The sequence below is a fragment of the Hipposideros armiger genome, unplaced genomic scaffold, assembly GCF_001890085.2.
Source record: "Hipposideros armiger isolate ML-2016 unplaced genomic scaffold, ASM189008v1 scaffold_156, whole genome shotgun sequence".
In the NCBI taxonomy this organism is placed as follows: Eukaryota; Metazoa; Chordata; class Mammalia; order Chiroptera; family Hipposideridae; genus Hipposideros; species Hipposideros armiger.
The window spans coordinates 1,364,422-1,436,510 of NW_017731506.1; the positions used below are offsets into that span (position 1 = coordinate 1,364,422).

The window sequence follows — 72,089 nt, forward strand, 5'->3', positions numbered from 1 at the left end:
GGACATCCTTCTAATCCATAAGCATGGTATATCCTTCCATGTATTTGTATCTTGTTCAATTATTTTCTTCAATGTCTACTAATCATTTTCAAAATACAGTTCTTCCCCTCTTTGGTTAAAGTTATTCCTAGATATTTTATACTTTTTGATGCAATTGTGAATGGGATTGTTTTTAATTTCTTCTTTTGATTATTTGTTATTGGTTTATAGAAATGCAATAGATTTCTGGATATTGATTCTGTATCCTGAAACTTTACTGAAGTCGTTTATTAGTTCTAATAGTTTTTTATGGTGAAGTCTTTTGAGTTTTCTATATCCTGTCATCTGCAAATAATGAGAATTTTACTTCTTTTTTTTCAATTTGGATGGCTTTTATTTCTTCATGTTGGCTGTTTGCTGTGGCTAGGGCTTCTAATACTATACTGAATAGAAGTGATAATGGGTATCCTTGTCTTGTTCCTGATCTTAGAGGAAAGGCTTTCAGCTTTTCCCCATTGAGTATGGTATTAGCTGAGGGTTTTTCATATATGGCTTTTATTATGTTGAGGTATCTTCCTTCTATACTCATTTTATTTAGTTTTTTGGGGTTGTGTTAAGATTTTTATTGGGGAATTGGGAGAGGGGAACAGTGTTGCAGGATCGGGGAAAGGAAACAGACAAGTTGCTGTCCTTTTGTTCTTCTGTCTAGTGTGGAGGACATCGCTTCACTGGCCCATGTTGGTATTATCATTGCACTCTTCCTGGGTGAGGCAGTCGCTCACTGGCCATTAGACAGCCACTCACGGTGGCTCTCGGCAGCTCACACTGGCTGCTGGCTACTCACGATAGCTCATGGTAGCCCACTGCAACAGGAGCCGCAGCCTACGCCATCGCCAGCAACTCATGGCAGTCCAGCTCCAGGTTGAGCGGTTGTTCACCATCTTAGCTTAGAGGGCGCAGCGTCACTGGTGCTCATATATGGGATCCAAACCAGGGCCCTGCTGCTCAGATCTGGCATCCCAAGCCAGCTCTTAACAAACGTGCCACTTGGCTGGCCCTACTGAATGTTTTAATCATAGATGGATGTATCTTGTCAAATGTTTTTCTTCATCTGTTGAGATGATCATATGGTTTTTATCCTGTATTTTGTTAATGTGATGTATCACATTGATTTATTTATAAATGTTGAACCATCCTTACGTCACTGGGATGAATCCCAGTTGGTCATGGTGTATAATCCTTTTAATGTATTGACAATACATTAATTAATTAATGTATTAATTAATGTATCTCAGTTTGCTTATATATTTTTTTGAAAGATTTTTATTGGGGAATTGGGGGATGGGAACAGTGCTGGGGAATTGGGGGAAGGGGAATAGACAAGTTGCTGTCCTTTTGTTCTTCAGTCTAATTGTGGAGAACGTTGCTTCACTGGCCCAAGTTGGCACCATCATTGCGCACTTCCCGGGCGAGGCAGATCAGTCGCCGGCCTCTGGATGGCCACTCACTGCGGCTGCTGGCCACTCACGCTGGCTGCTGGCTACATACGGTAGCCCATGGCAACCCACTGCAGCAGGGGACTGCAGCCTACACCTTCACCAGCGACTCACGGCAGCCCAGCTCCAGGTTGAGCTGTTGTTCAGCATCTTAGCTGTGGAGGGCAATGTCACTGGCCCTCATATGTGGGATTCAAACCGGGGCCCTCTGGTGTCCCAAGCCAGTTCTTAACCATCGCGCCACTCGGCCGGTCCTGCTTATATTTTTTTTTGAGAATTTTTGCATCTGTGTTCATCAAAGATATTGGCCTGTAATTTTGTTTTTTTTGTGTAACATCATTACCTGGTTTGGGTATCAGGGTAATGCTGGCTTTATAAAATAAATTTGGAAGCAAAAGCCTCCAGGCAATGTAGCTGTGAGCTCCCTGCAGTGATCCTGCAGGTAGGCCAAAGCACCCCAGTAGAGCTCCTGCCTACCCTGTCAAAGTAAACAATGGCGTTCACTGGCTTCTCTTGCCTGGAGAGTTGCCACAGCTCCTGGAGGGCTCCCTTGGCTCCCCAGCCTTCTCTGTTCCATCTCTTTCTCTTGTTTGTTGTCAGAAGCAGTTCATTAAATTTCCAATTGTTTTGCAGGAGTAATTGTTACCTATATATTTGATTTTGCTCATGGCGAGTACGTTCAGCACCCTCAAATGCTGCTGCCATCTTGGACCTGGTGACTAGTAATAATTATACTTGATTTTCATAATTATTCTATAGGTTAAAGCTAGAAACATGTCTGAAAAAAGTTGTCAATAGATAGAAAAGTGTTGCTCAACAAATAAAAATTCTGTTTTCAATGTGGAATCACATTGCTGCCATTGTTGGAAAGTAACAGTAGCTTTTAATAAAATATACCAAGTAAGTCCCCAACAAAGAGGGGTTCTGTCTAATAGGAGAGGGCAGAAGCAATTTCTCAGAACGGAACACTGAGTACCTGAATGACCTGCTTTCTAAGAACCTCTATACCCAGTCAGTGAGTCCTAGGGAACCAGCAAATCTGTGTGTGTGTCCATGTGTGTGTGTGTGCATGTGCACGCATATGTGTACATATGCATGTGTTGTATATGAGGCCCTGTGTGTGCATGTATGTGTGAGCATACACATGTGTGTATGTGCATGTGTGTTCAGGTATGTATACTTTGTGGACTTGCCTGTGTGACTGGGTCCATGTGTATGAGTGTGTGTGAGTGCATATACGTGTACATTTGTAGGTGTTTACATGTGTATGATGGTGGTGAGTGGACAGAGGGAGGGAGGAACACTTTTTTTTATGCTTTCCTTCAGTTCAGAGTAAACTCAACAGCTGCCAAGTTAATGACATCTAGTATGATGCTTTTTCTAAAGTATAACTCAGTTCTTACCCTCACAGAATTAGAGGGAAGAAAAGGAAGAAAAAGAAGATTAACAGCTTTGGTAGAAGGTAACTTGCTATTACTGGTTATATTCTATAAACATGAAATTGTCCCATCAAAATGTTTCTGAATTAGTAAGATATAGTCCTAAGGAAAAAGGTTTGTGAAGAACCTCTTCAGTGGTGAAAAATAACCTCAATGAGTAGCTAGTACTGATTAGGAAACCATGGCCTGAAGGCTTGGAGGCGACACATGACCTTGGACGAGATGAGATGCTAAACAGTTGCACGTGAGAAGGTGGGCTGGTGCTGGGCTTCATCACACAGTATGCGGAGAGGTTACATGGCTCATGGCTTAGACTCTGAGTTGTAGTTTAGCAGTCTGACATTTGAATCCTTAGCTCATTTATTTGTGGTGGGACTTTGGGCAAGTTACTAAACTTCTCTGGACCCCTGCTTCTCCATCGAAGATAATGTTACTTCTCTTCAAGGGTGCAGTGAGAAATTAAATGAGATATGTCAGGGTTCATGAAATGTCTTCTCCATTCCCTAATGAATTCTATTCTTTGGTGAGTGGTTTTACAAGAAATAACTGTCAAGAACTAGGTTCCCTCAGATTACCTAGTTATCACTCACTGTATCACTCACTCATAGGTACAAGTAGAGTAAGGGTATTGAAGAAGTTTAGATTCTTGAGTTTGGACGTCTCTAATCCAATCAGGATCCATAAAGTACCATTTAGCCCCTGGTGCTGGCTGTGCCGTGTCCTGAGGGGTCTCAATCCCAGTGAACCCGTATTCAGTGTTATGTAAAAAAGGGGAGGTCAGAGAGAAAGGGCATTCTGGTTCCTGGATCAGGAGGCCCCACTGTCCTCCTGCTCTTCATTATTAATCTCTCTAGATTTCCACCCTAGAACGGTGCCTTTGACAAAGGACACTCAGCTTTCATGTAGTGTAGGGTTTAAGAGCACGTTTTTTTTGCCCTAGACTGCCTTGATTCAAAACCTGGCTCTGAGAGTTACTAGCTAAGTGACCTTACCAAATTATTTCATCTCGCTGGGCCTCAGTTTCTTCATCTGTAAAAGTACAATGAAATACCTTATACGGTTGTTGTAAGGACGAAATAAGTTTACATACCTAAACTGGCTGGCTCATAACAATGAATAAACACTGACTTTGATTCTTAGATGACGATGGTTATTACCACAGACAATTCTCTGATACTGGATTCTGAGCATATCCTTGGTCTGCTGGATGCATTTGAGAAGATACAGAGCTGTAAGGCTTGGAATCCATTGTGGGATATTGAATCCTATGGTCCTACAGCCAAAGTGCTCCCAGCTCCCCATGCTAACAGCCTTAGAAGTGATGCCCAGACCAAAGTGAACAGGAAAAAGTTACAGCAAATTCTTGTTTCTTTATGGCACGCTGGCAGCAGCAGTTTATATTCTCCCATATACTCAGTGGGGGAAAAAAAGAAAAAGAAAAAAAAGAAAGGTTTTTTCTTACTTTTCTGCTTCCAACCAGTCTTCATCTCCAAACTCACAATCAGTCAACACATCAATCATCAATCTTACTGCCAATGAAATGAAGAACATATTTTCCTTTTATAATCAAGCTGTATGGTCTAGTGGTTAAAACTACATGTTTTGGAGTTAACTGCATCTGAGTTTGATTTGAAGCAAATTACTTGAACTCTCTGAGAGTCCATTTCCTCATCTTTAAAATGGGGTAATGATGGTGATTGCCTCACCATGCTAGAGTGAGGATTACACGATAAAATACACAAAAAGTACTCAGAACAGGGCCTGGAATTTACTAATCATTCAGTAAGTATTAAGGTCTACAGAGTTTAAAAATATTGGCAAGGGGGTCTTGGCAATAAAGAAGCATATCACCGTGAAGTTGTGAGAACCTGGCCATGAGCCCCCAAACTGGAAACCCTGCAGCCTCATGTCAAAAAAAAACCAAAAAAGCAAAAAAAGAAACCCAGGAGGTGTTTCAGCAGAGGTTGTCCTTCCCGGCATATCTTCCTCTGGGTCAGGATCCATAAAACCAGGAGCAGGACTGGCTACATCATTTTCAGGGCCCAGTGCAAAATGAAAATGCAGGGCTTCTTGTTCAAGATGTCTTCAGGATTTCATGACGGCAGCGGCAAAGCTTGAAACCAAGTGTGGAGTCCTGCTGAGCCCAGGACCCTGTGCAGCTGCTCAGGTTGCACGCCCTGAACCTGGCCCTGGCAAGGAGAGAGGAGGTGTGCTGAGGAGGGGGGGTTACTCAGTCCTAGAAAAGAAATGCTGGATTTAAAGCACCGGGGCCACGTTCACGTACACCCTCATGGCGTCCCACGCCAGGACACCCATCCTATAAACCTGCTTCACACTGTGTGGAGGGGCGGCAAGCAAGTGGCTGCTCATTTGTTTAGTTTTATGGTTGCCAAAAGCAAGGCCAGCATTTGAAGGCCACTGCACAAGATAAAATTTACAGGCTCTTTCCAGCGCGGTGTGCTTTACTGAGGGTTAATCTCGGTTTATTAGAGGAGTAGCAAGGACATGTGAAAGACGCCTTGGAAGGGCTCCATGTCATCGCAGCCTTGACTCCTAATAAAACGGGCTGTCCCCACCAGTCTCTGGCACAACTTCCCACGATCCATCAGCCTAAGGAGGCAGAAGCAGGCTCCCTGCCAGTCCCTCAGCACTCACTTTATTTCTGTGGCTTCAGCCCCAGCACAGACTCCCCCTGGAGCTTCCAGGCCTTGCATCAGATTCCTGGCCTGGGATTGAAGGGAGAAAGGACTTTATGGGAAAGTATGCTGGGAGAAGGGGGAGAGGCTGCAGGGAAGAAGGGATGAGAGAATGAGACTGGGCAGAGCAAGTTATTAATCAACACACAGCTAAGCAAGTGTCCTTGCCAAGAACATGCACTTACTCCTAAGCTGCCAACAGACCTGATGGAGGAGTTGCTATCTGAACTCCAAGCAAGTGTTCTCTCATGCAGTTAGTTAGAGCAATTAAAAACAATATGCATGTTTCAGTGATCATGCATCACATGATCCAAAGTCCTTTCAAATACCAATGATTGATGATGCATTAGTTCATTTGTGTAACGTGAGGGATGGTTTTCAGTTCTCTAAAACATGAGGTTCTCTCCCCCATCTCATCTCAAGAGCTGCACAAATAAAGAAATGTTCCTGGGCCTTCTTATGTCATTTTGACACCTGAAATGAACTGACACGGTCCAGCACAATTCATCTCTTCTTCAATCCTTTGTTGCAACGTCCAAGGGATTCAACTGTGCAGCTGAGTCAGCAAGCAGTGTGTGCTAATTCAGGTTTACAGGGACCTGAGACCTGGTTGTGTGATTCTGAGTTTATGGGCCTTGGAAATTTTTCTAGAGTACTGTGCTGTCTGTGTCACACAGACTTAGGAAAAAGGTGCCTGTGTCAATGACACTTGCTATGAAATAGGTCTCTAGGCCCCTTTGTGGGAAGGACAGCAGGAACTCATGGATGGGCAACTGATAATGGTCACTGGACCTGGTGCTTACCTCTTCTTCCACCTTATAATTTTGTCTGAAGAACATCCAGGGGCTTTGTACAAATTTTTATTCCTGCCAAGAAGAGGCGGGTGGACATTTCTGAGCTTTTTGGATTTGCAAGTTCTGGTTTGTTTCTCTGTTAATTTGTTAGAAATTTATATCTTGAAAAATATTTTAAGAGGGTTTTGCTCCAAAGAGTCTTACTTCCTTAACACAAACATCTATGGTTAACATAGTTTACATAACCCCCCTGGAACTCTTCTGAATAAAGATGCTCAAGATCATAGCAGTAGGATGAACATAGGAAAGATTTGCTTTTAAATCATTCTGTGACTGAAAGCTATTTAATAAGCCCCTGGACGGGACAGTACTGGGAAAAAAATTCCTTTAGATTGGTTTGAACATCCAACAATTAAATCCTATAATTTATACTTACACTAGAAATAATTTTTTTCTCCAAGTGAGAGACTAATATAAGTCAAAACAACCAACACCGTAATCTGTTAAAATATAAATGGTGATCAAGATGTGTTTTTACATCCACTATTTATCATAAGGAGCGAGCACAGTGAGTTGCAAAGGTTCTTCAATCCAGTACTGCTGCCCAGAGCAATGGAAAAGTTGACCAAACCCAGGAAAGAAGATGGGTGCTTGGGGAGATGCTGGGCCCAGCTGGGCCTCTTGGGAGCCCTTGACCTTGAGGTTGGTTGGCCCCTGGAACTGATCATTTGCAGGGTGAGCAGGGCAGAGCCAGGCAGAAGGGTATTTTATTGATGGGTTGACTATACATTTATTTACTCTCGCATGTAATGATGAACATTTTGATGATGTATGGTCTTTTGCTACTATAAGCAATGTTAAAATGAATTAACACTGTATGAATACCTTTGCTCACTTTTTGGATTTATAAATCCTTAAAGAGCCAAATTCTTGAGGAGCCAATGGGTATGCACATTTAAAACTGCCAATTAGCCTTCCAAAGGGTTGTACCAATTTATACACCTGCCAGCATTTTATGAGAATACCTATTACTTCACACACCTGCCAACACAGCATGCTATTCAACTTTTTGATTGTGATTCATCTGTTAGGTGAAAATGACATCTCAGGTTAGTAATAATTTGCATTTATTGTCTTATGACTAAGGTTGAGTATCTTTTTTATAGATGAAAAGGCCGTTTTGTAATTTTGTTGTTTTTGCAAACTCAGCTCACCCTCTTTGCCCCTTTTATTATTTGGTTGCTGGTCTTTTTCTTATGAATTTTCAAGAGTTCTTTATATATTAAGAAAATTATACTTCTGTCTGTCATATGTGTTGCAAATACTTACCCCAATTTCTTACTTGTTTTGTTACCTTTTTTTCCCCCATGGTACTAGTTATTTTGTAGTGCAGAAATTAAAACATTTTATGTGCCAACATTTTCAATCCTCCTGAATGTGCTAATTTTTCAGAAGGCTGTGAGAACACTGTGGGATAATGTACATGGAAACGCCAGGCATCCAATGCCTGCTTGCCCATCCTTAATGTGTCTTTCTGCCCTTAGCGTGTTTTCCTCAAGATGGTACTTTCCAGAAACACCTGGACGGGGCTTTAGCACATCTGCCATTTCATACACCATCCGTGGCATTCAGCTGCCTTAGGTTGGGTTCCCCAAGAAACAGACTCCGAGGAGGCACTTTATATGTAGGAAGTTCACTGGGGATGCTCCCAGCATTGGCGAGAGTGAGGGGAGCAGGGCAGAGGATGAGCTGAACTCGGCTGCAGTTGCAACCAAGGCCTCAGCCACAGGGAGCTCTGGAGCTGGGAATGGTTTTTCAGAGATGTCCCAAATGAGGCAAGGAGGAAGGGGCTTGGACACCACACACACCTGTTAATGAATTGGGGGTTGGCTACTCCCAGGGAGGGGAGGGACCCTTGGGCATGGCAACTCCCTTCAGCTAAGAATAATTCCCGAAGACGGACCAGACTATGAGCCATCTGCCAGCAACACTCCCAGCAACTGGACTAGAAGCCCTTGGTCTGAAGGGAGGACCTGGTGACATACCCAGTGCTCCCTCCACAAGCTACTTGGCTGCCTGCCTTCAACCCAGATCTAGTCCGAGTGTCTCTCAGGCCTCAGCGCTTTGCCAACTTGTGCTCCCTTCAGTCTTGAGCAGTTAAAATACCTTTTAAGTGACATAAAGGAAGGGCCGGTAGCATGGTCATTGGCCCGAGTGACCGGTTTTTCCTCCCGTCTCCCCCCTGGGTCTTTATGATTCTTTGACACCTTGCACAGAGATGTGAAAGTGCAGTAAAAAGCTCCCATGCTTGCAAATAAAGTGAACCAGACACAGCAATTAAAGAGATGAATATGGCTGCAAATTTAGGGCTTTTAGGAGATTTGGGCTTATGTGTTTCAGCAGTGAAGGAAGGAGAAACAGGATTGCATTCAATTAGCCCGAGGCCCCAGGAGGCCTTCGCTTTTCCATGCCTGTTACCCAATGAACGCCATCACCCCGCGGAGCTGGAAGCTCCTTTCTGGACGGCTTGATAGGCATTGCGAATCCTCTCAGCGGACCCTTTTCAGAGCTCACAATAGCATGCCTAGCAAAACATCAGCACATGTTCATAGTACCATTTCCTTCTTTAGGGCCGCTGGCTCTTCCTGGAATTGGGTTTTCCTGGTGCTTGCTTTGGCTTCATGCCACGAGCTGCTCCTGTGCCTGGAACAGGATGTAGAACAAAGAGAGGGTTTGTAGCAGATGTGGCCAGTGCCCTCCCTGCCTCACCTCCGCAGGCACTCCTGTGAGTTTCCAGAGCCTGGCTTTATCCTCGGAGTTAATGACTGGAAGCAGCTCCCACTCAGGAATTGTGGGTACATACCCAGGTTCCTTGTCCCTGGAGTGGGGACAACGCTGAAATTTGCTGTGTGCAGTCACCAGGGGCCCCATCAGGATCGGGTCCCAGTTTCTCACAGTGAAAGCTGAGCATTAACATACTATATCCTGGCTTGGTTCCTTCCTTTACCCACTTCACTCCCCTACTGCTATTTCCTGGGATCACTTCCCAAACTCAACTTCTAGCGTTCAAATCCTTATCTGCCAGAACCAGGCAAGCTTCAAGGTGTGAAAATTGCCAGGAGAAGGGTTCCATCTGGGAAATCATGTTTAAAAGTGTGTGTCTGTCTTCTTCTCCACCTTGTCCATCCAAAGGAAAAACAAATCACCAGCCCAAAACAAGAAAACAAGACTGGCAACAATAAAAAGCCAGCGACACCTGTTATGTTGTCACAGAGGGCTTGTCCTAATTGTGTGGCTTGGGCTTTGCACACGTATTAGTGTTGACATGGCTAGCTTCCAAAACTACATTGCAGGCAGGATCCCAGCCATCCTGCCTACTGATTCTTAACTTGCCATTTGCATGGTCTTCCTGATTCTTGACATCACATCCAGCACATTGTCTGTACAAACCCACTGGGGTTGGAAGAGAAGGGAGCCTTTTGTGGAGGGTCCAGAATTACTTCCAGCCATCCGGGGCCTGCTTCTGATAAACTGCATCTACTTGTGAATGTGCAGTTATTTTCTCTATGTCCATATCAATACTCTGAGCTGATAAAGATGAAAAAGGGGAAAACAGGGCTTGAGAGCTTTACAACTCCTACTGGAGTTGCAGTGTATTTTCCTATCTGTCCTTTTGATTGGAAATTTAAGTTATCTCACATTTCAGGAAATTGGTAGCCTCATAAGATAGGGAATCTGACAGTTTATGGCTCAATCTGTGTCTTGCTGTCTTTAAAGGAAAGGTAGTAAAAATTGAAATTAAGGAAAACAGATAAATACCACAGTCCTCTGATGGTGCATTTTGTAATTATCACATCTGCTGCAAAGTGCCTGAAAAATGGCTCTGGAAGGCTGCCTGAGCTGCAGAATGGCTGATACGGTGAAGAGGGGCTGGGCAGGAAAGGATGTGGGATAATGAGGTTTTTGCACGAGAGTTTAACCTTGCATCCATGAGTATTAGTGGTCCTTTTTCCTTTTTGTTTTTGTTGCAGTTGCTTTGCATGGTTCGACACATGTGAGATTCCCTTCCCTCCACGCCCTCATCCTGGATTGTCCTCTCACGGACCAGACAGGACACGGACAGGAACAACAGCAGTCCATAGCCTGGTGTGTGCATGTGCTTGCTGGTGAGAGAGAGGTAGGGAGAAGACAAACAGAGCAGCAGCTCTGATTTTTCAAAGTTACCATTTGCTTTGGTCTTGAATCCTTGGCAGGTCAGGAGGACGAGTAAAAAATTCAAGGTTTAATCATATTAGTTGACATTGTAAAGATAATCATGAGAAAGTATTAATTAGTAATAAAATGATGGTTACATTTATTATGTGCCAGGCACTGTGCTTAGCACTTTACGTGGAATATGTTTTTCCTACTGACGATTTTCAGAGGTGGGTATTATTATTATTGCTATTATTATTATCCCCACTTTAAAGATGAGGAAATCAAGGTTTAGTGAGAGCATAGAGCTTCCTAGTAAAATCAAGGTGATTGGCTCCATCTGCTGTGTTCTGATTGGGTTAGAGCTGTGTCCTCTAGCACAGCTTTTCCCGACCAACAGAGAACATGGAGGATGAGGCCCTTCCTCCTCCTTCCTGGGTGTGTCTTCCTCCACAATCCAGACTCTTAGCACCTCTCCTTCACTCCCATCTATCCAACTTGTTTACAAGTCCTTTCTGCTCACTAAGATATAAGTACCTCACAATGCTTGTCAGGCAGCTTTTCACCTGGACCACATACTCCAAGGACCAGCCCAAGGTATTCGGGGGGGACTGTGTGTTGCGGGGAAGGGGGATGGTTGGAAGGCTGGTGCTTTGTATTGGTTTGGGTTCCTCCATAAGCCAACTCAGAGTCAGCAAGGAAAGAGGTGAAGGGGGCTCTGACAATGGTTTGGGGGGAATAAAGCAGGAAAGCGGCGCAGCCAGGAAAGCTGGCTTTAGCAAGCAGCTACCTGTGTGGGCTACTGGGGCCTCCTCCCCACTGCGGAAACCTGGTGGATATTTGCTCTGAGGGAAGTGCGTACGCCTCAGAATTGTCCTGTTAGAGGGGCAAGGAGATATACACTACTTTTTGTTTGTACACTACTCCCTTGGTCATTGGTTGAGGGCAGCTGACTTGGAGAGTGGTAATTCTCTGCGTTTTCTGGTCTTCCAAATAGGCAGGAGAGCAGGCTGCCATGGTTAGAGAAAACGTCACAGGCAGAGAAATGAGGCCGGCAGTTGGAAATGCGGCCAGAAGATTCTGGCACAGAAAGGGCAAGGGGATGTGGGCTGGCGCTTGGGTGTAGCCCGGCCTGCTACAAGCGTTCTCGGATTCTTTGAAACCATAGGCCCTGAAGGTGAGAGCTCCACCCTGAAGGACATCCCACTTAGGCTGAGGCTCACCAGCATGGTTCCCTTTCTAGGCGCAGATAGTTAGAAGAACAAAAAGTGGTGCTGGATCTAAGTTGGGGCACTGTTCAGAGTGTGTGAGTGTGTGAGTGTGTGTGTCAGGGTGGTGATGGTGCTTATGTAACTGTCTATTAAACCCTGGAGGAAATAATGAAAAATTATGTCAGTTCTGTGTGGGTTAGGTGTTTTCTATAGCTTCCCTTTTCTTCTTAAGAAGCTTTGATTTAAAGGCTAAGATCCTGTTACAGCTTCTGAGTCTTTATGTAATACATTTGAAATTGTCTACTGCTCTGCATGACAGTAACCAGTTCTAGTTCTACTTTTTAATGCAGATATTTATTCACATGACAGTGGTACAGGGTCTTTGTGTGTTATTCTATATGACGACTTTAAGTGATAGTTATGGCACTTTCCCCCACTCATTCTAATGATTCCTTTGTGAGATAAATGGGTAGCAAGCATTTTGTACAGAGAACTTTGCAGCCTCTCTATGCAATCCAAATTATTTTTTAACAAAATAAAACAACTAATTCATTCACTAAACAGCTGTTTCTGGAAAGAATAGTTATTCGGCTGAATTTAAAGTTTCTCTCATCTGCAAATTAGTGTGTGTGTGTGTGTGGGGGGGTGTGCGTGCACGCACGCGTGTGTGTGTATGTGTGTATGTATATGGATATCAGCCATCATTATCAATTAACAAAAAATAGGCCTTGGGACAGTTTCTAAATAGTATATATATATATATTTTATTTTTAAATATATATATATTTTTTTATTGGGGAATTGGGGGAAGGGGAACAGAATAGTTGCTGTTGTTTTTTTGTTCTTCAGTCTAGTTGTGGAGGACGTAGCTTCACAGGCCCAAGTTGGCACCATCATTGCGCTCTTCCTGGGCGAGGCAGATCAGTCGCCGGCTTTTGGACAGCTGCTCACGGCCCTCACGCTGGCTACTGGCTACACACGGTAGCCCATGGCAACCCACTGCAGCAGGGGCTGCAGACTACGCCTGCGCCGGCGACTCACAGCAGCCCAGCTCCAGGTTGAGCTGTTGTTCAGCATCTTAGCTGTAGAGGGCAGTGTCACTAGCCCTTATATGTGGGATCCAAACCGGGGCCCTCTGGTGTCCCAAGCCAGCTCTTAACCGTTGCGTCACTCGGCCGGCCCTAAATAGCATATTTTTAGTGGACATCTGTGGGGACTTGGGGGGGATTGGTCACTCCAAAATCCATCTTCTTTTGTGTGAATTTCTACAATGTGTACGTGTATTTGTAGCCTGGTCTTCCCTCCCCCCAGCTCCTAAGAGCCAGGGCCATCATGTGAGCTAAGATGGACCAATCAGAAGCTCCAGCTGATTTCAGCCCTGAGCCCACAATGCAAAGGGAAAGCTTGGTGCACATCTTCCATGGGAGTTTGGGGGCCAAGGGTGTTGATGGGTAAACACTGGTGACAGTCACAGCAGTAGCGTCTGGTTATAATGGTATTCTGGCAGATTTTGTGTTTTCTGTTTCTTGGCCCTCTGGAGTTCCCTCTATTTATTCATTCAAATAGTATCTATTGAGAGCCTGCACTGAGCCAGCCACTGTTTTAGATACTAGAGATACAAAAGTATGTAAAACAGATAGAGTCCCTGGGATACTTTGTAAAAATATCTGCAAATTCCTCTCCCTGCATCTAGGACCTTGCAAATCGATATTACAAGTCATTCCCACAGAATCTGTTTTTCTACCTCTTGGGTCTGAGTGGGCCAGTGGAACTATCACAAATATGATTCACTCAGAGGCATGAATATCAGTTGTGCATTGGGACCCTGACCACCACATGAGCAAGTCCAAGCTACTCAGCTAGAGGGTAAGAGGTCACATGGAAGAAAAACAAGACAGCTCAACCAAGAGTCAGTCAGGATTCTGCTCACCCTGTTAATGAATGCAGATGTTTGAGTAAGCTCCAGTCAATATCAGCTGAGCTTGCCCCAGACCAGAGGACCTCCCAGCTGAGCCCACCCCAAATACCCAAATTGTAGAATTACAAACTACATAAATGCCTACTGTTCTTAGCCACTCAGTGTTGAAGAGGTTTATTACTCAGCACGAGTCAACTGACATGGTCTCTGCCCTCATGGTGGTTACATTCTACTGGGGGAAGATAGTCTATAAAAATATATATCATAATCTCAGCATGTGAAAACTGCTATAAAATTTTAAAAGGAGAGCATAAGGGGATCAAGCTCTTAGGAAAGAGTTTTCTGAGAAGAACTCTTGAGGTGGTGGACTGACCCTTGTGCACACCTGGAGATCAGCTGTTTCAGGGGCAATCAGAGAAAGTGGTCTGAGGCAGGAGTGTGTTTGGTGCATTCGAGGGAGAGTGAGAAGCTAGTTGTGAATCGAGAGAAAGAGGGTAAGAAATGAAGTGGAGGAGGCAGCCAGGGGCCAGTAATCACTGCAGAAGATGGAGCGATGAATCCATATTTTCAGAGTGAAAGGATCTGCCGAGACATTGGGTGTCTGAGCACCACCTATGCTTGGCCAGCACAAAGGGAAGTGACCAGGGAGGCAAAATGGGCAGGTAAAACCATCTGGATGCAGAAGTGGCATTTAGAAGGGAGTAAGAGGTAGTGAAGCCATTAAGAAAAGAACAATGTATAAAATATAATGGACAGATAAGTTTATTTCTATACCATTAGCTCTCTGCTCCCCATACACAAATGATTAACTTTGTGAATTTTTTTCCCCACAAAACTTCAAAACCCAATACCAGCTGTCCCTTGCTGACATGTGTTTGCATTCTTTCTTCATCTCCTCTTATGCAGTGATAGGTGCATACCAAGGGACACTGTTTTTCATTTTAGCCCAGGCATAAAGTAGTTAGGAAGATAAATCTGTTACATGAGAGAATCAATTCATTTACTCATTCTAAATCAAACTGAAAGTTTTGGGTTTTTTAAAAAAATTATCCAAGTTACTATACTCTCCCACTTTGAGAGATTGTACTGAGTTTTCTGCATTGTTTTCAAGTTACAAATTATAAACAGAAACAATTATAGTAGTACAGTATGCACAACAATTAGTACAGTATACACACTAGTGACTTCACATGTGTCAGAAGTTCAGTTTTGCATGGTTAGCCTCATTCGTCCAAGAACACTTCAAGCATGAATCCAGATATCATGTAGTTTTGTGATGCAGTAATGTACTAAAGAATACCCTGGTTTTCTAAAATGGTTAATCCACTTTGACCATTCTCAGGTGATGTGCGATACTTGGCACCAAGTGGCATTTGAGGACCACGGGGTATATACAGAGTGGTTTCTGAGAGAGCGTGCTGGGTCAGAGCTAGTGGCCTGTGCAAGGCAAGCAGCCCAGAATGGCTGCCTGAAATTAAATGTGAGAGCCACAAGATTGGGGCTCCATGGAGAAACAAAAAAAAGGGACCACACAGTGGGCTGAAGGGTAGTCTGAGGAGAATGGGGGTCAGTAAATAGGTCCTTGGTAGATAAGACATAATGAAGGAGTTGAAGGGGTTAGAGGGGAACAGGGATGCTTTTCCAGGGAAGAAAATTCGAATGCAAGTATAGATGAGCTGGGCCTCTCCTACTGCCTGAGGATTATTATGTAGGAGGGGGCAGAGAATGTCCAGTCTCACTGTTCTCAATGGAGAGCACATTTGGGACTGTTCTGTCACACTAATGGCTGTGGACATGCTGTAATTGCGCCCCAGATGCTGTAGTTCAGGGGCCATGTACATTGTTTCAGTGTGCAAAGCCTCTACAGACAGCACTGTCTGATAGAACTTTCTGTGATGATGGAGATGTTCTGTACCTCTGCTGTCTGTCAGGTTAGCCACCTGTGGCTGTTGAGCACTTGAAATGTGGCGAACGCCACTGAGGGGCTGAATTCTAAATTTTATTTAATTTTAATTAATTAAAATAAAAGTTTGAATAGCCCCATGTAGCTAGTGGCTACCAACCCTATTGGACAACATTATTCTAGAACATTTGCTTTCAGGGCCTCTGCCCCTGATCTGGTGATGGGAATATTATGGGAGGTCAGGGTCCCCCTGAAAGCAGAGATTTCTTCTGTTTTATTCTAAGACCTAGAACAATGCCTGGACAGGGTAGATGCTCGATACACATTTGCTGAATGAATTAATAAGAGAGAAGAACAACCAATCACATTAATGCTCTTAGAGCAATATTTATTTCCAAAGTTTTTCCAAATTGCTACCATCTTGGTTCCCCTTATAGGGATGGCTCCCTGGTCTAGGATGACCGCTGTGGCAATTTCTCTTTGAAAGCCCCTTGCTAAGGACAGGACAAAGACAGAATCACCATCCTGACTATCTTCAGGGGATTCTCCCACCTCAGGCTTAGTTGTTACATATTTTAAAAGGTATATTATTCTTTGCAAAGTTTATAGAAAATAACGTGATTGGAAAACTAAGCTAATACATTGTAAATTCTCTCCCCCTTCAGAGGACCCTGATCTAGTTTTTTATCATGAGAAATTAGCCACACTAATGACTATTGATTAAGTACTTGCTATGCGCCAGGTATAAAACTAGATACTTTGTAAATAGTATTTCTAATTTTTGCAACAATCCTGCAAATAGAAATTTCTGACTCCATGTTGCAAATGAGGCAGCTAAGACAGCGATATTTTATTTACTTGTCCAAGGCCCCAAGACTTCCAAGTAGTTGAACTGTATGCCCCTGCCGCCAAACCCATGCATTTGCAGTGTACCACATTGACTTGAAACACTGTAGCTGTACCCTTCAAGGTGCACAAGAACATAAGGATGTAGAAAAGAAATGAAGTTTACTGCAAATTGCTTGTTTCGTGAATATGTAACTCTGAAGAAGACAACCCATTATCTTAACAGGTTTCTTCTTCTCCCAGCCTAAATTTAATTATGCATACCATACAGAAATGACAGCCACCTGAAGCGTGGACCTGCCCAGTGGAAGAAAATAGTATGTATCCTAGATGATGAATTGCCTCACATAAGTAATAAATCTGAGAGAGCTTTGTGACGGATAGCTACTGAGAAGAAAGATAAGAGTTTCCATTGGAAGGTGGAGGAGGGGCTGGATAATTATGGTGGTAAAGTTTATTTATGTTGCCACTTTGGACTTTTATGGGAAATCCTAAAAGCCCCATCTCTGGAGCGGGAAACTTGGCAGGAAGACAAAAGAAAATGTCCCATTTCTATCCAAGTTGTTACTAACATGATGGCCACCCGAGTCATTCTCTTTTCAGAAATATTGAACATTGTGTGTTGTAATCAGAAGTGGAGGATGAGCCTAGAATCAAGACAAGATGACTCTTGTCCCTTCCTTTCTGCTAACTTGCAGCGTCTGCTGGGAAGTGGTGGTGAGTTTGTTGAAGGAGAGCAGGGCAGTGCTTTGCCTCCTTTTCATCAGGACTTAGGCCACAGGGACCAACAAGCTAAGCAGTCAGACTCCAAATGGCCTTGTAGAAGAATTAAAGATGGCTAAGAAAGAGGAGACCTTAAGGTCGCAGGCCCAGTTCTTCCCCTCCTATGAATTAGAAAGCATGTCAGAGGGATAGAAAGAATTATCAGAGGACCCAGGCCGGTCCCTGGAATCCAAGTCCCACCCTTGCGGAACAACGTCGTGACTCTGCTCCCATTGCCTCATTCCCTCCACCCAGGCCATGCCTTTTGTCATGCTCTTTATTTTTCTCAGTACTTTTCTGGAGGCATAATTATCCATGAATTTAAGTCCTGAAGAAATGCTTGTGAGCCATTTGTCATCATCACTGCTCTCTTCCTAATCACTGACAACCCCCAGAACCTAGCTGATCTGTCATTTAGAGACTGCAATTGCGTGATGTGCCTGCTGAGATGTGCTGATTGTAACGTGTTTTTTGGAGTAAGCTTGTGCCATGGAACCCTAGGAGGCTTCTGTAGGAGGGGTAGGAGTCCTAGTAACAGTGGTTAGTCGTTGTATCTAACATTGAGCACTTACCATGGACCGTATCTGATGTTAAACATTTTCAGCGCATTGTCTCCTTTCATTCTCAAATTATACCTATGAAATGGCGATTGGCATTATCTGCCTTTTCTGTATGAGGAAACTGAAACTGAGTCAGGTGCAGTTGGAACCTGGTGCTAGAGTGAGGAATGAAAGTTCATGTTTCTGCCTGGGCCTGCTGGAGTCACACTGTGGACCTTTCCTCCTCCCCAGGGCTCCTTCTGACTCATTGACCTCTGACCCCAAGGGAGTGTGTTAATGCAGGAAGTCTCCACCGTCAAATGATCAGCTCATTTGATCAGTGCATCTGTAACTGTGCCTTAGAATCTACTATGAGTGTCTCACCTCAAGTTAAGCTTTGCTGTGTCTATACACCTTCTTTAAAATGCCAAGATACATTCCCAGCTCAAAAACAAGTAGGATCTTGGAAGTTCATTGCTATTTGGCATTTGAGTACACTTTCCCATCAAAGTCATGGCATAAACACTGGTCAGATTCCCACACTGGCCGACCAATCCCTTTAGCCATAATGTACCTCTCCTAGTACTACTGTGATGCTATTTAAACTCCATCTAACCACTGTCTGAACATTGTGTCAGTGGAACATTAGGTGAGTTTCAATGTAGTATGTTGGGCACACACCCTTTCAACTGTGGGGTTGGGGACTGACGACCTGGTCTTCCCTAAGAGTGACAGTAGGTACCTCTGGCCCTGGCCCAGATAATGGGGATTCGTGGCACAGAGCCCTGGCTGCACTGGGGTTTCTAACCTAGGAGAACCTGCTACAGGCTGCTGTGCTTGGGAACATTTAGGGAGGCAGTGTCTTTGGAAAAACAACCTAAAGCCAATTACGGAGTCCAACTATATAGCCTGGCAAAATTTAATAAAAATTAAGCAACAAATTCTTTTGCCCCAATAGTCCCTGCAGAAATCCAACCTCAGAAATAAAAGAATAAAATAAGGACACACACACACACACACACACACACACACACACACACACACACTGGCACCTTTTTTTGGTAGTAAAATCTAGAAAACCACATTAAGTGTCTATCAACAAGCAATTCAATTATGGTGCATGTTTGACATGGAATATTATGCACCTATTTAATATTCCAGTTAGATTTGGGCATATGTCCATAAGGTATTGTTAAAAGGGGGGGAAAAAACCTGTAGGATAATATGTATCTTCTAAGTCAAATTTTGTAAAATGGCATCAAAACAACCAAAAGGAAACAAAAAGACTCTTCCCTCTCTGCATGTATGATGTAGAGTTCATGTGAGAGTGGAGAATCAGGTGGGGTGACTCAAACCAGGGGTCAACATCGGTAGCCTTGAGGAAGAAGTGGCAGAGGGGATTATAAATTTTATTTTCTTTGTACCTCTTTGACTTATTTCACATGTTTTGGAAGTACATGTTGCCTTTTTTAAAAAAAAGATTTTTATTAAAAATATATTTAGGGCCAGCCGAGTGGTGCATTGGTTAAGAGCTGGCTTGGGACGCCAGCTCTGAGCAGCAGGGTCCCGGTTCGGATCCCACATGAGGGCCAGTGACACTGCGCCCTCTACAGCTAAGATAGTGAACAACAGCTCAACCTGGAGCTGGGCTGCCAAGAGCCGCCGTGAGCGGCCATCCAGAGGCCAACAACCGATCTGCCTGATCCGGGAAGAGCGCAATGATAATACCAACATGGGCCAGTGAAGCAACGTCCTCCACAACTAGACTGAAGAACAAAAGGACAACAACTTGCTGTCTTCCTCCCCCAATTCCCCAATAAAATCTTTAAAAAAAATTATATATATATATAGATAGATAGATAGATAGATAGATTTAGTATACAATATTATATTAGTTTCAGGTGTACACCATAGTTATTCAACACTTATACACCTAAAGAAGTGATCATAAGTCCAGCAACCATCTGACACTGTACCACACTATCACAATATTATTGATTATATTTCCCATGCTGTAAAGTACATCCCCATGACTTATTTGTTATATACCTGGAAATTTGGACTACTTATTGCCCTTCAACTTTCCCCTCTTTTTAATTTTTCAATTACAGTTGACATTCAATATTATTTTATATTAATTTCAGGTGTACAGCATATGTAGACATTTATATAATTTAAGAAGTGACCCCCCTGACTAGTCTAATACCCACCTGGCACTGTGCATAGTTATTACCATATTATTGATTATATTCCCTATACTTTACATCCCCATGACTACTTTGCAATTACCAATTTGTACTTCTTAATCCCTTCCCCTTTTTCACACCCCCCCCTGCAACCCTCCTCCCATCTGGCAACCATCAAAACGTTCTCTGTATCTATGAGTCTGTTTCTGTTTTGTTTGTTTATTTTGTTCTTTAAATTCCACATATAAGCGAAATCACATTGCATCTGTCTTTCCCTGTCTGACATACTCCACTCAGCACAATGCCCTCCAGATCCACCCATGCCGCTGCAGATGGCAAGAACCCATTTCCTTCCCTGGATGAAAAATATTCCACTGTATATATGTACCACCTACTCTTTATCCATTCTTCTATCGACGAACACTATGGCTGCCTCCACATCTTGGCCATTGTAAACAATGCTGCAATGAACATACAGATGCACGTGTCCCCTTGAAGTAGAGTTTTGGGTTTCTTCAGATAAATACCAGGAAGTAGGATTACTGGATCCTCTTTGGCTCTTGTTATAGCCTTTGTTTTAAAGTCTATTTTGTCTGGTATAAGTATTGCTACCCAGCTTTGTTTGCTTGTTTGTTGTTTCCATTCTTATGAAATAACTTTTTCTATCCTTTTACTTTTAATCTGTGTGTGTCTTTTGATCTGAAGTGAGTCTCTTATACACAGAATATGTAAAGGTTTTGTTTTCTTATCCATTCAGGCCCCCTACGTTTTTGATTGGAGCATTTAGTCCACTTGCATTGAAAGCAATTGTTGATAGGTATGTAGTTATTGCCATTTTATTATTCATATTTTTGATCTGTGACTGGCTGGGGAGTACCTGGTAGGAGCTACAAAACGATCCACAGTTGGTTGCTGCCTGAGTTGTATTTGGAGACACGGGGGAGAGGCCATGCTGCAAACTAATATCAGCCCTGGGGTAACTCCACAAAAAGCCAGGACACTCTGAGGCCTGCTACCACCTGCTGGCTCCCAGAAGGTTCAGCCGCTGATACAGCCTCCTCCAGCTGTACACAAGTTGGATGAGTCAGCAGGACTGAGCAGCGAAGCTTACCAGGCCAGTCAGATTCAGATTTGGCCTGTGGGGGTGGGCTCAACACAGGAAAGATGGTGCCTGCCTGAGGAAGGTCTCACGCAGGGAAAATGGGGACTCTCCCTTCAGTCCTTACCCCAAAGTTATACAAGTCAGTCTCTCACTATATGTCTCCAGTGACCCCAGTGTCACCGTTCCCTCCCCCAGAGCCCAGGGTGAGTGCCTTTAAGAGGGTGTTTGGGTTTCCTGCAGCCTTCTGTCCTACCTAGAAGGCTGGAATCCTCACTGTTTTTCACAGCTGGAAGTTATGGGGGCTTCTCTTCCCTGTACCAGTATTTCAGCCTGGGGAGCCTAGGGCGGAGGTCTGAGGTCCCTCACTCCTTCGTGGGGAACCTCTGTGGCTGATATATCTCTCGGGATTTTCAACTGCCAGGCATGGGTGTGGGACCAGTCTGTTTCACATCTAAGCTCCCGCTACCAGACTTGATGTGGCTTCTTTATATCTTTGATTATAAAACTTCTGTTCAGCTAGACTTCAGATGGTTCTTCAGGTTGATTGCTGTATAATTTAGTTGTAATTTTGATGTGTTTACAGGATGAGGCAAGCACAGTGTTTATCTACTTCGCCATCTTGGATCTCTTTATTCCAACTCTGCTTTTTGCTTTTATAAGTATAAAGATGGAGATAATAGAAGTTCTTAGACTAGCTGGAGCTTCAAAGGAATCCCTAAGAGCAGAGGAAGTAGGGCTGAAATGGAGGGAGGTAAGACATTCCTGAGGAGCAGCAACTTCTCTACAGTATATATTCCTATAGGCAGAAAAACAATCTTATTTTGTACGGTGCTTCCAGCACTGTATCTAGATCAAACATTGCCAGGGTGTTCTGATTTGGGGAGCAAAGATAAGCTCCAATTTCTGCTCCCGCTCTCATCCCAACACACACACACACACTGGATCGTATGACAGACAGGAGTCTGAGAGTTGTAGAGGATATTATTGGGTTATCGGAAAAGTCATGATGTATTTTTTCTATGTTTTTCTTTGCAAAAATGCATCATGACTTTTCCAACAACTCAATATTTTTATATATAAGGCATTGATAAGATGGAATGGGATCTTTAGCTACAAATGGGTGTCCATTAAGCCATTTGCACCTTAAATGAGACTTAGCTTATCAGGACTTTCTCTTATATTTCTTGTCCATGATTTGGTAGAGTGACCCAAGAAATATGCCAAAGAGAGACTGAATGATACTTCTGTTAGATGATGTATCTCTTTTTGAACAAACATTTCCCAGCTCTGTTAGAGTATCTAAGAGTCATCTGTTCTTTTTGATATTTTGATAACATAATATCATTATCATCATCATCGTCGCCACCATCACCATCACCATCATCACTAATGTGCATTGAGTGCTTATGTTCCAGACACTCTCTAAAAGCTTTGTACCCATTATCTCATTTTATCTGCATGACAACCCTATGAGGTAGGCTCTATTTATTGCCCTAATTTTACAGACAGGGAAATGGAGCCAGGATTCAAACACACGATATTTGACTCCACAACCTATACTCTTTAATAAACTTATGAGGTTAGTTGTTACCATAGATTTAGCAGTGCTCAAACCAACCATCTGAAATCAAGCAGTGATGAATGTAAAATAACATATTTGGGTTCCCCCCAAATCAATTCATTCGTCTATGAAGAGGTATGCCCAGATTGGAAATAGTCCCTCTTAAAAGCTGCTGAGGGGCCGGCCGAGTGGCGCGATGGTTAAGAACTCGCTTGGGACGCCAGAGGGCCCCGGTTCGGATCCCACATAGGAGGGCCAGTGACACTGCCCTCCACAGCTAAGATGCTGAACAACAGCTCAACCTGGAGCTGGGCTGCCATGAGTCGCCGGCGACGGCGTAGGCTGCACTCCCTGTGGCAGTGGGTTGCCATGGGCTACTGTATGTAGCCAGCAGCCAGCGTGAGCGGCCAGCAGCCGCAGTGAGCGGCCGTCCAGAAGCCGGCGACTGATCTGCCTCGCCAGAGAAGAGCGCAATGATGATGCCAACTTGGGCCAGTGGGGCAACATCCTCCACAACTAGATTGAAGAACAAAATGACAGCAACTTGTCTGTTCCCCTTCCCCCAATTCCCCAGCACTGTTCCCATCCCCCCCCCTCAATAAAAATCTTAAAAAAAAAAAAAAGCTGCTGAGGATTTCAGTAGATCCTGAGCTTAACCTGAGCCAGCAGTGTGACACAGATATTAAAACAACAGCCTCATGCTACTTTAATAGAAGTCCAGGTTGTAATGTTCTTAAGTAAACAGGCCTGTCATGCTCTGTTGTTCAAAACCCATCAGGAATAGTTTTTCCTTTGGACAATGCGTTTTAATAGTAAGCATGTACAAACAAGAGTGCGTCAAGAGAAGCATGACAAGGAATTTCCAAGCCACTCTTAGTGTGTACGTACTCTGGGCCAGCTACTCTGCTAAGCAGATCACATGCTTTGTGTACTTTATTTCTCACAAGGGCTCTGGTAGGTATGTGCTGTCTTCCACAGAAGAGAAAAGGAGGCTTGGGATGCTCTAGAGTCTTGCCCTGGATCACACGACTGAGAAATGGAGACATGTTTTATGTAGTCCACATAGTTGTTGCTATTGTTGGTTGTTTTCTTTTTAAGGAGAATTTCATATGATGATCCTGATTGTCCACTTTTCTTTAAAAAATTACAAGCAACACTAGGCTTGGATGTTTAGCTTCTGTCGCTGCAGCGCCTTTCTCCCAATTAAAAGACACAGGCGTGCCAGTTCATTACAGTGCTTTTTGGAGTCCCCCACCTATGTACTTGATCCCTCTAAGTTATCCAGCTGGCTCCAGGGGAGAAAGAAGGAACAGCTCTGTTCTGTCCTATTCTGGAAAGCTATAAGTAGAAGGGAGGCTGATTCTCTTAGCAAAGCCTCTTCCATCAAGCAGAGCTAGTTGCACATTTCAACAAAGAACCTCATGAGGCAGCAAGGCTCTCACCTGCAAAAGCAGTCAAATGAAGTTTGAACCTGTCAGTGTCTGTATGAGGTTAAGGGACTGACGTGGATGGATGACCTCTATGACTCCACCGTACTGGCCCTCGCTTAATAGGCCCTTAATGTTGTTTTTAGGTTTCAAGTCCAAGCTAGAACATTTTCTTGCAGGGCTATTTTCTTTTAGGGAAATAATACCTATTAAATGGAAAAGAAAATTGGTGCTGTGTTTGCATGTTCCCTACCAAACAGGGAATGATAATGATAATGATAATGATAATAATAAAATATAAGCTAGAAAGACCAGATGACGGTAACTAGGTTTAAAGAGAATGCTTACTAGGTAGGTTCATCAAATAAGAAAGACTAATTGTGAGGACAATTGATGGATTTCCTTGTTTATAAAGCTTCAGTGAATAAATGGTATAATGGAGGTTTGAAAATAGTGACATGTAATATCTTTTAATTTATGTAACTAAGTTTAAAAGTTAAAGTTATCTGTAGTTATAGTTACATGTGTGGACATATATGACAGTGTGGACAATATGTCTATGATCAAAATAATATTTTAATTTTTATTGTCCTTTTCAAAGCTCCATCACACACTGGATTCAATCTGCGTAACTATTTTGTGTGATATTTGCTCAGTTAACATGCATGACATTATAGTGTTCTGTCTTGTGATAGTGATTTGTGTTCACACGATGTCCCCCTAACAAGGATGACAGTTTTGGGGTTTTTTTTTAAAGATTTTTTATTGGGGAATTGGGGGATGGGAACAGCGCTGGGGAATTGGGGGAAGGGGAACAGACAAGTTGCTGTCGTTTTGTTCTTCAGTCTAGTTGTGGAGGACGTTGCTTCACTGGCCCAAGTTGGCACCATCATTGCGCTCTTCCCGGGCGAGGCAGATCAGTCACCGGCCTCTGGACGGCCGCTCACTGCGGCTGCTGGCCGCTCACACTGGCTGCTGGCTACACACGGCAGCCCATGGCAACCCACTACCACAGGGGCTTCAGCCTACACCGTCGCCGGCGACTCCTGGCAGCCCAGCTCCAGGTTGAGCTGTTGTTCAGCATCTTAGCTGTAGAGGGCAGTGTCACTGGCCCTCATATGTGGGATCCGAACCGGGGTCCTCTGGCGTACCAAGCCAGTTCTTAACCATCGCGCCACTTGGCCGGCCCAGGATGACAGTTTTTTTTATACAGAAGAGGTTCCTGATTCATTTTTCTCCCCTGCAGCCCTTAGCTGAGTATTTTTAGCCTGCTATATTTTGTTGAATTGAATATGTAAGATGACCATTAAAACTTTAACTACTCACAAACATTCCCACTAACGTGTACAGAGCATCTAAATTGAGCTACGGTCCTTAAGTTGGAGTAGGAATGGAATATAATTAAGGAAAGCAGATGCATGTATAGGAAAAATGTAAGCACAGTGATCAGTGACAGGTCACATTTGGCCTCAGCATTGGGGAGGGCAAGTGTGATAATGGATCTATCTCAGCTTCATGTGGTCACTTGACACTCGGCACACTTTTCCGTATTATTCGGTGCACATTTCAAGATTACAGGTAGGGCCCTATAGGTGAATTAAGCTCTGCCATTAGATGCGCTTGTTTGGGACTTGGGAGGTGTGATTGGGGGCATCTTTCTCTTCCTGTTTCGCTTGGCAAATAAGGTTGCAGGTTGTGGAATGGCAGCTATAGCAGGGTACTCGCTTTCTGATCTTCAGATTGCTGATATAATGTTGCATTCTTGAAGAGCTAGGAATCGAGTTTAATGTGAAATAAATTGATTTTTTAAATATACCTTTGATTTTAGAATACTTTTAGATTTACAGAAAAGTTATAAAGATAGTACAGAGAGTTCCTATATATTCCCATACCCAATCTCCTCTATTATTAATACCTTACACTGGTATGGTACATTTGTTAAAATTATTGAAAATGTATTGGTACATTATTATTAACAAGCATCCCTACTTTATTCAGGCTTCCTCGGTTTTCACCTTCTATCCTAACTCTGACGAGGATCCCATTTAGGATACCACGTTACATTTAGTTATTATGTCTCCTCTTGGCTGTTTCTCAGACTTTCTTTGTTTTTGATGACCTTGACAGTTTTGAGGATACTGGTCAGGTGTTATGTAGAAAGCCTGCCAGTTGGGATTTCTCTGATGCTTTTCTCGTAATTAGACTGGGGTTATGGATTTCTGGGGAGGAAGACGACACAGGTAAAGCAGTATTCTCATCACACATCCCCATGATTTGTCACTGAGGATATTAACCTTGATCACCTGGTGTTTATCAGGTGTCTCCACTGCAAAGTTACTCTTTCTTTCCCCTTTCCATACTGTACTCTTTGGAAGGAAGTCATTCTGCTCACAGTTAAGGAGAGGGGGGTTATGCTTTTTCATCTTCTTGAGGGTGGAGAATCTACATCATTTATGGGAAATTCATCTGCTTGGGGGATTTTTCTTCCCCCCCCCCGTGCATTTATTACTTTATTCAATAATTTATTTAAACCATTATGTCTCATAGATATTTATTTTATATTTTGAGTTTTAATTCAATACACTACTATTAATTTTGTTACTCAAATTGTTCCCCATGGTCATCGAGAGCTCCTCCCATTGGCTCTGTGTCCTTTGTACAGCATTTTGGTTTCTTTTGTTTTGTTTTAGTGCTTTCTGATTTCCTGGCATCACAAGACACTCCAGTCTTATCATGCATATTCCCTGCCCCAGGCCTGGAATCAGCCATTGATCAATTGATCTTTAAATCTTGCCTCTAAAAGAAATTTACTTTGTGTGTGTGTGTGTGTGTGTGTGTGTGTGTGTGTGTGTGTGTGTGTGTGTTAGAAATAATGGGCAGAACAGACAGAACATGTCTGTAGGCTAGATCAAAGCTGGATCCACTCTGCTAGCAGAAACCCTTTCCAAACTCATGTGCATCCATCTTTACCTTGCTCACTCTCTCTTCACTTCTCAATCCAATCTGTTCTCATCCTCTTCGTGTACCTTAAAGTAGAGATGACTGTCCGTGGTTCTTTTCTTCAAACGCAGTCAGATATTAAGATAAATCAATCACCTAGAAGGCCTGGAGATACAGTAGAGTCAGGAGAAATATAGTGATCCTGTATCCCCTCTCCTCCTTGCAAACAGAAGGTACAGATAAAACAAGATTCAGCTTGCAACAAAACCAGAATATATTGAATTGTCAGAAAAGTCATGACGCATTTTTGCAACGGAAAACACAGAAAAAATACATCATGACTTTCCCGACAACCCAATGGTAAGTGCCACAAGCAGGCAACATACATCTGTGACAGTGAGACAGCAGCAGATAAGAACAAGCAATGGATGCTGTGGGGACCAGAGGGGGACTGATGACCTCTGTAAGGAATGAGAGAGTGCTGGCATCGTCTGAGCAGGCTGGCCACCCATCGGCCATATGTGATTGTTCCCTCCAGGAAGGAGGGCTCAGTGTGAGCATTTCTTCTGATTTTGAGCAGAAACTCAGACATTCAAAAAGAAACCCTAAAACATTTTGAGATTCAAACATCTTTGGACCACCAGTTTGAGATCTTGGCAGGAGAGGAGAGTGCTGGCGTGCTTGCAGTAGAATTTCAGGCATCAGGCAGTTTCTGGAGTGCTTTTCTAGATCCAAGTTCCCAGTGGGGGGTCCTGGGTCAGGCTGCAGTGCCAGGTGCCACTCACCTAATACTGACTCTGGCCACTTCTCCTAATACCTTGTCACTACCACCACTGGGTAAGCTGGAACCATAGGACTTAAACAACTTGGCAGCAGATGTTGTGCTGCCTCGCTCTGTTTCCTGCATTTTTTCTTTTTTTTTTAATTTGCTGAAAACATTCTCAAGCATCACAGCTTGGCTGAGGGGCAATGGGACTCAGGGTTGCTTTAAAACAACCGTCATTACTAACATAGACGGGCGCTTAGAGAATAGTTGACTTTGTACATTTAGTGAGCAGAGACTTGTGGCACAGAACCAAATTCTCCCATGCCCATCCAGTGCCTGGGAGCCAGCCCCTCAAGGCTTGCCTTCTGGGGCCCTCAGCCGTCGTCTGCCCTGAAGCTGAGTTAGGCCTGTAAAGTTTTCTCTCAGCACAAAGAAAGCCATGTTAAGAGACTCAGCCACTGGGTGATTGTGTATCCCTCTCATACCCAGGCTCCCAAAGCCTAATGAGCAGCCAGGCTGGGGGTGGGGGGAATCCCCTAGAAACTACCTGCCCTGCCGTTTCAGGATTAATAGAATCAAGTGATGCAGCAAAAATACCATGACAGAACCTTATGCTTCCAATCCTCTCGGTGTCATTTAGCTAAAGAAACCGTAAACAAAAAGGAAGAAGAAGAAAACAGCTGGTGGTATAATCCTGCTCTGCTCTTCAGAAGGAAGCCCAGGGAGAGGGATTCCGTATTGTCACATCTTAAAGGGCTCTTTTGGTGGAAACTTCTAGGGAAACTTCGATTTGTGTGTGTAATCATAACTCCAACTTTATTGTGAGATGTTAGAGCGAGGATTTAGCCACGGCCCCTCCTTCCCCAAGGTGGCCCTTGGTGACCTCCACAGAACTTTACTTCAAACAACTCCACTTCAGGGATTGCATAGCTCTTTATAAACCCAGCAGTTAGGAGCACATCCTATTCCCCCTGCTTCAAGGGAAGAGAAACCAAGGCACTGAATAAACACGGGCCGTCTGGTGTGGTTGGGGACTAAGAGCACACAAGCAGAACCTGACATATCAAAGTCATATCCACTGACAAACAATACACCTTGTTTCTGGACAGATTTCAAATTTTACCCTTGAGGGAGGAGCTTGAGTTGCAGCTTTGTTTGTTCAAAGACATAGAATCAGGCACATTAAGTGTGTCTTCAGTAATGCTGGGGTTTGCAGAACGTGACAGCAAGCTGGAGAAGCCGAGGTTGTCGATGGCTAAGACAGATGAACAGGTTACTCATTTTCGTTTTGAATGCTGTTCCTTTGTACCTTCGGGGGATTATATTCCCCCTCCAGAGAAAGCAAATTGGCCACGGTTTAGAACCCAGAAGCTGGCTGGAGCCTCATTGGAGGAGTCTGTCTCATAGTCACTTAGCTTCAGCTTTGTTTATAAAAGAATCATCTCAAGCTTGTGCTCAGGTGTTAAATGGACCTGGAACAGTGAATAGGACTGGAGCAATGGAGCAACGGGTGGGAGATTATTACAACATCAAGTATCCCTTTTAAGAAAGTCTCAAATTCTGAAAGTCCAGTTTCGGAATTTTGGAATTACAGATCCGTGATAAATATCATGGCTGAGTCATGATGTGGGACGTTAGTATCAACTTTTCCCAGTAAACGTTATCTAGGTCTTTCTTCATGTAAAAATAAAAAAAAAATCAGGGGTAATACTTATTCACCATAAAATCATTTAGACCACGTCCCAGAACTTTCATGGCTGAATACCAACAAATACTTTATTTAGGTTGATAAAAGTGAACATTTATTGAATGTTTACTATGTGCCAGGGACTGCATTGAATTAGCACTTTACATCAACAATGGAATTGAATTTTTACAATCCTATGAAAACAGTATCATTATACTATCCCTGTTTTATAGATAGATGAACTAAAGCATGAAGAAGATAAGCCATGTGCCTATGATGGTGCAGCACATGCATGGCACAGCTGGGACTCCAACCCAGGGTCTGGGCCAGAGGCTCAAACATTGACCACTTAGTTAGTCCTTATGGCCCACTGATTGGAGTCTGGACTCCTCTGTGTATTTCTATTAGTCTATGCCATACCCTTCCTCTGGGCTCCCACTTGACTTCTATGTAGAATTTTAGGTTTCCCATTTGGGTGGACTTAAAAGGTCAGGCAACTTGAATCTGAACATGCCCTCTTTCCCGTGATAACACCCAAGTGACCACACACCAGGACCACAAACTTCACTGTGCACTTGCTGTGCTTTCCACAGAGTTTTATTTCAATGTGGTCCAGCACCAGTTAACTGGGTTAATTAAGTTTAACACAAACCAGACAAGCCAAAGCCCAGAGTTAAGTTAATGAAGGGTCTAGTCTATCAATCTATGTGAATGGTGGGAAAGTACTTAGGGCCACTGTTCCCTTAAATGAGGAGTGAGAGTGGGTGCTAAAACGAAGGCCACGTCCCATAAAATCCCAAAGTGTAACTTTTTCCATTAGTATTCTCACTGATTGAGAGTGGTTGTTAGCCCGGCCTCACTTCTTTCCACTCCCCAACCCTCAGCAGTTTGTTTTCCCTTTAAAGATTTTTTTTTTTTTTTTTTGCAGCCTCCCTCTGTGAATGCACATGTTGTCTCCACATTGGCTTTCAGGAACAAATAGGAGAGGAATCCTTTCTTGGAACTTTCTTTGTTGCCTTTTCAAACTATGACTTTGGAATTCTAACACTCTAATCTTCTGTTTCTGGTATGGTAATTGGTATATTAATTACCTGTGGCCAGGTGCTCTGATTGAGAAGAATGCTAAGAAAGACACTCACCTGATACGTAAGAGTTCAAGCAAGCCCATCAATAGGGGAATGACGAAACAAGCTTTAGTATATTTATACTATAAATAGTTTAAAATGATAAAAAGTAATAGCATAGTTAAAAATGAAATACAAAGTAAATTCTAACGTGGAAGACCAAAAACACACAGTGTAAAACATATAAAAGTATTTTTCATTTCATTTATATAAAAAGCAATCGCCAAGCAATACTCTTATCTTTTTCCTGTTAGTACACCATGGATGCAAATAAGTATAACAAGGTCTGAAAGATGTACTACGAACCATACCAGGAAGGAGAGAGGATACCTGGAATGAGCAGTTTAAAGGGGGTCTGAGCCTTATCTATATTGCTTTAATGTGAAAAGAAAAATGTATTCGTAGATTTCTTATATAATTAAAAATCAATTTAAAAAATGAAAAATAATTTCAGCTTTAGGAAAAGTCATAGTAGCCCCCAAATAAGATACTGCTGCTTACTTCTTGGGTGCACAACCCTTACTGCCTTTCACTCACAATTAGCATTAGAATTAAAATGTGACTTTCCCAGGCCTAGGTCACAAGGAGAGCTCACCTCCCAGTGGAGCGTACAAGTAAGAGAGTTTCTAGGACATCAGGTTGCATTTGGGAGATGACAGGGTGGCAGGCTCAGAGCTGAAGGAGCCTCAGTTGTGCTTGGGGCGTGATGCTCTCGGCCAACGTTACAGTTTCATCTGGGGGGTGTCCTGGCTGAGAGTTCAGTCACTAAGGAGAGTTTTCCCAGTTTTAAATTTTTTATTTATTTTTTGTTGGAGTCCATACCCAGAGTCCTGTCCAAGCGGCTTACCTCTTTGGTAAATTTTTAGAGTCCAGACACTTCTTGGGCAGTCAAATCAAAATAAAAACATCAAGCCAAGAAATAATGCCACTGCAGCTGTGACAGTATGTCTCATTATTAATGACACAACAATGTGTGAATTCTGATGACCAAGAGCACAAGTCATCTTAATTGAAATACAATCCAGAAAATCAAAGCCTGTATGCAATTAGAATGGGTATTGCAGAATAGGTATTCTGCCAGGGGACCAGGCCTTCTGGGATTTGGCAATGACATGGCCAAGAGTTAGTGGCCCCACATACCCTGCACTTAAGTACATCTGGACTGACCCACTGTGATCATGCTGAGTTAGGGGAAATGAAGGGGCTGGGAAATTGGGCAAACATCTGGGCTGGGTGGTCTAAGGAAAAGCAGAGCTGGGTGTAAGGCAAGAACGTAAGCCGAGATGATGCAAGGATGAAGGGCGAGGGGCAGAGCCAGTGAAGGGAGCCCTGGAGGCTGCAGGGGTTCTGGAGTGAAAAGCCCTGGTGAAGGCGGTCAGGTGATACCCGCTTACCCTGTGTGTTCGGCTTAGACAGGTTGTTGAGATGTGGGCCTCGCCTGCATCCCTCAGCTTATTTTCAGTTTAACTTCAGCCCTCTCCTTCACCATGGCTGATCACCATGCCCCAAAGCTACTTACATAAACAAATACTCTGTGTGGCCATTTTGTGTAGGGGGCAAGACTAGCACCCTAACTCCGCCTCCAACCAGATCACCACCGTGCAGCGCTTCCTGTGGAGACATACGGAGCTGCCGCAAATAGACCCACATGCTGACCTTTGTGGGTCCTAGAGACTTTGCCTTGGTGGACCCCTTCTCCTAGGACAACGTTAAAAATTAGATTTTATGATGGTGTTGGTATAAAGGCAAAGAAGTAATACTATATATTAAAAACTTTCTTTGACCTTAAAGTTCTCTTTCTTTCTAGTGATTTTTAAAGAAAGGAGAACATTTTTGTTGATCCCCGCCCCCCAAAGTATGGTGGGCCCTAGGTACTATGCTGCTGTCCCTAATACAGAAGTGAGCCTTGCCCCCAAATGAGTGACACTTTGTTTTCTCCTATAAAGAAATTTAACCCTGATTTACAAGCTTTGTAGGGACTCATAATCTGGCTCTTCTGTGATTTTAAGTTCCCTGCTGTTCTTTTATGCAGGCCCTTGCTCAAAGAAACAAAAATAATAACAACAACAACAAAATCAAGGCATATGGAAATTTTAAAATCAGTGTTTAGTGAATTTCAAAGGGTTTATGAAAATAGAAAACCAACTATTTTTTAATGACTAATTACTTTGTGCCATTCTCATGTAATTTCTGTAAGTCCCTGTGAGTTAGCTACCATGACTCTTTGAAAGGATGACTTTAGCAAAGGGCTTCGGTGTGTTAAGTAACATGCTTGAGGTCACACAAGCAGCCAGGGTTGGGGCTGAGATTGAAGCTCTGTCTGTCTTTCCTTTCTGCTGCACTTCTACTCCCTCTGCCTGGAATGCTTGTACTCTGGACTCTGACTCAAGCTGGCTCCTTCTTTCCTACGGGACTCAGTTCATGAGGAACCTGCTCAGAGGGCAACCACTAGGTCATTCTTGATCCTATCCCTCAATGGTAGTGTCCACCATTGTATCTGTGGATACCTGGCGTTCTTTCTCTGTCTCTTTCTCCCTTGTATATGTATTTACCATATTTCCCCATGTATAAGATGCACCCTTTTTAGAAAAATTTGGGGTCTAAAAACTGGGTGTGTCTTATACAGTGGTTGTATTTTTTTACTTGCATTTCCCGCAAGTGATAAGGAGTTGTATGAATTTTATGATGAATAAAACTTGAGTTCAATAACTTTATGTAATACCTTTTTTTCAAATTTCGGGCCCCCAAATTAAGGTGCGTCTTATACATGGGAGTGTCTTCTATATGGGGAAATACGGTATATTGTGTGTTAGTCTGTCTGTTTCTCCCTACCTTTAAGCCCCCTCCAAGGATAGGAACTACATGACAGCAAGGGGCTCTTCTCTCTTGTTTACTGTCTGCTTGGCACTAACGTGGTCAACAAAGAGCTGCTGATTGAATGACTCAGAATCCAAGGCCTATATGCACATAACCAGCCCTTTACGCTGTCCCTATGGAAGTCTTTCTTTTTCTTTTACTTAAATTTGATATAATTCGGCAAATTTTAAGTTGAGGTAAATGTTATTTCAATGACTAGGAAGTACAGGCTCAAAGTTTACAGGCTATGTGAATTTTGAGAAATTGTTGAGCTTCTTATGGCTTGATTTATTTTTTTTTTGAAGATTTTTATTAAAATGTAGCTATATACAATATTATATTAGTTTCAGGTGTACACAATAGTTATTCAATATTTATATACCTAAAGAAGTGATTGCCATGATATGTCCAGTAATACCTGACACCGTACCATGCTATCACAATTATGGACTATATTCCCCATACTTTACGTTACATCCCCATGACTTATTTGTTTGATACCTGGAAACTTGGACCTCTTATTCCCCTTCACCTCCCCCTCACCTTTTTAAAATTTTCAATTACAGTTGATATTCAATATTATTTTATATTAATTTCAGGTGTACAGCATAGTGGATAGACATTTATATAAATTAGGAAGTGATCCCCCAACTAGTCTAGTACACACTTGGTACTATACATAGTTATTACCATATTATTGACTATATTCTCTATGTTTTATTTTACATCCCTATGACTGTTTTGTAACTACCAAATTGTATTCTTAATGTATGGCTTGATTCCTTAAAAACAAACAAACAAACAAACAAGAACAAAAACAAGTATGACAGAACAATATCTTCCACTCTAAATATAAGAAATAATGGAAAAATAAAATGTATCTCTATGATATACAAATGATAATATTAATGAAGTTTAAGGTAGCACAATGAGTATTGTTTTTAAGGAATACTATCAAGACATTGCTCACCACTAGTGTTATTAAACAAAAAAATATTACAGTAAGCAATGAGGCCTGAAATGGTCCATTATATAGATGCTTTCAGGAGAGAGCTGTGAAAAGCTGGAAAGAAACAATGACTCAGCCAGCATTACTCATCTCTGATGCAAAGGACAGTGAGCTCTGGGCATTGATTTCACATCCAGTGTTGACGTCATTTGATGCTACAGGAGGACTCCTGTGGCCTGAGAGTCTTGTCCATTTGTGAGACAAGACTCCAAAGAATTGGATGAAATCAAAACTTGGAGAGATTTGGTGATGGGGGTGGGTGGTGGGTTTTTGTAGATCTACTACATAATTTAACCAAGTTTAACAGCTAGACACCAGAACTTCTACCCCAAGATGCCTACTGTGTTCAAAGGGTAGGATGAGAATTCGAGCCTGGGCAGGCACTTCTGTCAAAAGCTTTGAGTCCAGGTGGGAATTCTATACAGCCAGGGAGCATCCTGGTGTCCTGGCAATGATCCTCTCAAGGTAGAAACCATCTCTAGGGCCCAAGGCTGTGTGTGTTGACACTGACTGCCTAATGGACGCTCAGTTTTTACTTGCATAGTCATTGCTCTCTCAAGGTCCAACTCATTACTTTGCAGAGCACTTTGGAACAAATAGGGTCTAATTCTGTTCCAGGATAGCAGTGACTAATGAATATTTTAGGCTAAAACTTTATCTTGTTTCATGGCGATTTGCATGTATATTTGTTTTGAATCATATAAGAAGGAGTATATTCAGAACAGGTATTTTCCAGTTAAACACATGTATCTATGTATATTTGACTCTCCAAAAATATCCTTTTGTAATTGCTATCTTTAAAGAAGTCAGCTGACATTAGGTAGACAGTGATGTTAACCGATGCCTTTAATGGTCTAAAGAACATAAGTGAGGATTCAGAGTGACTCCTCTTCAATGTTAGATCGGAAACCCTGTCCTGGCAGTGGCCTCGTTGTGATTTGCTTGCCTTCTTTACAGCATAGCACATGTTTCTTATTCTATAAGAGAAGGCTTGTGAAATGGTCTCCACCAGCATGAGTCCCAGTGCTCATGAGAGTATCATCCTCAAGCCTGGGCTTTTAAAATCCGAGTGGTTAGGGCATCAACACACTTGAGAACCATTGGTATATATTTTGCATAAGGAGCCTTGTGTTTTATTAATTATTTCACCAGAAAAAAATGTGCTTTGTGGCTGATTTTTGGGGAGGAAATTCACTATCTCATTAGAGATCATTATAGTAGTTTAATAGTATTATATTCAATATTTGTCAGACTGAATGACATTTGACATTATAGCATAAGAGGGTCTTTCTAAATGGGATGTTACTTGGGAAGATGATAAACCCAAGACTGTCTTAGTTTTATTTTGTTTTCTTCCTTCTAACAGAAATGTAGGTCGATGAAGAAAGTGAAAGATAAGAAAACATAAGGCTTACTGGTATTTCCTTAATGGCTGACCCATGTGCACAGTTCACTAAGTTCTCTTGTTGAAGGCTTTGACTTAGTGGTTAAAAAAAAAAGTTACTTAGAAACTGTGTTTTCCTCTATTTAGATGTCTAAGGGTCCTAGGAAAATAATATCTCAAGCAAAGCTATATGGCACAAAAAGTTGGACCTAAAAATCAGTCTGTTCTCAGTTGACAGACTAAAACAGCGGTTCTCAACCTTCCTAATGCTGCGACCCCTTAATACAGTTCCTCATGTTGTGGTGACCTCCAATCATAAAATTATTTTTGTTGCTATTCTGTAACTGTGATTTTGCTACTGTTATGAATCGTAATGTAAATATCTTTTTGTTTTCCGATGGTCTTAGGTGACCCCTGTGAAAGGGTCGTTTGACCCCCAAAGGGGTCGCGACCCACAGGTTGAGAACCGCGGGACTAAAATGAACAAACAAACAAACAAACTGGCTTGTAAAAGCATGTCCATGAGGAGGAAGTGACCTGATTTCATTAAAAGCATATCATTATTTAAAAGTTGCCCATTCATTCAAAAGAGGCCTCACAAATTGTTTCATTCTTCATTGAATTTTTGCTAGTCTACCCTGTTCGTGAACACCCTCATTTCACCTCTTATCAGGCATTTAGGCCTCTCCTCTTTCATACTTTCTTACGTTCAGTACATAGGTATAAAGTGTGGCTGTAGCTAAAGGCTGACCAAAGACCAAAGCAGAGAAGAATGATGAAAAAAATTCAAGACGTGTTTGAGAGGTGTTGTGGTGCAGTGACTTTGATTTAAAGTCAGACTGTAATTGACTTGCTTCATGATCTTGGGAAAAACCATTGAAACTTTGTATCTTCAGTATTACCTTTGGTCTGTCAATGTGGCTATTCAGATGACCGTGGGCTTCTCCCTTACAGCAACTATAATTACACCTTCTCTACCTCCCAATAGTTTCCAACATGGGGCCCTGCTGATGGGCGTGATCCAATAACTCATGACTGTGATATTAATTCTTAAAAATAAGTATTATTCTCTGTTCCAGACATTTGCTTAGCTTTATTTCTTGGCATTAATAAGAGTAAAAATATTTCTCTAAGTAGGTAGATCTAGCTTCGGTCACTAGATAGGTTTGGAAAAATTTTGGCAATTTTGGTTAATCTAATCAAAATTTAAATATAAAGAGAAAACTTACATCTTCAGGACTTGTATTATAAATGCTGAGGTAAAGATTCATTTGCAAATGAATTCACATCATTTTTCATGTCCTTATGTATTCTCATAAACTATATTTGCTCGAAGTAGGATATACCCTCGTGAACCAACATCTTATTTATATTCACTTATTTAGAATTCACCTACAGTTGTCCATTAAAGACAGAAGGGGAAAAACCAAGATGTGTCTGCTTCAGAAGCTCACCTCCTTGCATGCCAGGAAATAGACCTATCTACTTGCTAAGACTATCTGAATCGCATCTCCTTTGTTTCACAGTGGTCCAGACTGTCTGGAACATGAAGTAGGGGAGATGAGCTTGTTACACTTGCTTTGTTAGGAGCCCTTGATAGTAGCAGAGCAGAGGCAGAGCTGTTCCTGACCAATAGCTGAAGTCTCAGGTACTCAGTTGCTGTGAATGGTGTTTTGAAATCTGTGCACTAGTTCTCCAAGGACATTATTAGTTATCCCTGAGAATGTCAGTGACCAGTAGCTGCTAAGGTAAATCTCTCCTCTAGATTAAAGCCAACTTCCTCTGCAGGTCTAAAGGGGCCATAAACAATGGCTTCGCTGAAAACACATCTTAGACCTGTAGGTTTTTATCTCTTATGGGGTGGATTCTCTTACTGAGTTCTCTGGAACAACAAGACATAAGGTTCTTTTGCTACAAGACATCCTTAGTTCAACAAGAATAACATTAGGGTTTGCCTAGACTGAAGACATTTGCAGAAAGCTAGCTTTTAAGTAAATAGCATAAAGCATTTTTTAATGCCACTTGAGCATGAGAGAGTGTCCTCTTCAATGTGTGTGGCCAAGCCACGCTCAAGGACTTTCCCCCTTGCTCTGCAATGGGGCATGTGGAAATGATTGTCAGGAGAAGGGAGCAGCTGCAGCCACAGGGCGAGGGTTCCGTAGCAACACCCAAAACCAGCTCTGGAAGCCACGGAACAATGGAGGTCCTGTTGTCGGGGAATGTATTCTCAACACAGCGATTTCCTGAATACCCCAAGAGACCGAGGCAGTAAAAGGCCAGACTGCAGGGATATCTTCGCTGTTCTGTGCCGACAAAATTCATTGCTCCCTAATGGTGTTTTAAGTGAATGTGCAGTGTTCATTCATGGGCAATGTCTAAGTTAGATAACATTAGCATGAGGGGTACATTCTACGTGTGAAGGGACAGGATATAACTGAATAATCAAAATTCCAACCTTAGGAAATATGTTGGAACTGTAAAAACAAAACAAAAATAAATTGGGTGACGTTGTGCTTTGGTGGTTCTGAAATCCTGAAATTTTCACTACCAATGCGCAATGCAGTTCTATTACGAGAGACAAACTAGTTTGAGCATCTCCTATGTCAAAATCGCTCCAAGTGTTTGAAGTCAGAATAAGTAGTAATAGGAAAAATATGGCCAACTGGACTCTGGGATAAATGACAAAGTCACTCACTCACCCTAGTGTTCTTTCTTTTTTTCACTTTTAGAATGATTCACGTGCTGGGCAGAGAGTCTGAGCTGATGTTACCTATTCATTCATGTTAATGTGTACGTTGTTTTTTGTCCAGGTCATCCCTCTAGCCAACACCACACTGGGTCAAAGACAGGGAAAAATAGCTGCCCCTGAGATCCCTTTGCAGAGCTGCATTTGCACGTGGGACCTATTAGTTGCATTTCGAAGCTTGAGAGATCATCTTCCCTTTACCTTGAAGGAAAGACTTTCCTCTCTAATAATCCACAGAGTAAATTCCTTATCTGCAGTTTAGATTACTGAGGCCATCTGGGGACATTTGAAAAGCCTGCTGTGTTGTTTTGGAAATAGGTGTCTGGCTATATACATCTAAATACTTCTCCTTTCTCCACTTTATGGACGCTGTTTTCCAAGTCCAATTTCAAGACATGGAATAGGTTACCCCAACATAAATCAGAGACAGGCGATTGCTAAAAAGATGCTTTCATTTAGCCACTGATTTTAGTGTGAAACTTAAAATGGGAAGGTATTTAGAAGTATTTTCAGTTGAAGAATAAAAACAGATACACCAAAGGGAAATTTGCCAACCATAAATATATAGGCGTTAAGCCCCCACTACATAAACCAACTATAAATAAAAAGACATTGAGTAAACTGCATGTATAAACAGACAAAACCCCAGTGGATAAGTCATAAAGATCGGAACGGCAAGGACCATATGTCTTTAAAGCTCTCAGCTTTTCTATTCAAGTGATGTGTTTCTTGTCCCAGGCTCGCAGTTCCGTCCTTCCTCTCAGCATCCTCCTTGGCACTGTTCAGTCTGTCTGCTGTCTACACATTTGGGCTTTTGGCAAATGGAGATGCTCTCAACAAGAGTAGCTTTTGAGTGTTATTCAGACCCCTGACGGGCCTCGGATTGTATAAAACAAGGATTTGTAGCTCTTTAGGGATGTAGCTCTTTTTGAAGCAAAATATCTTCTCATTTCTTTCCAGGTTTTCCATGTGGGGAGCTAATCCCAGAGCAGGGAGAAGAGGTAAGCACACAAGTCGTTTTCCCAGAGGCTCGGGGAGAAAGGGAGCAAACACTCGAAAGCTGATTAATGGTCTCTGATCATCTCCTTAAGCAAATCCTAAACTATGCTTTCCAAGTAAGATAGTCTCAAATAAATACAAGTCAGGGATGTTACAAGCCTTTTTTTTTTTTCAGTATCAAATAAAATGACATATGTGATTGTACTGTAAAACTGTAACTCACTATGCAAGGTTATTATTATTAGAGGGAAGAGACAAGCTATATAAACTGATTTGAGAAGCCACTACTTCAGGGTGATGGCAAGTTAGAAACCACTTGGGTTCCTAGAAGATGTATTTCCGTAGCACTGAGCAAATCTTTATTCTTCACTTACTGGCCTAGTCACATAATGCCCAAATTTATTCAGTTTTTGTCAACACATATTAAAATATCATTTCATGCCACCGTCTCTGGAGTTGTCAAGTTCCCCATCCTGTCTTGGAAGGTGACACTACTTTCAATAGTGCTCACACCTTGAGCTCCCCGGTTTCTTTGACATCTTTGATGTGAAAGGACCCATGCTGTGACAAGTGTGTTTAGTTTGCTAGGAAGAGCTGGGAGCCCAGCAGGCGGCTGGGAACAGAAAGGCCAGGAAATGTTACCCCAACACCCCCATACAGCTGGCTATCCGGTGGCCTTGCTGTGAAAGATTGCCAGACAAGCCTTCTAAAGTGGTAGCTAATTACAAGAAGAAGGTGAAATATTCGGCCACAGCAAGGACCAGCGGCAGCACACTACCTAACAAAGGGGCCCAGAGGCAGGGCACTTTACCTTGCTTGGAATTATTCAAGAGGCTCAATAGCTTTGCATAGCAACGGAAGGCTTATTGACTGGAGTTAAAGGCACTGGGAAGAGGGGAACCATTCTCTGGGAAAACCACAAACAAAGTCATTAACCCCCTGAGGGAAAGTGTGAAATTACCCTGTATTGGGGGCTGGGTTAACTTGTGTGGCCCTATTGAGGCCATTTTCCCCTGGCCCATAGAGAACCAGTCTCCCCCTTCTTTCTATATAATTAGTGAGCGTGGAGCCCCACACATCCCCCAAACAGTTGAGGTCCTTATATCTTCTTCCTCATTACTCCTCTCCTTGCAGAGTCGTATCCTTAGCTGCTGTGAGAACCGCAGCCTCTATATCCTACAGGAAAGTGCAGGCTCACAAATCCTCTCACCTTGGTTCAGCTCTAAGAGGAAATGTGTGTTCCTCCCATTCTCACCACTCTTCCTCTCCCTGGGTGGAGGAGCGGAAGCCATATCTCTCCTCCTCCAGAGAGGAACGCTTGTATTTGGGAGAGTCAATTTTTATTCAGTACAGAAAAATGAGGGGAGTAACTTGTTCATAACCACGTGGGCCACTCTAACAGTATAACTGGGGCAAGCCACTCAGCCTCTGAGTCACTTTCTATGGACTCAATAGAAAGAAAGGAAAAAAAGAATTTCCAGGGGAATTTGTAGATGGAACAACTAAGAGGCTTTACTAACTGGTTGTCAGACCCTGTGCCTTGAGTTTATGTTAAATATCCAAGATAAAGGAAAAAGCAAGGACTTAGAAATTATATGTACCTGGAATTAGATACTAGCTCTGGTGCTTTGAGTCCACTTAATAGAAAAAAAACTGGAAACAACCTACAAATAGGGAAACAGTTAAATAAATTGTGGTATAGCTACAGTATGGGGTATTATACAAACTTTAAAAATAGAGACATGTGTGCTGATGTGGAAAGATGTCTAAAATATTGTGTAGATAAAAGCAAGATGTAGAATGATTGTATATTACAGTTCCTTTTGTGTAAATAAGTAAAAAAAAATTACATAGGGAGATAATGCATCCGAGTATGGGTGTAACAAGGAAGGGTGATGGAATCATAAGAAACACTTAAAAGTTAGCTTTGGGGAGAGGAATGGAAAATTAGGTGTCAGAAGGAAGGTTTGCACTTTTTACTTTTTTTTATTGTTTAGGTTTTCTAGCCAGGTCCATATATTAGTCTTATTTTTAAAACTGCAACAGGGTTTATATGCATAGTAAGATTATAGATCTTTCTTCCTTTTCATTTTTTTCTGTGTTAAAAAATAAAAGCCTTGGGCCGGCCGAGTGGTGCGTTGGTTAGAAGTTGGCTTGGGACGCCAGCTCTGAGCACCAGGGCCCCAGTTCAGATCCCACACTGAGGGCCAGTGACACTGCACCGTCTATAGCTAAAATGGTGAATAACAGCTCGACCTGGAGCTGGGCTGCCATGAGTCACTGGCAATGGCATAACATAGGCTGCAGTGGGGCTGGGCGGCAGCAGGCATGAGCTTTCGTGAGCTGCCTTGAGCTCTGTCCAATGGCCGGAGAGCAACTGCCTCACCCAGGAAAAACGTAATGATAATACCAACATGGGCCAGTGAAGCAACGTTCTCCACAACTAGACTGAAGAACAAAAGGACAGCAACTTGTCTGTTCCCTTTCCCTGATTCCCCAATGCTGTTCCCCTCCCCCAATTCCCCAATAGAATATTAAATAAATAAATAAAAGCATTTGAAATTGTGGGAATTAAATTAAGCAACGTTTTAAGTGCCTGGAGCATAGATGGGGCTTGGTTAATGTTAGTGCAAATAAAAACAGAAGACCTGACTTATCAACCTTCTTAAAATAGATACTGGGGTTTTTTTTTTAGATAATAATGATTACTATCTATTAGATACTATTTATTATTTTATTGCTATTTTTTAGAGAGTGTTTACCCTCTGTTTCTCTGCCATTTTTGGTCCATGGATGTGACCATCCTGGAAGTGGTGAAAGATGACTGGGTTGGTCATAGGATCAGTTTTGCCAGCAAGTATTGTGACTTGTGGCAGGCTGGTCATTTAACCTTTCTGAGCTGCCTTTTCCTCAACTGTGAGCCAAGAATCTGAGTGATCTATAAGAGGTCCCTCTGAACTTGAAATTTGCACATCCATTTGCTAATGAAGTTGATGTAGCTCAAAAGCAAGAGTGTTAAGCGGTAGACTGTCAGGAAGTTCAAAGACAAGACTGCAAAGAAAATGTTATAAGTTTGAGGTTAGGAAGCAGTTTCCTAAAACAGACCCAATCTGTTACAGCCCACACAACCACTAACTCACTCATTCTGTTTCTTAGTCAGGGATTTTCAGCTGTATCTGCCAATGAATCCATAAATGCAGAGCTCTATCGCTATTATAAAAGCCTGCAAAGTTAAGTTTTATATTTCCTCGGGTCGAGTTTTGTTGGCAGTTTTGTTTTCAATGATTTGTTTCAAATCTAAAAGGCATGCATATTTATTTACTGCATTTTCCATTTGTTGGAGTCCTGGAAGCTGAAAAAATTACTTTTCTTTCTACTTTGTAAGTTCTAGGTGGGCCAATAATCAAATTAACAGACAGGTTAACAGGAGAACATCAGAAATTTTAATACATGTGTATGGGGAATTCATGTAAGCATGAAAATTCCAAAGATAATGAGGCAGTGTTGAGTCTGTATGACATTTTGGACAAAGGAAAAAAAGGAAGGGACAGAGCGTTAGATTTCAGAAGTGAGAATGGGTGATTTACAGGTAGCTGAGGATGAGCGGAACATACAGGCAGGAACATTCTTGTTGGGCACCTCAGAAACAGTGGGACACGGGATATCTAGCTAACAGGCCCCTGCTTGAAGCCCTCTTGTTGACCACACTTAATTCAAATTAGGCTATTCAGGCTAAGGCATCCTAAAATTGCCTCCCTGAAACAGGTTTTTCTGTCTGAATTTCTCGGGCAGGAAAGGGATGAGGGTCAAAGATTCTTTCTGAGTCTTTTGTTTCTTAATAAGTAGCTTGAAATCATTCCAAAAGGCAGCTTCAGGGTGGCAAAATTTTAGTCCCTTCAGAGTATATCAAGTCAATTCTCCTACCCGGGGCAGGTCTGTATAACTGAGGCCTACTCTATTACACATGAGGCCTGTGTTAGTACCTTATGTATGAAAATAAAACAAGCAAATAGTACAGAGCACCGACTGTGAGGGCCCCACCAAGAGCAAGGTACAGGACAACAGTCCAAGGGAAGGGCCAGCCCCCATCCTTCTCTTTAGCAGCTGAGCACACAGTTAATCAACTGGCCTGCTTTTATCAAGCTCCTGACATGCGTAGGGATGTGTCCTTCCTCTCAATCTGGATATTGTTCTGGCAAATATTGTTCAGGTGAGCTTGTGTGTGTGGCTGCTGGAAGCAGGGAAAGACCTTGTTCCCCTCCCTGGGGCTGGCTTCTCTCAGAGTGGAGGTGTGTAACAGTAAGAAGTGGGCCCGGGGAGATCTGTGTGCTGTTGCCATAGCCACTTCTCAGCACGCCCAAGGACACATCCCCACATCCACTGTGAGGCTTCATTAGAGACACAGCGACGTATGACAGCAGCCTTGAATCACTTCATGAGGATTGGGGCCTGATGTGTTCTCTTATGTAATGTTGCCCATCAGTGGAATGGAGATGAGCTGGGGCCAACAAACCAATGTATTCTTAACACTGAGAAATAAACACAGTAACACTTAAAACACCATTGACAGGACCAACAAGCAAAATTATAACCTCGTGAAGGGACACAATGCTAATACTGTATTATCACAAAAACAATACTATAAACAAATCACTGACATGATTTTACATACTTGCAATCATGTTATGGCCAGACTCTTTGTATTTTTTTTCACTTAATATGAATTTGTGAACATTTTTCCATGTTACTTTGTGGCCTTCACAATTAGTTACAGTATGATTTAAAGGAAAATAAACATGGCTGTCTTTAGGCCTCCCAGGAACTAGCCTCCAGGACATATGACATGATGGTAAAAGGTAATTGGATCATATAAAATGACTCTAATTTTGATTACAGATTGTAGTTTAGTTATGGGAGTTTGCCACTGCTTATGAGGAAATCCCAGAGTATTTTTTTTTTCCTTCAGGCATGTTCATAGATTTCTTTGCTTTGTCTCTCTGAAATGTGTGCTTGAAGTAGGCAATCGCTTGTCTCTTTCTCTTGGCAGCGGGACATTTGTTTCTCATCAGTAGGAAGTAATATCCCACCACCTGTCTCACCAGGCACATGACCAGGGGAGTCAGGTAAGATTTCTCTACCTCCCAACCTCTTCCCACAAAGTCATCCTAAGAACTCCCATCAGAGAAAATGAGACTGCTTATTTTTAATTTAAAGGGTTCTTATAAGTATACAGAAGTCAGGAAATGTACCCAGAATTCAGGCAGATTAGCAACTTGGCTCCTAACTGTAGGCAATTTCCATGACATTGGTTCTCATTCCATTTCGAGTGGGTCAGGAGGAAAGGGAGTTACTGACTGTGGAATGGACATGAGGAAATCTCCGTTTCCGTGAGCAGAGCTCCGGTTCTCTGCAGTGGTTGACTGGCTTGAACAGTGTGAGGTCTCAGGCCCTTGGGAAGGAGACACACATCTGGGCGGAAGCTGTGTTGTGAGGGCAGAACTCCCACAGCCAGTCTGGGCCTTCGTCCCTTCTCTCCAGGGACATTCCCACCAGCCTGCCTGATGTCAGAGGCGCTGCCTGCCAGAGAAGAATCCTCCTCGGTGCCCCATGGGCACAGCAGCTCAGTCTGTCTGTGCGGCACCTGTTAGCCACACTCAGCAGGGCTGTCTGTCACAGCTTAGAGCCCACCCGCTGCCGAGAGAGGGAGGATCTGAGCACAAAGCAGCCTGTGTGAAACCTTGGACAGGTCAGGAGCATGGATTGCCGATGGGGGTCCTACGCATCACCTTGGGAGAAGCAGTCCCTGGAACCCTAGGCACACAGCAAAGGGAAAACCCTTTGAGACTTATCACACCTAATAAAAATGGGAGCCCCATGTGACTAATAAACTGGACCCTTGTCAGACAGCGAAGGGAAGCAGGGATTGTTAAAAACGCTGACAAGACTTGCAAGTTCGATGGCCCTGAATCACAGCCAAAGAGCAAGTGGTAATGGCCACAGCCATGCTAATTAAGAGTTTATAATTTTGAATTATCTGGGTGAGAAGGAGCAGGGCTTTCTTGCCTTTTCTTGGTTTGATAGCTTTCAGTTTATAAAATAAATTCTATTTTTTCCATAATTATGTTAAGTTACTGTTCCCAAAGAAACGTTTGGCCTATGGGTGCCCTGTGATCTGTCTTCCCCTAACGTGCATAGCTTTCACGCAGCCTGGGAGGGTCTTTTTTTTGCAGGACAGCTGGGGTGCTGTGGCAGGAGGTCGGCCCAGGCATCCCAACAGCAAGCCAGCTTGAAGATGTAATCTGAATGTAGCCTGTAAGTAGTTACTTTGATCTTATACCAATCATCATGCCTGTCAGAAAACGAGCGGGGGGAGGGCATGGAAATCACTGCAAGTCAAAACTTTGGTTGAAAGATAAGATGTTATGATTATGTTCATTATGTTACTGTAATTAAGAAGTTGGGGTTGATCGCTCAAAGCTTCCAATATATAAAAATCAACAGCCATTTTAGTTGAACTGCTACATCCTGTGACCTGTTTTTAATTGACTTCCCTTCTCCTGACTCTTCAAAGCAGGGCTGCCAAAGCCACCAGCTTCCGACTTTGAAGCTCTCTTAAGAAAGAGAGGAAAAAAAACCAAGGCCAAAAGTCAAGGGCTTTCAACTACATATGTTTTAGGCCAAATTTACAATGTCTATTTTTCTTTTTTTCCTAGTTTCTCAAAAGGTTACTTTTCATGCATTCTTTGATCTAGAAAAACAAAAATAAACTAAGATACCCCATATTGATCATGTTTTTCAGAAATCTCATTTAACAATTGGTCTAGTCACACATGTCTGCTTTTCTATTTTTTTTTCTGAAGATGGAAGTTTAACGTTTCTGATATATGCAGAATAGCAGCTCAATTCTTTTTTCTTTGCAATCCTCCTTCTATAATGGAATTATCATGTAATGGCCAATGGCTGGTTCTATAGGACAAAACCTTTGCCCAAATCTCCGGACAGCCGGCTGTGCCCCAGTTATAGCTCAGTGAAGTACCATTCATGGGTTCGTGGTCTGTGCTCACACCATCATCTACAGCCACCTTTCATTATAATATTTATATTACGGAAATAAAAATCCCAATAATTTGACAATTAATCGATTATTTGCCAAGGTCAGACATACATGAAGAGTGTTTGGAAATTTATGGAAGAAAATGAGGTGTCCCAGCCTATTTTGTGAAGAATGTTTTGGAAACAGATTTCAATAAGTGTTCAAAACTTAAAAAGGGGTTGGCGGGGGTGAGCTCCTTGGAAATACCAACAAGCCTTGCAAAGTCTTAAATTTCTTCAGGACTAGAATATATCCCTCCCCCCACATTTAGTTTTTGTGCCATTTCATGGGTCTCCAAGGCAAAACTAACATGTATTTTTATATTGGCATCTTCTTCTCATTTTGACAATGTAGAATGTCCTGGGTTCTAAATAGAACAATAACTCCCGTTTGGATAATGCTTTTCTATTTAGACACACCCCTCCCTTCTCACCCTCACCCCCTCATCCCCTGCCCTGTGTAAAATCATTCAAGCCTCACTCTAAGTACTATTGTTTATTTTATAGATGCATTAATAGATGCTGAAAGATTTTAGTAAGTAGGCAAACCCGGATGAGATCTTTTGGTTCCACATATTTCTACACGCCACACTCATCTCTTCTGTCAATGCATCCAGGCTTAACCTGTGAAGGAGTAGTGTGAGGCAGTGTCCGTCCTGTACCCCTGTGCTGACACTCTGGTAAAAACTCTTCATACTCTGTATTCTGGGAAGCTTGCAAGTCCCATATGACCAAAAAGGACACTGTGGCATTCAAATTCATTCATTCAGCATTTTTGAGCACCACTGTGTACCAGACTATGCTAGACATGAGGGTATAGCAGTGAACAGGATAGAAAAGGTCAGTCCCTCCTCTTGGGTGGGAGAAATAGAAAATGGGTGCATAAAAACAAAAAATACTTTCCAATAGCTATATGTGTCCTGGAGAAAGTAGAGAAAGGGAGCATGTTAGGGAGTGGCGATGGGGGTGAGCTGGAGGTGGTGGTTTAGGTGGTGTAGGAGGTAGTGTTTTCAGTAGGGCATTCAGTCTGCCTAAGTAACATTCAAATGCTTATGTTTTATAAATTCTTTGCTGGCCAACAGATGGATTCAGCCTAGGCATTGCATTAGATCTTTCCTAGGGAATGGTTTTCATTTTACAGATAAAACAACAAGACAAAATTGAGACAGGGAGAAGTCAAGGTGACTGATCAGCATCACACAGATGATTTGTGCAAGGTTAGGGCCAGGGTCTAGGTTTCCTGCCTCCCACGACTGAGCTCCTTCCATCGCACTGCATTGTGTTTATCGTATGAGCCATGTATCCTTGTCGCAGCAGCCTGGCCAGTCCTTCCTGACTTATGCCAAAGGACAGGGAACCCTAGCAGGGAGACAAATCTTGTGTTCTTCATCCTTCAGAGCCCCATTCCCTGACAGTATGCTCACCCTGAGTATGCGCTTAGCTTATCACAGGCTTCCAGATTATGGGTTAGGAAAGAGGGAATCAAGCAGATTTTAGCCATGGCTATAAAAACTGGGCATGTGCGTAGCAACTGTGCATGGATTTTCCAGACTCGGAGGGCCTCTCTGCTGTGGTGATACTTTGTGGAGATTTATAGACAAAGGATTTGGCAAGGCCGGTGGTTCTCAGGCCCCATGTGCCATGGAAACCCAGCCAGGTCAGCTTAGACCAAAACAGTCATTTGGTCCGATTCCCAACAGTTCATCTCTCCATCTCTGTGTCAGAGACCTGGAAACACAAACTGGCCTCAAACAAAGCCCTTCGGCCATATGTGCTAGACCTGGGCCACTCTCACGGCCTGTTGTTTCAGCTCATTTCATCATCTTTGGCTCTACCCTAGGAAAAGTACTTTTATATAATTGAAACAGTAAAACATTTTACTTTCTTACCATAGAAAGAGTGCATGTTCATTACAGACCACTTAGAAATTACTGAAGTACACAAAGAAGAAATTTACATCACTCACTGTAATTGGATCACCTGACAATAATCATTAGTAAATGGAAGGTAAAGCCCCAGTCTTATTTTTTATGACTTAAAATACATTTTAAAAGTAAAAAAAAAAAATTGGATCATACTGTAAATTGCTTTGAACTGGCTATTTTTTAATTTTTCTTAATACTATAATAATAATATATTTGAATTTTTATTGACTGCCTACTACATCTCAGCTACAAAAGTTCTGTGAAAATAGCTGCTACAGTTCCCATTTTACAACTGAGGAAACAAGAGTTCTGAGATTGTTTATTCTGCTCCATTCGTCTCATTAGATAACCTCATCCCTGGCCAGTCTCACTATTCATTGGTAAGCTCTAGCTCGAATTTTTATTATCAGCCCCACCTTTCCTCTCAACTTTAGACTTTTCTATCCAGTTGCGTATCTGACATCTCATTTTGGATCTCACAAGTGCCTAGAATTCAACCCATCCAATATCATGCAGAGGTATATTCCACATTGTATGGCATGAAGGCCTGTACCACTGTCATCGAAACTTGGGTCTGAGCTGCCATCTAAGCTTGTCTCCAGTGGTATACCCTTGACCTTGAGTTTATTCTCTACACAGCAGCCAAACAGTCTTTTCAAAGTGGAAATACAATTATGCTACCACCAACTTACGGCACTTGGGTGACTATCGTCTGCTCTTCACCTGAAGACCAGAGTCCTCAGCATGGCCTCCAACGCCAGCATGAGCTGTCTCCCTAGCCTCTGTTCACATCATGCTCCCTGCGCTCTGCACCCCAATCACACAGGCATTCTTTTAACTAAACCTCAACAGGATTTTTGCACTTGCTTTTCCTTCTTACTGAAATGCCCTCCCCATCACCCTGTTTGTTCTTTGCCTGGGTAATTCCTACTTTCTCTTTAGATGTCAGATTCATTACTAAATCTTTACATATGGCTTCCTTAATCCTCTAGGACCACTCCAGTTTCCTATATTATTCACTCATAGCACCGTGCTTCTCTTCTTTGTAGCACTATCGCAGTTATGAACTTATACCCTTTTGTATGATTCTTTGATTAAAGGCTCTAATGCCGTTAGACTATAAACTTCCTGAAGGCAGGAACCATATTTGTTTATGTCCATCATTATATCTCTATTGCCTAGAGCCCTGCATGGCACATCTTAGTTTATAAATACGCGTTGGATGAATAAGTGGTGTGACTTGTTCAGATTTACCCAGCTAAAATGGCTGAGCGAAAATGGAACCCAATGTTCTTCCTATTACATGATAATATCAGGAAGGCATAAAGCATTAAACACATTTGTATAAAATGTTTAATAACATCCTCCAACATTCCTGACCACTCCCAAAATCTCTGGACCTACCTCTGTACACTCTGACAACCCCACCTAAGAACATGAAGGGAAGGGTTTTCATTGCTGAAGAGAATTTAATAGTTAGAACATTGTTTTGATCCATACATCTTGAAATAAATATATCCTTTGATTGATATCTAAGCTTTGGGTTAGACACTGAGATGAAAAATGAAGAGAAAAGCATGGGTCCAGGACAAAATATGGTGAGGCATGAGGGCAGAAGCAAAGTGACAATGGCAGCACAGGCAAGCTTCACAGGGCTGGTGGTGGTCGATAGGGAATGCAGCATATTTTAACCGGGGGAGAGTCCAGAGATCCTCTGATTCTGTCTTCTCATTTTATAGATTTCCATGATGTGGCCATGCTCACACATTTAGCTTGAGGACTAGACCCTACACATTCCCCAAATACTTTTATGTTAGCCCATCAACAAGTATTAACTGAATATTTACTACAAACTCCCATATATTTAGTGTGGGGAACGTAGGACAAGGAATTTAAAAGTTAGTGAATTAATAATAATAATTTATGATAGTAATGATAGCAGCACTTTATGTTTATACAATGCATTAAAGTTTGCAAGTTACTTTTGTGTACTTCCTGTCATGCAATCTCCCCAAAGTCATTGAGGCAGACTGAGCACGATTCTCACATGCTGTATAGGAGGGAAAATTGCATCACTCGTCCAAAGCTGCAGGGCTATTAAATGGCAGATCTTAGCCTCAAATTCAAATTCCCAGACTCCGAGTTTGGTGATAGTTCCATAGCCTTTTGCCTCTGTGTTAAGTATAAAAACTTGTACTGCAGTTCTCCAATATCTCTATGAAGGTGGAGGCTCACCTTCCAATTTTAATAATATATTACAAATAATGCAGAGCCTTACCTCTCCTAGGCTCAGTCCTTTCCTCTTTCAGCATCAGGCTGGATGCCAGATCTCATGGAGCAGTGATTCTGTGCCAAGTTCAGCAGGGAGTATTGGATTAAGATTCTCATGTTGACAGCAATTTTGTCTTGTGAAGATGCACCAAGCCTGCCTTATGCATTCCTCTCACACCTGGGAGGACTGGAATAGATTTCTATTTGCAAACATAGTTTGTACCTTGAAACATGTATCATAAAAGAACAGAAATGTGGTTCCTTTGAAAATAATTCACCGTTACCCTTCCATTTCAATCATTTGGTGAGTTTTGGACGTAGTTTTCTTTCCAGAGTCCGTGAAAAGTTGTTTGTTTTCCACTCTCTTTTAACCAGCTGGGTGCCAACCTTTTCTTTCCTTCTCTTGATCTGACGTAAGTTCAATGTTTTGCTTCTGCCAGCTATTCCAGCTGGTAACCGGCAGGTAGTTGGATGAAAGAAGCTTTCTCTCCACTCAGGCAATGCACCAAGTCCCACCCCAAACACAGATACACACACATACACAAACACTGTGGAATACAATAGTTTGACGTACAGGATGCCCTGCATAAAGACGGCAGTTCACTTCCACCCACAGTCCTCTGTAGGCCGGTTCAGGGTAGTGAAATTGGCTGCTATCCACGCAAGAGGAAGGTCTGGGTCAAGAGGAAGGAATATCCCATCCTGAGGAAGACAGATTAGGTTTGTTCTGTATGATTTCTTGGGAATAGCTTCCAAATTTACAATGCACTGCAGCTCAATTTAGCTTGCTATCAGTCTAAGATTACTAAACTCTATGTAGAAGAAAAGCACATTCATTATTGTTATTAAGTGAACTAATTTTAGAACTATTACTAGAATAAAAGTCAGGGATATGATAATATTGAACTAGAAATGGGGCTAATAAAGCTCCTCATGTTTCCCCATTTAGGTAGGAAAGGCTGTAATTAGAAGTAAATAATGCAACAGGGAAACTTCTTTTGGGTGGTATGATGAAGAATGAACTGCTTTTAGCAAGCATTGTTTGGCTGAAGGAGCTACTCAAATGACAGATTGCCTTTTCAGATTTGGTCACCTTTCATTTAGATTAGAGACTGAATATGTAGCATGTGCTTTTTATTTAGGTTGGGTGGAGACCAGGGTTCACTCCTAGTTATCACAGGACATGCATGGTTACTGTAGCATAGGTCAGCTAGGAACCATCTCAGACCCTGCAAATGTAGAATCAGAGGCAGAAATGAGATGTTGAGACCCGGTAGCCTCAGGTGATTGGAGCCTTCACTCAAGTCTAGTATATAATATAGTTTGTTAACATGATAAATTTACCTCCCCCTTTCTTGTATGTATGCCTATTTTTTGTTGCTGTTGTTATTTTGTTTTCTTGCCAAATTGCTTTGGCGAAGACCCCCAAAACAACGTTAATTAAGGATGATGATTATAATTATTTTGCTTTCTTTTCGATTTTGATGAAAAAAACTCCTGGCTTGCTTTTAGTCATGATGTTACATGCATATTTTAAGTTTGTATTCTGTTTCTATCTCTGAAAGTTGCTGCAGTAATTGGTAGTCCCTGAAGAGAGACTTTGGGGCAAAACATTTTATTACCTTCATGATTTAAGACCTATACGGTTCTCAGTCAGTGTAGCCTAATCATCATCAATGCCTAAATAGCCTTATCTAAGTCTCTAGGATCAGTTCCTAACCTGGGTTAGGAGAAACTTTTGGGAGTTGAGACATGCACGCTGGGATGCAGCATTATGTTGCCTTTAAAGATAGCCCATCACTGGACTTAGGCTCTGGCTCTGACATGTGGATTTTTGTCTTATTCCCAAGACTTGGACTTCACTACCATATTCTAGTAAGTACTTGAATTTCTGTCTCTATAAATTGCCTATGACAGATACTGGTTAGCATAGTGGATCTGGACCAGAGGGCTTGGGTTCAAATCCTGTTTCTCCTACTTCTTAGCCTGGTTAATCTTAAGCAAGTTATTTAACATTTTTGTGCTTTCTCAATTGTTAAATTAGGGTAATAGCACTGGCCTCACAAGATTGTTGTGAGCTTTAAATTAAATAATGTATGTAAAGACCTTAGGAGAATGCTTAGCATATACTCTATCACTCACTAAAGGCTTATAGTTATTATTGATAGTAAAAAATGTAGTAGTACTGTTATCCATTTTGAATTGCACCTGACTTTCTTCTATCAACCCCCCTCTCAGGGCTGGATGTCCACTACTTGATTCCCATCTTGGTGGTTGGGGATCTGCTACCTGCAAATTGGCTTGTTTTGGCAGGACACCCCATTACAACATGTTGACCTTTGGAATAATCAGATATTTGTATTCTAAAAATAACCTACTGCCTGACCTCAGGTTACAGTATTCTATCAGGTGATTGAAATTTTCTCCAAAGACCCACTTCTGAGTTTAACTCTATTGCCTGCCTTCTATCCCACTGTTGTAAACCTTCTCCCACCTAAAGATTTTGTTCAAGATGTTCATGACTTTTTTTTTTTAATAGCATCTGACATGCTCATATAACTTATCTTAGTGCTTTTCCAGACGCAACACTAATTTGTGATTAGGGTTACTGTTCCAGCTCTGCAAAATCACTTCTGTTTGTCCTGAACCAGAGTTCACAATATAAAAGCATGCTAATTAATCCATTTGCTTAGTTAGCTCATAGTTATTTAACCTATAATCCAGGATTAACACTGTGCCTGGACATAAAAATAAACATGAAATAATGTAAGATGTGGCCACTGACCTTGAAGAACTCACAGTTTAGTTGAATAAGGAAAAGATACTGATTGTCCAAGGATAAGCTATGGAAGTGAAGGTGTGAATAGATAGCCTAGTAGGGAAATGAGATCTGAGTTGAATCATTTGGGTTTTTTGGTTTTTTTTCCTGGAGTCCATGAAAACGTGTTTGCTCTCCCCTTCTTTTAACTGGCTGGGTGCCAACGTTTTCTTTCTCTTCCTCTTGATCTGAAGAAAGAGGAGCATGTTCCAATTGGGGTGTTAACATTGTCAGTGGATTCTAATTTGGTGATATTAATTACAACTAATGTAATGCACTCAATTGACTTATTCAGCTACTTTTGTACTATTTACATTATTTTCCCTTACCTATGTATTCTCTGCACCATTATTTACTTACTAGCTTTAAGTCCTTGTTCTTTGGTTTAAATAACTTTATTAAAATTTTGTCATCACTATCTTAAATAGAAAAGCAGTATACCTTGCTATAAAAAGATAACATGATAGATATGCACAACTATTTAAATTTTTAAAAGTTAACCCATAAATCACCTAAAACTGTCTCAGTACCACCCCTGTGGAGCTCTGGCCTTGTCTCTTTCTGATGCTCCTTTGGGAAGGAAAAGTTTATTGAGGTCTCTATTCAAATACTGCTTGATAATTCTACGTCCCAGTGCTCGTCACCTGCCATCACTCTGTTCCGTACTTTGTTTTATTTTCTTCATAACATTTGTTATTTTCTGGAATTGTATTGTTTGTCTCCTGGCTTGTTATCTATTATTTATGATGAAATATAAACTCCGAAAGAGCAAGGACTTTGCTTTGTTTACTGCTATTCCCCAGGACTTGGTTACACTAGACGCCCAGTTGCCTGATTTTCATGGCAATATGGTCAGAAAGTGCCGTGATGCAAGAATCTGGGCTTAGGTAAAGTAACCTTGCTTGCTGGCTCAGCACCTCATGGCCTGATTTTTTTCCCTCCTGTGTCTTGGGTGGACTACTGTGACTTCGGACTTTATTTACCCTCCTGGGCTCATGGGACCTTTTTACTTCTCTGAACATCTGTAGATCTTCAGTACTTTGGGTTCTACTTCCTTGTGCTCCTTCACTTCTTTTTAAAGCCAACCCGCTGGCTCTGATTTCTTTCCTACCTAGACTACCTAACAGGGCTCTGACTCGGTTCCTCTGTTCAAAAGATTCCTGGACTGCCCATCATTATGCATCTAAGTGGTTACCAGAGGGTAAGGGGAGAAGGGGGAAGGTAGAAGAGGGTAAAAAGGGTCTAATATATGGTGATAGGAGGAGAATTGACTCTGGGTTGTAAACACATAATGCAATATATAGAAAAAAAAAAGAAAGAAAGAAAAGAGAAAAAAGGGGGGAGGGAAAAGCCATGTAGCATTATTAGTGAATACCCACGTGGCCTGAAAGAGGTCATTGATGTAGTTTGCTAAAGGGCCTAACTTGTTTCCAGAGAGCCGTTCACAAACTGGCAGGACTTGTCCAGGAAAGGACAGCTATAACAATTCAACCATACTGAGTGGTGTGCTCTAATATTTTAAAAATAAAAAATAGGACAATGGCAAGTATATTTGTCCACCTGTGCCAAGAGTAGCTTTAGCTAAATGCTTACATATGTGTCTCAATTTTAGTTCTTAAAGACTGTATTTTTCATTCTTAAGGTAATGAATATATAATTATTAAGAATGTCCTCCAAGGGCTGGCCGAGTGGCTCAGTTGGTTAAGAGCTTGCTCAAGAGTGCTAATTCTGAGCAACAGCATTGCTGGTTCAATTTCTAGCCCGAGATGAGCTGCTGCTGAGCTGCCAACAGGTAGCAGGATGGCTCAGCTGAAAAAAAAAAAAAAGAATGTCCTCCCAGTAGATTATATGATTTAAAAAGATTTAGATAAATTTTTATCATTTTTAATATTTATATACTAATCAGAGTCATTGAAAGAGATAATATGATCTATGTGATAGAGAAATGTTATTTAAAATATTTCCATTTAGTTTTTATTCTTTAAAGACTTTATTTTTTCCTGCCTAATTAGGTAATGGTGAGTCAAGGAATAAAGGCACATATCTATTTCCTGTGACAAATCCAATGCCTGTTAAGGCTGGTTGATTAAAGAAGCCATACTTCTTGGTGATAAACGACTCCATGTCTGTAATAAGGCCCATGCACTTCCAATGAAATCTTTCACGTCATGGAAGAGGAAACAAGATTGCAAATTTGAGAGTGGATGATAATGATTAGTATTGGATGCTATTTATAATTGGGCACAGGAAGTTAATTAGTTGTTTTCAATACAGTGACTGAGCTGATCCCAACCGAAAAAGCACATAGGATTTATAAATGAAAAATATTTTTAAAACGGCTGAGAAATTTTATGGTTTGGGTAAAGTTAGGGGAAAGCATGCTGACTGGTAAAAAATGACAACTGGGAATTTTGATTACAGAAAAATGAAGATTTTTTAAAATTTATTTTATTTTAATAAATTAAGTAACATGGTATTTGAAGGAATTTGGGCATGCATTTGTGGAAAATAGGTCCTTTCTAATTCAGTAGTGATTATCAGTGGCATAAAAGGTTATATTCTCCAAATATACAAAGCGTTTACTCTGTGGGAATAAGTATGAAATGTGAGATTAACTGACGTAAGCTACAAAGATACTCTTTAATGCACTGTGGGAATATTTTAATAGTGAATACCATGTGGCCTGAAAGAGGTCATTGATGGAGTTTGCTAAAGGGCCTAACTTGTTCCCAGAGAGCCATTCACAAACTGGCAGGATTTGGCTGATTATGGAAAAGAATAGCCCTCACAACAAAAGTGAAAATTACAAGTGTTGCTGATAGGGAGGCCCAGGCCAAGAGAGGACCCATCTGATTCTAAAAGGAGAACTATCAGGACAATAATCAGAGAGATCACCTAGATGGTGGCCCAGCATCAAAACAATACAGTTTGCATAGTGTTTCCTGTATTTGTTTTCCTTGAGCCTTAGAACTCAACAGGCTTCAAATGCTTAACTGATTTGACCAAGATGACTAATGAGAATAGTTACATATTTATCGACGTCCCATGATGTGCTAGACACTTTGCTACGTGTTTTACATGCTTTGCCTGACTTGGTTCTTGCAGGAGTCTTTAAGAGGTACATTTATTATCCCCATTTTAAAAAGGAGGACACTAAATCTGGGAGAGAGTTTCTGAAACTTGTCCATGGCAGCACAGCAGGGGACGTGGCAGAGCCAGGACTGTGCCAGGGTGTGCCAGTTCAGAGGTGGGGTCTCAGTCCCACTCTATTAATAAAGCAGGTCTTGAAACTTAGTCTTCAGCCTCCAAGGACACTGCTCTTTTTCTCCACTTGCCCCACCCCAACCCCTTTTTTCTTCCATTAGATAATTAGGGGGTTCTCTTTTTTAGAAAATGCATTGTGTGTGTGTGTGTGTGTGTGTGTGTGTGTTAGAATAGACTTTTATTTATTTATTTATTTTTAAAAGATTTTTATTGGGGAATTGGGGAAAGGGGAACAGACAAGTTGCTGTCCTTTTGTTCTTCAGTCTAGTTGTGGAGGATGTTGCTTCACTGACCCAAGTTGGCACCATCATTGTGCTCTTCCTGGGCGAGGCAGATCAGTCACCGGCTTCTGGACGTCTGCTCACAGCGGCTGCTGGCCGCTCACACTGGCTGCTGGCTACACACGGTAGCCCATGGCAACCTATCTGCCATCGCTGGCGACTTACGGTAGCCTAGCTCCAGGTTGAGCTGTTGCTCACCATCTTAGCTGTAGAGGGCAGTGTCACTGGCCCTCATGTGGGTTCCAAACTGGGGCCCTGCTGCTCAGAGCTGGAATCCCAAGCCAGATCTTAACCAATGCACCACTCAACCGGCCCTAGACTTTCATTCTTTAGAGCAGTTTTAGGTTTGCAGGAAAATTGAGCAAAAGGTACAGAGAGTTTCCATTTACCTGTCTCTTCCCATACATTTATTATTAACACCTTGCATTAGTGTGGTACACTTTTTACACTGATGAATCAATACTGACACATTGTTACTGACTAAAGTCCATAGCTTACATCTGGGTTCACTCTATGTTATAAACTCTATGGGTTTTGACAAATGGGTAATGTCCCATATCCATATTACAGTATCTTACAGAATATTTTCACTTCCCTAAAATTGCCCCCTGCTCCATCTCTTCCCCTCCTCCACTCCTTTCAGGGCCCTGGCAACCACTGATCTTTTTACTGTCTCTGAAGTTTTGCCTTTTCCAAAATGTCATATAGTTAGAATTACACAGTATGTAGACTTTTGAGACTGGTTTTTTAACTTAGCAATATGTATCACTCTATCTCTTTTCCTGGCTTGAAAGCTCATTTCTTTTTAGCACTGAATGCTAATCTCATTGTCCGGATGTACCACAATTTATTTATCCATTCACCTACTGAAGGACATCTTGGTTGCTTGCAAATTTCCGCAATTAAGAAAAAAACGGCTATAAACATTGAGTGCAGGTTTTTGTGTGGACATAAGTTTTTGACTCATTTGAGTAAATGCCAAGGAGCATGATTACTGGATCATGTGGTAAAGTAATTCAGCTTTGTAAGAAACTGTTAAACTGTTTTCTTCTTTTTTTTTTTTTAGCTGAACCATCCTGCCACCTGTTGACAGCTCAGCAGCAGCTCAGCTTGGGCTGGGAATCAAACCAGCAACCCTGTTGCTCAGAGCTCGCACTCTTGAGAAAGCTCTTAACCAACTAAACCATTCCGTCTTCTTTTTTTTTTTTATGCCTATGTTTTCTTCACAGCTTTAGTTTTATTTATTATTTATTTATTATTTTTTAAAGATTTTATTGGGGAATTGGGGGAGGACAACAGCATTGGGGAATTGGGGAAGGGGAACAGACAAGTTGCTATCCTTTTGTTCTTCAGTTTAGTTGTGGAGGACGTCGATTCACTGGCCCATGTTGGTATTATCATTGTGCTCTTCCCGGGTGAGGCAATCACTCGCTGACTATTGGATGGCTGCTCACGGTGGCTCACGGCAGCTAACAAAAGCTCACGCTGGCTGCTGGCCACTCCCAGTAGCTCAAGGCAGCCCACTGTAGCTCCACTGCAGCCTACACCATCGCCGGCGACTCACAGCAGCCCAGCTCCAGGTTGAGCTGTTGTTCACCATATTAGCTGTAGAGGGTGCAGCGTCACTGGCCCTCAAGTGGGATCTGAACCAGTGCCCTGCTGCTCACAGCTGGTGTCCCAAGCCAACTCCTAACCAATGTGCCACTCTGCCAGCCCTATTTATTTATTTTTTTAACTTTATTGGGGAACACTCTGTTTTTCCCAGGACCCATCAGCTCCAGGTCAACTTGTTGTCCTTCAATCTTAGTTGTGGAGGAGGGTGCAGCTCAGCTCCAAGTCCAGTAGCTGTTTTCAATCTAGTTACGGGGGGCACAGCCCACCATCCCATGTGGGAGTTGAACCGGCAACCTTGTTGTGAAGAGCACGCACTCTAATCAACTGAACCATTCGGCCTCCCACCAGCAGCTCAGCTCAAGTCATTGCTTCAATCTAGTTGCAGAGGGTGCAGCTCACTGGCCCATGTGGGAATTGAACTGGCAACCCTGTTGCTCAGAGCTTGTGCTCTAACCAACTGAGACACCTGGCTGGTCCACCGCCAAACTGCCTTCTAAAGTATTCGTATCATTTGCATTCCCACCAGCAATGAGTGAGAGTTTTGGTTGTTCTATATCTTCACCAGCATTTAGTGTAGTCAGTGTTTTGGATTTTAGCTATTCTAGTAGGTATATAGTGATATCTTATTGTTTTAGTTCCTTAATGACATATGATATTGAGCATCTTTTCATATGCCTGTCATTGGTATATCACCTTTGATGCAGTGTCCATTCACATCTTTTGTCCATTTTTTAATTGGGTTGTTCATTTTCTTATTGTTGAATTTTAAGAGTTCTTTGTATATTTTGCATAATAGTCCTTTACATATGTGTCTTTTGTAAACATTTTCTCTCAGAATTCTGTACTTTTAGTAGTAATTGATTCAACTTACCTGTGTCCTAATTCCTGAGAAAGTGAAAGATTAGTTCCAGAAGTTTTATCAAATTGAAGCATCAGCTATCGGTTTATTGTTTTAAGAAAAATGAATAAACAACGGAGATAGTAAAGTTATGTTACTTCTAGCAGAGTGCTTTCCATTTTATAAAACGTAAGTCCTGTGAGGATTTCAAAGGTTTCTGGTATAGAATAAGTCTGTGAAGAGTCAGGTTAAAAACCAGCTGAACGGGTTTCTTAGCTGCAGGTTACCACAGAGCATTTGTGTTGATGTCCATTGTGATAGAGAGAGGGAAATGGTACATAACTTTCCCCAAAGTTGTTTGACCACAGAACCCTTATTTGAGGCATGTCTAGAAGAAGGTAAGGGGATGCATTAGTCAGGGTTCTCTAGAAAAACAGAACCAATAGGAGCTATACATATATAAATAATAGGAATGGGTTCAAATGGTTATGGAGGCTAAGAAGTCCCACTATCTGCCATCTGCAAGCTGGAGAACCAGGAAAACCAGTGTATAATTCAGGCCAAGTCTGAAGACCTGAGAACCAGGAGCCCCAATATCTGAGGGAATCATAAGTCTTTCTTTCTTTGCTGACCTACATAGTAGATTGAGTGTCTAAGGGGTGGAAACAGAATCTTACTCAGAGTTCATTTTTTTCCTGTACCTAGTACAGTGCCTGCCGGGTAGGAGCTTTTCAAGGTGACATTGGATATTGGCTCCCTAGTCTCAGTTTTCTTTCATTCATGTGGCTTTGTCATTCATTTTCATTTGAAAAATTAAATGGAGACCAAGACCGCAACAGGAGAAAAAAGGACCCCAAGTTAAAGGGACACTGGGCATTAGCTATAGCTGAACACGGGGGCTGGAATGGACCATGCACAGTCCTTCAGGGTGCCTTAGTCACCTTAATGATCCACACAGCTAGTGGCATAATTGATTGGGCCACTGGGAACACTATTGATCATGGAGATGACCAAAATAATTGGAGCAGCCAAATTATGGCTCAGTCCAGTAAACATGAGCCCATTTGACGAGTGTTCTCATAATTTGCTGATTTTTCTTTATTTGTTACAGAATTCTTATATTGGAAAGGGTCTTAGCGATCATCTGGCATAATGTTTGTATTTTATAAAGTAATTTAGTTGAAAGAGGTTAAAAGTCTTGACCCGGGATATGTGGCTAGTGGTCGAAATACTGGTCTCAAGGCTCCTAATCCCTTATCTTTCCACCAACATTTTAGTGTGAGTGAGGGAGTAGTAGTGTAAGTGAGAAACAAGCCTCTGTTTTTATATGTCACTGAGATTTTTCCCCTGTAACTGCTGTGTTACCTAGCCCCACCTGTGTGATCCTTTGTATGACTAGCTTTATCAATAACAGATTTCTATGGACATGTGAGATCCCGTTGGAAGGAAGAGGTGGGAGTAGCACCTAACTCTTATCTACATGGTCAGTTTTTGACTGTCCACTGTTTCAGAGACTCTTGAGATAAGTGTGTGTGTGTGTGTGTGTGTGTGTGTGTGTGTTGTGTTATTGTTTTCATTGTGCTGTATTTATCTTGATGAATATTATACATCTTGAGATTTAGGGCCCTTTTTGGGGAATTTGTGGTTTGGGAATCTGTTTTCTTGGGAATAGTTGGTAGAATGAAGGACAATAATGTACAGCTAGAAATCTCAGCTATCAGTTCTTAATTATGAATCATATGTTGGGGTAGGGAAAAAAAATAAAGAGGAGAGTATGTTAAATCATTCAACAACCTTTTGTTTCCTTTTTTAATGATTAAGCGTAGTATATAAAAATCCCAAACTATTGAAAGAAGTTAATAATGAACTTTCAAAGGGCTTTGACAACATAGACTGAACAGTATACACTTCTAGCTAGGAAGTTGACCCATCTTACCTACAATCATGGAGATCTTACAGCTCTTAGGTATAGATCTGAGTGTGCAAAAGTGAGCAGAAAATTAACCTTTGCTATCAAACTGATCGAGACTGGGTCCCAGGAGAAGTCCTGTTCTAGTCCAGATCCCATTCTTAAGATGGAATGGAAATGATGCCTGGATGACAGTGGAGGGACCAATACCCAAACACCCAGCTGGATGGATACCTGATATACCAAACCAGGTCAAGTGGAAACAGACACTTGAACAGATGAGGTATGGTTGTATTTTTGTTATCATCTTAGGCTTCCCAGAACAATGACATTTTCTGAAAAGCTTAGGAATACTTTCAGAAGTTCCAGTAATTATTTCAGACTCTGTAGACTCTGCAAACAATAACGCAGACTTTGGAAATCTCCCAGGAGCTATTCGCCAGACAGAACACACTCCATGTACCTTATGAATCATATCTGACTATTCACCTTCCCAAATTCCACAGCCACTTCCCTAACCCCTGCTTTTGCTCATTCTCTTCCCACAGCCTGGGTGGTCTTTATTTCTTTTTTTACCTCATCCTTCAAGGCTGAGTTTGAATGACCCTACTTTTACCATAAGTCCTAAAAATGTTTTTTGTTTTTTTTTCTAAAATTTTTATTGGAAACAGTGTTTTTCCAGGACCCATCAGCTCCAAGTCAAATCATTGTTTTCAATCTAGTTGTGGAGGACGCAGCTCAATGGATTATATGAGAATTGAACTGGCAACCTTGATGTTATGAGCCCGTGCTCTAACCACATGAGCCAACCAGCCAGCCCCTAAAAATGTTAAAACCCAGTAATTCACTGGGTAATTCACTCAGTAATTCACTCCTAGTTGTTTACCCAATAGAAATGAATACATTATCCACAAAAGACTTGTACCAGAATGTGCATAATCTTTTTGTTAATAGTAGCTGGAAACTGCAAACAACCTAAATGTCCATTTGCAGATCCTGTATAAACAGATTGTGGTATTGTCAGACAATGGAATACTACTCAGCAATAAAAAGGAAACACCTACTGTTTTCATAACACATGGATACATTGTGCTGCATGAAATAGGCCAGAGATGAGAGTACATACAGAATATTTCCATTACATAAATTTTAATAACACAGGCAATATTAGTCTGTGGTGAAAGAAATCAGAATGGTGATTTAGCTTTACTCAGGAAGGCAGTGGATGTTGACTAGAAAGGGCTGGAGGAAACTGTGGGGTGATGAAAATGTCTTGGGTCTTGACAGGGGTGTGGTCCACATGAATGTTTGCAGTCACAAAAACGTCAAATTGAAACACTTAATATCTATGTGTTTCACTGTATGTAAACTAAAATAATTCAAAATAAAAACATGAAGGAAACACATTAGTTTTTCTAGCCCTTAGTTTTGCTCATTGCCCATCTCTTTAGGCTTTATGCTCTCCCAATCCCCACTCTGTAAACTCACTTCAGAATGACAATATATGAGGTGTGACAATTAAGTTCGCGAACTTGTTGCATCGATGTTGCTAACCGTTTTTAATATCAAAGGGGTTATTCATTATGAATTTGTACCAATTGGACAGTTAACCAAGTTTACCTGGAAGTGCTGAAAAGGCTGCATGAAAAAGTTAGACAACCTGAACTTTACTCCAACAATTCATGGCTGTTGCATCACGACACTTGGCACTGTCTGTGAGGAAGTTTTTAGCCAGTAAACAAATAACTGTATTGGAACACTATCCCTACTCACCTGATTTTGCCCCCAATGACTTCTTTCTTTACTTGAAGATAAAGGAAGACATTTTGATGACATTCAGGACATCAAGGATAATATGATGACAGCTCTGATGGCCATTCCAGAAAGAGTTCCAAAATTGCTTTGAAGGGTGGACTAGGTGCTGGTGTTGGTGCATAGCTTCCCAAGGGGAGTACTTCAAAGGTGACCATAGTGATATTCAACAATGAGGTATGTAGTTTTCTAGGATGAGTTCATGAACTTAATAGTCCAACTTCATAATATTAATCAATTACACTTTAATGTTTATTTAAATCAATGGTTTACATCTCCCAGTTTTCAAGTCTAATACAGGATGTAAAGTATTTGTTTTCAGTTTTAAGTATTACAGACTTTAGACAGAAGACAAGAAAGATATTCTGGGATGTCGCAAAGCTCTTTTTTGTGTGTCTGACATCAAGATCAGGTTCTTATTCATCTGTTGCCTTACAGCTACAACATTGACCATCCCCACCCCCCACCAACCCCTGACCTAATAAGGTCATAAAAAAGTGTCTCGAAATCCTGAGACCCGGTGGAAAGATATCTGTAGAGTTTCCTCAAGGAAGTGTCTCGGAACACTAAGACCCAACAAAATGATGTCGGTTGTCTCCCTTATTTTCATGGCTGTGGTACAATTACACCATCCTGGGGGTTGTATGTGTGGGAGTATGAAGACACAACAGGTGTTGAAATACAGTGGGGTTGGTTGATAAAAATTAGCCATAAGTCACTTGTCACAAGGACATTAAAAAAAACAAGTTTCACTTCTTTAAAGTTTCTTAATAAAAACTTAATAAAAACACATTGGCCCGATTCAGAGCTCAGTTCCAAAGAGAGGCTGCAGGCCCCTGGCCTCGCTTTAACTCTATAATTGACTCTTGCGTTTCTTTAGCCCTGCGCTGCCCCTTCATTCCCCATCACCCTTGCTGCACCGGATGCAACATTCATCTGTGAAGGTTATTCCTGATACCTATGTTGTTATTTTTAAAAGACAATTTTCTGTTTGTCTTTCTTTTCCATTTCCTCTCACTCACTCCGCATATACAGAATTGTGTAGGTGTGTCTGATTAACACCCATAATCTTAAAACCCACTCTTAGAAATTTCTGCTGAATCCCTTTTTTTTATGGAACTTCCAGACTACTTTATTATTTTCCTTGACATGTCTCTCTCCCCCAGTGAGCTTCGAGCTCTCTTAAAGGTGACCAGTGTCTTTAAATCATTTCATTTCCCCAGTACAGGATCTGAAAATAATACAAGCATTCAATAATGTTCATTGAATAAATTAATAGCTGGCATTATTTTTTCTGATGTGGCTGGTGAAGTGAAAAAGAGCTACAGTCAGAAGCAAGAACTTTTGGAGGGGTTGTGTTTTCTAGTGATATTATCTGTCCTCAATCCTACCCTTCCTCCCCAAATATGGCTGTGTTATGACCACCGTATCAGCATAGTACAAGTGTTCCTATTAACTTTATACTAGAGAAGTGTTTGAAAAAAAAATGACATTTTAAAATGGAAGCAATTTGAACGAAAAAAGGGATTACTTTTCAAATGAGATTACAGAATTTTCACCTTGGCCTTTTACCTTATTGAAGTCAAAGGTTTTTTTCTTTTTTTCACCAGGCTTCTCAAAACACAATATGTTCAGATCGAATTGGGCTTAAAATGTAATATTTAAAACAGCAACATGTCTGACAGATCCCAGAAATGAAATATGTCCATTTCTTTTAGCAAGGAGCAGAAGGCAACATAAAGCAGCTGCAAGAATTAATTCACCGAGATGGTTGACATTTTCGAGCTGACTGCCTCTTAGAGAAAATGATGTCATCCTCCAGCAGCCTAATGACAGTCATCAGCCTGAGAGGACACATGCTAATAAGGTTCATTGCTCACCTAGTTTCCTTTTTTGTTTAGCCAGGATGTCCTTGGATGCCCATAATTTGGCATTGTGCTTGTAGAATAATTTCTAAAAGGGACTGGAGTGTGAAACTTAGGGAAAGTTTTTTTCTTGTCAGTAAATTGAATTAATAGGTTTCTACTTTCTTCTAGTGACGCAAACTCCTATTTCCAGTTTGCTCATAAATAATCAAATTCTGGTTGACTTTTCTTTCTAAGGTGTTGAAACCACAGCTTAAATTGGAGCAGTTCTGACAATAAAGAAGGAAAAGTGGGATAAAAATCTAAAATTTTATTCTGATGCATAAAGAACATTGAATCTAAAACTTCTAGAATGCCCAAGATAGGTGTCCTGAATTTGGCTTTACTCATAGACAAATTTATGGTTTTCACAGAAGTTTTCAGTTGAATTTCCATGGAGCAGATATGAAGATGGGAACAAGTAATATCAGCTGAAGGAAATGAGCAATTGCAGCTCACCCACACCTCTCTGACAAGGGTTTTTGACTCCACTGTCAGGACCTATATTGAACAGAAGATCTGTTACTTTTCCCAAGCCTTTCTGTCTTTGCCTCTCCCCTGATGGACAGCACCAGTACAGTCTTCTGAGCTATGTTGCACCAGGGGCATCCTGATGTATGTATGCTCTGGAACCTGCACATCTCCCTTTCCCAGCAAGGCCCACTGGACATCTTTCAACTGAGAGCTGTCCTGAGTCGATGAAATATGTAGGCTTGGGGCCAAATAACAGAAGTGAGCCATGGATTTCAGAGCAAATCAATGAGCTTCAAGTACAGGAGGACTGTAATTCAGAGTGGTATTTATTGCTAAGGAGGTTTCACCTTGCCCTACCTTTGCCCTCCTACTCTTGCTGCAGATGAACTTCTGGAAAAAGAAGCTCGTACTCCACCGAGATGAATGCTTGAGCATTAGATATTTGGACCTAATTGACAAGGGAAAATCTATCTCCTTAGCAATTACAGTGCTGCAGACCATTCCAAGGGCTCCCTACACTGGAAGGCAGGCCAGTCACTTACCAAACCAGTAATCAGTGGTGTTTTGTTGATAAGCTAATTAAAAAGTAGGTCTCAATTGAATCTATGGAAGCATGGATTCAATAAATCTAATAAACTAGATAGTTTGTGACCTTTAGGTAAAACATGTGACTTAAGTTTGATTAACTCTTATTTAGCACCCTGTGGAAGGCCTCTTCTTGGCTCTGGGGGAGGGACAAGATGGAGGAGGTGCTGCCCTTGCCTTCAGTGCAACCCAAATGGTGGATTAGCATATGTACACAAATAACTGACTTCACATATATTTAATCCTTGCTTCAATCCTGTGAGTTGGGTATTATTATTATTTGCACACCTTTGCCTCAGGGCAAACTTTTTCTTTTGTCTGTATGTCAGTTTTTCTATAAAATGGGTATGTTAGTCTAATAATGTAACAATAGCTCACCTTTATTTATTTATTTATTTATTATTAGTTTCAGGTGTACAAAACAATGTAATAGTTAGACGTTTACACCCCTCACAAAGTGATAACTCCCCCTCCCCCAATCTACTACCTCTCTGACATCGTAAATAGCTGTTACAATTCCATTGACTCTATTCCCTATGCTGTACACCACATTCCGTGACTATATACATATTAAATTATAGTAAACATTCAATATTATTCAGCTTCAGCTTCAGGTGTACAGTGCAGTGGTCAGTCATCTACACTGTCCATGAAGTGGTCTCCCTAATAAGACAAGGGCCCATCTAACATCTTACAAAATCTTTATATTATTGATTATATTCCCCAAACTGTCTTTCATATCTGTGAGGCAATATTGTTGTTACCAATTTGTGCTTTCTAATCCCCTCACCTTCTCCCTCATCCCCATCTGCCTCCCATCTAGCAACCATTAGTTTTTTCTCTGTATCTCTGAGACTATTAATATTTCTGTTTACATTTCTCATTTATTCAGTTCTTTAGATTCCACATATAAGTGAGATCATATGGTATTTGTCTTTCTCCATCTGACTTATTTCACTTAGCAAAATGTTCTCTAGGTCCATCCATATTGTTGCAAATGGTAAGATTTCATTCTTTTTTTATGGCTGAGTAATACTCCATTGTATAAATGTACCACACTTTCTTTATCTAGTCATCTACCTATGGACATTTTGGTTGTTTCCATGTCTTGGCTATTGTGAATAGTGACGATAACTCACCTTTATCGAGTATGACTATTTTCCAAGTCCTTTGGAAACATTTGCTTATTCAATCCTCATAGCAACCCTATGAATTCTAGCTCTTTTTTACAGAAATGCAGCGGGGTCAAGTAACGTGCCGAGGGTCAGAACTGGAACTCAAATCCTCTGGTTCCAAATCCACTGCTCTTCCCAAGATACTGTGTAGCTTTCCTTGTGAATGGTCAGCAGCATGTCAAATAGAGAAAGGACATGTGGAGCCCATGGGAGGGGACAGTGCTTCTGGCTGCAGAATCCTGGAGGCTCCCAGATGGACTTGGAGTGTTGGCTGTACACCTGGAGACTCATGTTTGACCACAGACAGAGGGACCAGCCCAGTGAGCTTCCTTTATTGATAACTCTCGTCCCTTGTGGACATCACCTTTTGATTCTTTCTTAATTCCAGCACTTATTCTTGACAACATTACAAGTAGGAAGTCCTAATTACTAAACTGTTGATGTAGTTTTTGTCTAAGGTGGGGCTGATCTTACCAGGAGAAAGGGACTCAAAGCTCCATTTGGGGCAGGACTGGGTGTGATGGTTATTCACCGAGAGAGGCAGATTGGTTTTGGATGATGGTCAGCGGCATGAGTTACGGTCTTGGCTGTTCTTATTACTACTTTGATGTCTTTGGATGAGCATTGTACTTGCTCTAGGTTCATTTCCTCATCTATAAAATGATGTCTTCTGAACTTCAAATGACTGTTGGTAGTCGCCAATGACACAAGAAGTGTGAGAGTGCTTTGTGAATGATTATACAAATGTAAAGTATCATGATCATTCATTATTTTCTCTTAGGGAATATTGATTTAAAAATACCCTGTACATTTTTTTTTTAGCTATCATGAAAGATTCTTTTTCTCCAGGGAAAAAGATGACCCTGAAATACCAATTATTTCACAGCAAATAAAATGTGTTATGTAAATACGTAATCCCTAATTTAAAGAAAAAAATGTACTTAGGGAACTTTGAAGAATGAGATCTGACTGTTTGATTCCTGACCTTAATTTTTTAAAGTAGGCATCAACATACTTAGAAAGGAGGCTGTAGGTAGGATGAGTATAGAGGAAGGAAGGTAGAATTCCCTTCCCTATAGGTTGAGATATTAATGTTAGAAAGAGAGAATCAAGGTTTATAGGACTGAGAGAAAAAAAAAAAAAGAGAAAAGAGGTGGACTTGAATCTCCATGTTGACAGATAAGAAGAGACATTTTATGGCCCAAAGGATAAAGTGGAGTGTTCAAATCATTGGAGTGAAGTGGTCTGTACAGTGCAGCACCAAAAAAAAAAAAACGCTCCTGAACGTGCCTGTTAGGTAATATTTCTGGTCATAGCCAACAACGTAAATCCCACAATGGGACAGAAACATTCATGGCTCTTCATTAACATTCCCTCTTGGTCTCAGTTTGCATGTCTCTATCCATTTTCTAGCTCTGAATGGAAGTTTCCTGGGAAACCTTTTCTATGAATGGAATGTATGGGTTTTGTCCCATGGGAGAAAAATAAAAAGCCACCACAACCAACTGCAACAAAAAAACTTCTTCCCCTGAAATATTGCAGTCAGGAGCAGATAACACCTATGTCTTTTCAAGAATGGGTAGAGATTCTGATGCGCTGGCATTCAGTAATACTAAGTATGTTGATCCCTCAATTTAACAGCAGAGCTTCCTTTCTTACTGATTAAAAAAAAATTTAAAAGGGGTTTAAAATTACTTGGGTAAAAAGAACTATGGTGGAACCTTCTCAGTCACAGATAAGCATCAGCTCTTTCTGATCGGCGCTATTGTCAGCTAAGTAATGGCTCAATTTGTGTATTGTTCTCCTTGTGCCAACCAGAAGGGAGAGTACACCTTATCCACCAGCTCCTGTTACCAGCGGACACCCCCTTCCATTAGACGTGGGCCCTGGGGACCCAGCGCATTCACCAATGAAAAGAAGGGGAACAGCCAACATTTACACAAGTTATTGATATACCTTATCCCAGTAAACCTTGGGGTTTTGTCTGTGCATTATTGTGTAACTCCAAAAAAAAAAAAAAAAGGAACAAGAGAGAGAGAGAGAAAGAGAGAGGGAATGAAGATAGAAGATAGAGGCTGCCTATCTGCATTGCTAACAGAAGAAACACTTGGAGGGTTGGGGGCTGAGGGGGGTAAAGACAACTAGTGCTTAAAATAGGGCTTTTATTTTTCTGTAGTATCTTCCTTGCTAACTTAAGCATTCTATTCCTGAGCTGGGTGAAGAGTGTCTCGCTCTCTCTCTTTCTCTCTCTCTCTTTTTTTTTAACAGCTTTATTGAGATATAATTTACATCCCATAAAATTCACCTGTTTAAAGTATATAATTCAGTGGTTTTTAGTGTATTTATGGATTTGTGCAGCCGTCATCACACTCAAATTTTAGAATGTTTTTACAACTCTGAAAAGAATTACCTGGTACCCATCTGCTATCAACTCCCATTCCCCGCTCCTCCCACCAGCCCTAAGCAACCATTAATTTACTTTCTCTCTATAGATTTATGTACTGAATCATTCATACAAAAACATGCAAAAAGCGGTCTTTTGTGACTGGTTTCTTTCCCTTAGCATAATGTTTTCAGGGTGAATCCATGCTGTAGCAATACTTCATTTTTTTTTTACCCGAATATTATTTCATTGTGTGGATATAACACATTTAATTTATCCTTTCCCCGTCTGATTGACACTTTTAGGCTGTTAAGAATAATGCCACTATTGGGCTGGCCGAGTGGCTCAGTTGGTTAAGAGCTTGCTCAAGAGTTTGAGCTCTGAGCAACAGCAGTTTGATGCCCGGCCTGAGCTGAGTTGCCGCTGAGCTGCCAAAAGGTGGCAGGATGGCTCAGGTAAAATAATAATAATAATAATAATAATGCTGCTATTAACATACACTACAACTTTTGTGTGGATGTTTATTTTCATTTCTCTTTGGTATTTACCTAAGAGTGGAATGGCTAAGTGATATAGTGACTTTATGTGTAATATTTTGAGGAACTCACAAACTGTCTTCTAAAATGGCTAACCCATTTTATATTTCCACCAGCAATGGATGAGGGTCAGACTTGTCTTTTGCAATTTTCTCCTGTATATAGGATTCTAAAGCTCTGTGAATGATTAGCAATGGAGCAGGCACAGGATAGCCTTTCTTTTCCCAAACTACAAACATTTTCTGTTGTCTAATGAGCAGGTGCTACCAGCTAATGAAGCAAGAATATTAATTTCTTATTTGATTTATAATAATCTTAAATAATTATAGAAGAATCTTTATGGATTTAGTTTTCAGTTTATGTATGTTTGAGAGTATTAACGCTCCTTCCTTTTCATTTTTAAATTCACATTCTTCACTGTGTTTTTCTTTTTAATAATTTGTACCTTGATTACAGGTCATTATGCCTGTTCCAAAAACAAGTCTGTAATTGCACTTTAAGGCATATCTTTCATTTCATATTGATTCAAATCAATTTGATTCTTCATCCATAGAAACATTTAGGATAAGATATAAAGCAGCCAATTTAAACAAACTAACATTTAGTTTTTGGAATTGAAGTGTATGTAACCTTCATTGATCCCTGACCTGAAAATGTTAGGTTTGAAGTGAATTTTGGTGACTCTAATGTTTTTCTATACACAAAATCCTTACCTTATACATATTCTGTATAATGTTTATAAGCTAAACCTGTTTTTAAGAAAAGTAAATTTGTCCACACATATAGAATTCTTTCTTTACTGTGCTTATTTAATGTGAAGGGTATTTCACAAACTTTTTTTTTTTTTTCCTCTTGTGGACATTTTGGCATTTTGTCTTTCATTTCAACATTTGCAGATAAGTTATGGGTCTAGCTAATCTGCATAGACCAATTTAGAGCAGCATCCTTAATGAGTAGTGAGATTTCTCATTCTCTAAATGCTATCACCTCTGCCACTTGAAACCAAGGTTTTTAATGACATGTGTTGAAGGACAGGGCTTGATTTCAGCTTTCCCTTGGCCTGTTTCATCTCCATTTGCTGACCCTGGATTATGCAGATAATACACTGCTTTTAGTAATCGGGCCCTCTGTGCCAGACCTTGGCTGTCATACAGCATTATAACCAATGGTTCAAATGCTTATTTTACATAAGGACTATTTTCTTCCCACTGATCCCTCTAAGATATTCATGGCTAACTAAAAATGCTGCTGAACTCTATTCTCAAGCAGAGTTTCAAGGTTAACATGAAAACTGGTATCACTTGTTTATGCTGCGTAAAAATCTATTTTATCTTTGTAACAATCCTCATATGTAAAAAAGCATTGCAATTCCTGTGTTACACTAGTGTTTTCTCAGACTGTGGCTTGCTGGCAAGAAAACAAGTTATAATGATTTGTACGCCAGTTTGCATTTGTTTCCATCTAGAGTTATAAGCAATTAATTTATGACAATCAATTGCAACACCGAAAAGAATTTCTACCCCACCCGCTTATATTTCTAACAACCAGAGAAACACAAGTAATTTTGACAATGTCTTGTGTGTCCAGTGAAGTAATTTCCCTATTACTGGCTTTTAGAAAGAATTTGTAATTAAATCTAAGACA

General features: G+C 41.4%; 1 long non-coding RNA gene across 1 annotated transcript; it reads right to left on the reverse strand.

Moving 5' to 3' along the window:
* Positions 1 to 8,783: 8,783 nt before the first annotated feature.
* Positions 8,784 to 51,331, reverse strand: LOC109387398 (uncharacterized). The gene is made up of 3 exons (XR_002124981.1): positions 50,860 to 51,331; positions 27,024 to 27,158; positions 8,784 to 9,107 (listed from the first exon to the last, which is right to left on the reverse strand). It is a non-coding gene; the product is annotated as an uncharacterized LOC109387398 (long non-coding RNA).
* Between the last annotated feature and the right edge of the window lie 20,758 nt (positions 51,332 to 72,089).